We start from the raw sequence: 72089 nt of genomic DNA on the forward strand, positions 1-72089 counted from the left end.
GGACATGAGAGAGTGGTGGCTAAATGGACAGAAAGAAGATGTGTGGTTGGAGCTCTTAGTAGCCAATCGTCTAGGTATTGGGCCAGGTAGATGCCCTGCATTCTGAGACCTGCTGCTAGGACTATGATGATCTTGGTGAAGACCCTGGGAGCAGTTGAAATGCCAAATGGAAGACATTTGAACTGTAGGTGAATAATGTCCTTGCCTCTTTTTACTGCTAGTCTCAGAAATTTCCTGTGAGTTGGACAAATAGGAATGTGTAGGTATGCATCCTTGAGGTCGATTGATGCTTGAAAGTCCCCTTGCTGTAAAATATTGATGACTGACTTTATGGAGTCCATCTTGAATTTTCTCTTTAGAAGAAATTTGTTTAGATAATTAAGGTCTATGATAAACCTCCACTGATGATCTCGCTTTGGAACAGTAAACACCCTTGAATATACCCCCAGGCCTCTTTGATGAATCTGAACCTCTTCTAGAGCTCCTTTCACTATGAATTCCTGCAAAAGGTGGAGAACAGTTAAATCTTTTGGAGAATTCAGTAGAAACCTGTCTGGAGGAGGGGAGATTAATTCCAGAGAATATCCTGTTTGGACACAGGAGAGCACCCAAGAGTCTGAAGTAGTTTTCTCCCAGACTGGAGAATCTTGAAAGCCTTGCGCCCACTTGAGGAGGTTGAATTATGGCGTCATAATTGAGGATTTTTGGAGGAATCATTGACATTCTTCCTCCTGAAACCAGGGTCTCCATATCCTGGTTTAGATTGGAATCTTCTTTGCCTGTCAAAGGGTCTATAGTTCCTTCTGAACTTAGGGGAAGATCTCCTTTGGGGGTGAGAATTACGCTGTTTGGTTCTCTTAACTTGAGGAAAAAACACACCCTTATTTTCATTTAGAGATTCTAAAATGTTATTTAGTTGCGGCCCAAACAATCCATCAGGTTGAAAGAGGAGAGAGCAAAAATAATCTTTGGACAGTGTGTCCACCGACCATTGTTTCAGCCAGAGTGCTCGCCTAGTCGCGTTGGTGAGGGCTAGGTTTTTAGATGCCAATTTAAGGGTATCAATAGAGAAATCACATAAGAAATCGGAGGTTAACTTCATCTCAGGAATAGACTGTAAAATTTCGTCCCTAGGGACCCCTTCTTTGAGGTCTTTAGTAAGTTGGCTAAGTAGAACATGTAAGGTTCTAGGTAACTGGGACCGAAGCCAGGGAGGCTTTACAGACTGAGGAGGAGGCTATATAAGACTTTTTAAGGAGAGCATCTGCTTTCCGATCCTTCAAAAATGATCTCATTGATAAGCGGCAACCGCTAAATCCACTTTAGGAGGATCCTGCCGTTCCTGAGATATACTTGGGTCTAATAAATAGACAGATTTAAACCCAGTCCCTGGATCTACACTTTTCTCTGGTTTCTTCCAGTCTGATTTTAAGAGATCATCAAGAATCGGGTGGTGAGGTAGTACCCGTGTTGCAGCATGAAGGCCGGATCCACAGGGAATCGGTCTACAGGCCGGGCAGACGCCTTGAACACACTAGGATAAATAAGAGGAACACCCTCAGAGTATCCATAGGTGATAAACCATGGCTTAATAAAGCACATTCTTAAAAGCCGGGAAGCAGAAGGTATAATTCATGTAACAAATAAAACACAGTGTCGTGTAGGACCGAAGAAAAAAACCACAAGTGGTTAGTGGCTCAGCCCCTCCTATATCACCTAGCTATGCTGGTTAAGTGTACTGATTAATTAATTAACCACTCATGTGTTTTTTTTCTTCTGTCCTAGTAGCCAGGAGTCAGGACTAACCCATTTGCATTGTGCTGCCGAGGATGATAAGAAACGCACAATCATCTCACACTACTTGATCCGAGTTTTGAGGTTTCATGTGGCTAAAAAACGTTGCTTTTAATCTGGCTTTTATGCCCCTCTCATCTGCCGCAGATTGGAGCTATGTACTTGAAAATGTGATAATTTGCAGACACCTGCTACTTCCTCGATTTGCATAACCTTGCAGTGTGGTGTTGCAATTCCAATGTTGAGGAGTGTATTTCAACTTTTGTCTCATCAGTGTACAGAGCACCAGCTGTCATTTTTCTGCACCCTAGGTCCTATGTTTTGTGCATAGTTGAGTCGCTTGGCCCTGTTTCCATGTCAAAGGTATGGCTTTTTGGCCGCAATTCTGCCATAAGGCCACTTCTGGCCAGACTTCTCCGATCAGTAGATGGGAGTATCTGGGTTCAACTAGTTTCTGCCAGTTCTGAGCTGATGGACATCTTCCGATTTCGAAAGGAAGTAAGCATGATGTGTCTTTGATCTGCTGCACTGTTTCCTTGGCCGGCCACTGCGTCTACACTCCTCAGCTTTGCTTGTTTATTGGTGCTTCTTCAAAAGAGCTTGAATAGCACATCTTGAAACCCCAGTCTGCTTTGAAATCTCTGCCTAGGAGAGACCTTGCTGATGCAGTGTAACTACCTTGTGTTTTATTGCTGTGCTCAATCTTGCCATGGTGGACCTGTGGCATGAAACTGTCTTCTGCAACCTCACCTTTGTAGCAGAGTTTGACTGTTCCTCACCCAGTTTTTTCCACAACTACCTAAAACTTTCGCACAATAGAGTGTGTGCGTGCGTGCGTGCGTGCTAATCCTTTCAATGAAGTAGAATCTCATCCAAAAGTTAATTTATTTCAGTAATTCAATTCGAAAAGTGAAACTCATATATTACTCATTACACACAGTGATCTATTTCCTGCATTTTTTTCTTCTAATGTTGATGATTATGGCGAACAGTTAATGAAAACCCAAAATTTTGTGTCTCAGAAAATGTGAATATTATATAAGCCCAATTTCAAAAATGATTTTTAATACAGAAATGTTGTCCTACTGAAAAGCATGTACAGTATATGCCCACAATACTTGGTCGGGCACCTTTTGCATGAATTACTGTATCAATGCGGCATGGCATGGAGGGCGGAGCCAAGTTAATGACGTGACGTCAGGTGACTGGACTGGTCCACTCCCGGGCTAGCACCGCCCCCACTAAGACCGCCGCTGTGTTATTCTCTTGGCTCCGTCCGCCCTCCTTCTGCTCCTAAAGCCTCATTCACACGAGCGTATCAGATTCACCCGCGTGAAAAACGCTCGTGAATCTGGTTCGTGTGTGTTGCCTTCATCATTGCATCAGTGTGCTTTGCGAGTAGCATGCGTTATTCACGCACTCGCAAAGCACATTTTTTATTATTATTATTTTCAATTGAATTGATGCGTTAATCACGCACCGCACACGGATGTGCATCCATGTGCGGTGCGTGCTTTTCACGCACCCATTGATTTCAATGGGTGCGTAGGGGCGTGATTACGCACCAATGCAGGACATGCAGTGAGTTTCATGCAATGCACTCACACTGCGTGAAAAATCATGCATGTGTGAATGGCCCCATTGAAAACAATGGGTCCGTGTGCTGTGCGTTGTTTCAACGCACAGCACACGGACGTGACACGCTCGTGTTAATGTGAGTGACGTCAGGCAGAGCAGCAGAGGTATAAAATACATTTTATATGTACTTTTAAAGTCAAAATGACCCTGGTTCTTAAAGGGATTGTTCAGTTAAACAAAAAAACATTTTCATACACACTATTAGGGAATTCTGAGTTACTGTTCAGGATCCTCATGTCTTGGTCAGAGTGGAGAGTGGCTACAAAGATCTTCTCTTGCTTTGGAGGATCTTCCTGCATTACACAGACAACCCATGGGCAATATGTAATGCTTAATTTCCCCTCTAGTGGCGCTGCAGGGAAATTGAACTCATACAGCCAGGTTTCCCCACAGATTCCAGCAGGAGGACACTTTGTGATTGGTTTATTGTCAAGGGACCCTTCTAACAAGTAGCAATGGGCCAATGTAGGGAATCTAAACTGCAGTCGTCAATTGTGGTAAAAACATATTTTTCCACTACCTGTAAATGTGTACTTGAATACAGGCAGTAGTGGTTGGCAGGACCAGGATGAGGGCTAGGTGCCACCATGCTACACTGTGAGGGGGCACAATTTTCCAATAACTGCTTCCATCAGGGATGGAGACGCTTATTGGAACAGGAGGCCTGGGGAGTGTGGTTGACAGTTGACTCACCACTCCCGGCTCTCTACGGCACCGGTGCTCCACTCCGGTTGCTTTTACCATTTAGCATCAGAATGCAGTGTACTGGCTCTCATTGAAGAGACCCCAATGGGTGTATGGAGACTAATCTATAAGAAATGCTCAATGGGATATATGATGCAAATTAGTTGATATCAGCCAAAACTGAGACTCCTCCAAAAGGGAGACCTGAAATGAGCTCATTTTGCATACTTTTTACCCCATGGAGCGTTCCCTTTAAAAAAGTCCATACACCAGCTGGGTCTTTTCAATGAGATCCAGTATCCTCCTTAAGCTGCCTCTAAGGCATCTGATTCAGTCGATCAGTCCCCTACTTTGTAATGATGAGGGGAACGAGAATCCTTCAGATAGGTCTCACATCCTTTTGGAGGAGTCGCTGGTTTGGCTCAGATTTGCTAATTTACATATGTGAAACAAGCAAATGAATGTGAAAACATGGCAGTGATTATGTCAAGTTATAAAGAGATTGTCAGGTGTGTTTCACGACCACAAGGTTTGGCTCAAAGTATTAAAAATGTAAGACCCTGTGGGTAACAATTCTGTAAATCTATAGAAGACAAATATACCTTCAGAAATGACATGATTTCTGCTTTGTGTCTTTGTGCTCATGACTATATCACGATCTGTAATATGGCACCCATAGAAATCTGTGGGCCCATTCTATAACTCCCTATTACATAGGTATATAGTCAATACTCCAATACAGTGGCGTAACTACCGCCGTAGCAGCAGTAGCGGCTGCTACGGGGCCCGCGGCATGAGGGGGCCCGTGTCGCCCGCCGGCACGGGCCCCCACCATGGCCGGAGGCTCCACTAGCTGCCGCTATGGCTGCTACAGCGGGACGCCACTGAACACTACGGCAGAGCAGGGAGGTATCTCCCCGCTCTGCCATTAAACAAAAGACATGTATCCCCTCATCCACAGGATATCCACAGGACATTGGATACATGTGTGATCGCTGGCAGCGATAGGGAGAACCCCCCGTTCAGTCCCCCACTGAAAGTCCCCTGAAGTTCTCCATCACAAACCTCGGACTTCCGGGGTCTGTGTCGGCAGCTCCGGAGAAATGAATGGAGCGCCGGTCCCGCTTGTGCGCATGCGTGACCAGCGCTCCTTTCATTTTTAGTGAGCTGCGCAGATGCCGGAAGTCAGACGTTAGTCATGGAGAACTTGGGGGGACTTTCGGTCCCCCGTTCTCCCTATCGCTGCCAGCGATCACACATGTCTCCCCTATCCTGTGGATAGGGGATACATGTATTTTATTAGGACACACTCTAGGTTGCATTTTTTTGGGAAGGGGGACGCTGTATGGCGTTCCCTACAGGGGGGGGGGAACGCTGTATGGCGTTCCCTACAGGGGGGATGCTGTATGGCGTTCCCTACAGGGGGGGGACGCTGTATGGCGTTCCCTACAGGGGGGGGATGCTGTATGGCGTTCCCTACAGGGGGGGGGGCTGTATGGCGTTCCCTACAGGGGGGGCTGTATGGTGTTCCCTACAGGGGGGGACTGTATGGCGTTCCCTACAGGGGGGGGCTGTATGGCGTTCCCTACAGACCCCCCCTGTAGGGAACACCATACAGACTCCCTGTAGGGAACGCCATACATACTCCCTGTAGGTAACGCCATACAGTCCCCCCTGTAGATAACGCCAGACAGCCCCCCATAGATAACGCCATACAGTCCCCCCTCTAGATAACTCCATACATTCCCCCCTGTAGATAGCGCCATACAGTCCCCCCTGTAGATAACGCCATACAGTCCCCCCTGTAGATAGCGCCATACAGTCCCCCTGTAGATAACGCCATACAGCCCCCCCTGTAGATAACGCCATACAGTCCCCCCTCTAGATAACGCCATACAGCCCCCCTGTAGATAGCGCCATACAGCCCCCCTGTAGATAGCGCCATACAGCCCCCCTGTAGATAGTGCCATACAGCCCCCTCTGTAGATATCTACAAAGGGGGCTGTGTGGCGTTATCTACAGGGGGGCTGTATGGCGTTATCAAAAGGGGGGGTTTGTAAAAAAGGCACTATCTACAAGGGGGGGGGGGGTTGTGTGACACCCGGGGGAGGGGGGGCCCCAGTCAAAAGTTTGCTATGGGGCCCAGTCTTTCCTAGTTACGCCCCTGCTCCAATACAATAACACACAAGTGCCTATGGGTACTTCATGTGGAATCATAGGGACTCCATGTGCATCTGTACAGGGACCTTGCACGCGGCTCTGCCTTGTGCATGAGGTCTAAGTCAGTTGTCCTTTGTATCACAAGTCTCCACAGCCACCATGAATTCTGGCCATATTTGCAGCAGTTCCTTGGGTGTAAAATGGTGGACAGTGACAAGCTTTGCAAACTTACATCTGTCATAATTAACTTTTTCCCCTATAAACCATTTTTCTGTAGGTTCAAAGATTTTGACTCCTAATTTTTGTAAACACATTCCTACAAAAACATCTTCAAAAGGAAAAGTTTGCAATTCTAGTGCCGCCAGATATATCTCTTTTGCCAAGTCTCCAGAGAAAACGTATCCTGTCCCAGAGCAGTAGAGTGGATAGAACTTTTTGGAGTAGATTTTAGTAGACATGAACCATTTACTGCCCTTGTCTCTATGTGGCAAAGCGTTCTGCACAATCATCCCCGTAATAAAGTTTTTCTTAGGTACGCTTTTAGGCTGTAAGATTTTCTCCACCAGAAACCAAGGGTTGAAGAACATATCAGAGTCAATTTTCATGACGTATTTGACGTTTGGACACAAACGACTGACCCACTCCATACCCATCATAGTCTTAATTGTCAAGTTGTAGTAAGAGTCCACGAAGTCTTGTATTATGATGTCATGAAATATGTCACTCTCTTGTATCACCTTCTCTTCATGACTTTTTGACCTTCCCAAGAGGAAAAGCCTAATGATATGGACACTATTGACCAAAGACTCGTTGGCCCAAGTGTTCCTCAAGGCTTTTCTAGTGTAAAAATCTTGAGGTGCGGAAGGGATGAGCAACAACAGAAATGGTGCACCACTTCTACATTTACTGTCTTCTTCTATGAGGTAGGGATACAAGGGAATTATAGTCCTCTGATGGACTCGGGAGTAGAGCTGTTCATCTTGAGTCCTCCAGTCATGCATATATCCAAGATAGCATATAACAAATATAACAAATAATAGGATGTATTTATTCAAGGAGACACCGCAATCCATGAGGAAGGGATGAATTAGTGACTTCCTGTAAAGAACAATGGATAGACCAGTTAGCTATGCTTTCAAGATCTTTTTAATAAAATCCCAGTGTACAATTACTACGAGTAGCAGGAGTCGTGCTTGTTTTAACCCAACTCCCTTTCTATGATCCCTTGGTTGACTCCCCACTCTCTTGGTTTGATTATGTTGCAGTGCCTGTGGAGAGGGAAGTCCTGTGCAGGTTATCCCTGTCTATAAGATTAGGGCAACCAACTCTATGTGTTAAACAGAGGAAGCGTCTCAACCTTAGTAGAGGGCAAAAATCTTTCTCGGAAAGCCAAGTCCTGGTAATTGTAAAGGGATGAGGTAGGATCTAGGTTATATTTTTATGGTTCAACTGAGCCCCTTTGTTCTAGTGAGAGGTGAATGTGACAATTTTACAGTAAAATTTGAAACTTTTCTCATCACTCGCCAAATGTGGAAAGTGGCTGGAAAAGTGGACATGATCTCCAACAAATGTTATTTATTAGGTAGCCTGAAAAATGGTGCAAATTTTGTTCATCGCAGGCGTAGATTTGTTTTTTTGCTTCTTAGTGTAAAATGTGCAAAATGTATTGAGGCATGCACCTTTTAATACGTTTGGTGCAAATAATGCCGACCATCCTCTATACTAAGACTAGCGTAAGATACACCAAGGCATTTGTTTTAAAGGAACAAAGTAAATTCTACAGCGACATTTCCTGGGGGCTCTTGTCCAGGATCCCAACACAGATTCCGAGACATTTGAAGGTGGATGACGGCTAAAGAAACAACGGGGAACTGCATACAATACAGTGAGTAGGAAATATAATTCTTACTCTGTACTTCCCTTTTGTTTTAGCTGCCATCCAAGTATTGTCAACTCTTTTGAAACTAATTGGGAATCATGAAGACCACTTGTCTATGAGTTTTTGTATGTGTTATAGGAATAGGTGTAAGAGTAGAAACAAATCTGTGAATGTATCTGTGAGAGGCTGAGATAAGAGAGCATTTGTTTTCGGATCCCAACAAATACAGAAACTTAAGGGCCTTTTACACCGGCCGATACGTACAGCGAGCACCGATCAACGAGACTGTCTCCATTAGTGAAGACTAATTACAAGATTCGTTTTCTGACACCATGTTGCATTGGGCTGAGGTACCAGTACAGTGGAAACCCCCGTATAGTGACCCCATTTTGGAAACTACATCCCTCAAGGAATTCATCTAGAAGTGTAGTGAGCATATTGACCCCACAAATGTTTTTCAAAAATTAGTACACAGTGGATGCTGCAGATTGAAAATTGCCATTTTCCACAGATATGCTATGTCAGTGCCCAATTTGTTGTGCCCAGCTTGTACCACTGGAGACACATACCCCATAAATTGTTAAGCGGGTTCTCCAGAATACAGTAATAATGTGTTCATAAACTGCTGTTTGGGCACGCTGCCAGGCTCAGAAGGACCGCCATTTGGCTTTTGGAGTGCAGATTTTGCTTGGTAGTAGTTTTGTTTGGGGTTTCACTGGTATTTCAGCTTGTAATGTGGGGGCATATGTAATCTGTGCGGAGTACATCAGGGTATATCTAAGCTTGGCGGAGTACATCAGGGTATATCTAAGCTTGGCGGAGTACATCAGGGTATATGTAAGCTATGAGGAGTACATCAGGGTATATGTAATCTGTGCGGAGTATATCAGGGTATATCTAAGCTTGGCGGAGTACATCAGGGTATATGTAATCTGTGCGGAGTACATCAGGGTATATCTAAGCTTGGCGGAGTACATCAGGGTATATGTAAGCTATGAGGAGTACATCAGGGTATATGTAAGCTGTGCGGAGTATATCAGAGTATATGTAAGCTGTGCGGAGCACATCAGGGTATATGTAAGCTGTGCGGAGTACATCAGGGTATATGTAAGCTGTGTGGAGTACATCAGGGTATATGTAATCTGTGCGGAGTACATCAGCGTATATGTAAACTGTGCGGAGTACATCAGTGTATATGTAAGCTGTGTGGAGTACATCAGGGTATATGTAAGCTGGGCGGAGTACATCAGGGTATATGTAAGCTTTGCGGAGTACATCGGGGTATGTGTAAGCTGTGCGGAGTACATCAGGACATATGTAAGCTGTGCAGAGTACATAAGGGTATATGTAAGCTGTGCGGTGTACATCAGGGTATGCGTAAGATGCGAGGAGTACATCAGGGTATATGTAATCTGGGTGGAGTACATCAGGGTATATGTAATCTGGGCGGAGTACATCAGGGTATATGTAAGCTGGGCGGAGTACATCAGGGTATATGTAATCTGTGCGGAGTACATCTGGGTATATGTAAGCTGTGCAGAATACATCAGTATATATGTAAACTGTGAGGAGTACATCAGGATATATGTAAGCTTGAGGAGTACATCAGGGTATATGTAAACTGTGCGGAGTACATCAGGGCATATGTAAGCTGTGCGGTGTACATCGGGTATATGTAAGATGCGAGGAGTACATCAGGGTATGTGTAAGCTGTGAGGAGTACATCAGGATATATGTAATCTGGGCGGAGTACATCAGGGTATATGTAATCTGTGCGGAGTACATCAGGGTATATGTAAACTGGGCGGAGTACATCAGGGCATACGTAAACTGTGCGGAGTACATCAGGGTATATGTAAGCTGTGCAGAGTACATCATGGTATATGTAATATGTGCAGAGTACATCAGGGTATATATAACCTGTGAGGAGAACATCAGGGCATATGTAAACTGAGCGCAGTACATCAGGGTATATGTAAGCTGTGCGGAGTACATCAGGGTATATGTAAGCTGGGCGGATTACATCAGGGTATATGTAATCTGTGCGGAGTACATCAGGGTATATGTAATCTGTGCGGAGTACATCAGGGTATATGTAAGCTGTGAGTAGTATATCAGGGTATATGTAAGCTGTGAGGAGTACATCAGGATATATGTAAGCTGGGTGGACTACATCGGGGTATGTGTAATCTGTGCGGAGTACATCAGGGTGTATGTAAGCTGTGCGGTGTACATCAGGGTATATGTAATATGTGAGGAGTACATCAGGGTATATGTAATCTGAGCGGAGTACATCAGGGTATATGTAAGCTGGGCAGAGTACATCAGGGTATATGTAAGCTGGGCAGAGTACATCAGGGTATATGTAAGCTGGGCGGAGTACATCAGGGTATGTGTAAACTGTGCGGAGTACATCAGGGCATATGTAAGCTGTGCAGAGTACATCAGGGTATATGTAAGCTGTGCAGAGTACATCAGGGTATATGTAAGCTGTGCGGTGTACATCAGGGTATATGTAAGATGCGAGGAGTACATCAGGGTATATGTAATCTGGGCGGAGTACATCAGGGTATATGTAAGCTGGGCAGAGTACATCAGGGTATATGTAAGCTGGGCGGAGTACATCAGGGTATGTGTAAACTGTGCGGAGTACATCAGGGCATATGTAAGCTGTGCGGTGTACATCAGGGTATATGTAATCTGGGCGGAGTACATCAGGGTATATGTATTCTGGGCGGAGTACATCAGGGCATATGTAAGCTGGGCGGAGTACATCAGGGTATATGTAATCTGGGCGGAGTACATCAGGGCATATGTAAGCTGTGCGGAGTACATCAGGGTATATGTAAACTGTGCAGAGTACATCATGGTATATGTAATATGTGAGGAGTGCATCAGGATATGTGTAACCTGTGAGAAGAACATCAGGGCATATGTAAGCTGAGCGCAGTACATCAGGGTATATGTAAGCTGTGTGGAGTACATCAGGGTATATGTAAACTGTGAGGAGTACATCAGGATATATGTAAGCTTGAGGAGTACATCAGGGCATATGTAAACTGTGCGGAGTACATCAGGGTATATGTAAGCTGTGCGGAGTACATCAGGGTATATGTAAGCTGTGAGGAGTACATCACGGTATATGTAAGCTGTGAGGAGTACATCAGGGTATATGTAAGCTGTGAGAAGTACATCAGGGTATATGTAAACTGGGCGGAGTACATCAGGGTATATGTAAGCTGTGCGGAGTACATCAGGGTATATATGTAAGCTGTGAGGAGTTCATCAGGGTATATGTAAGCTGTGAGGAGTACATAAGGGTATATGTAAGCTGTGAGGAGTACATCAGGGTATATATAATATGTGCGGAGTACATCAGGGTATATGTAATATGTGCGGAGTACATCAGGGTATATGTAATCTGTGCGGAGTACATCAGGGTATATGTAAGCTGTGAGGAGTACATCAGGGCATATGTAAACTGTGCGGAGTACATCAGTCTATATGTAATCTGTGCGGAGTACATCAGGGTATATATGTAATCTGTGCGGAGTACATCAGGGTATATGTAAGCTGTGAGGAGTACATCAGGGCATATGTAAACTGTGCGGAGTACATCAGGGTATATGTAAGCTGTGAGGAGTACATCAGGGTATATGTAATCTGTGCGGAGTACATCAGGGTGTATGTAAGCTGTGAGGAGTACATCAGGGTATATGTAATATGTGCGGAGTACATCAGGGTATATGTAATCTGTGCGGAGTACATCAGGGTATATGTAAGCTGTGAGGAGTACATCAGGGCATATGTAAACTATGCGGAGTACATCAGGCTATATGTAATCTGTGCGGAGTACATCAGGGTATATGTAATCTGTGCGGAGTACATCAGGGTATATGTAAGCTGTGTGGAGTGCTGGGTGGAGTACATCAGGGTATATGTAATCTGTGCAGGGTAAATCAGGGTATATGTAATCTGCGCGGAGTACACCAGGGTATATATGTAAGCTGTGAGGAGTACATCAGGGTATATGTAAGCTGTGAGGAGTACATCAGGGTATATGTAAGCTGTGCGGTGTACATCAGGGTATATGTAAGATGCGAGGAGTACATCAGGGTATATGTAATCTGGGCGGAGTACATCAGGGTATATGTAAACTGGGCAGAGTACATCAGGGTATATGTAAGCTGTGCGGAGTACATCAGGGTATATGTAAACTGTGCAGAGTACATCATGGTATATGTAATATGTGAGGAGTACATCAGGATATGTGTAACCTGTGAGGAGAACATCAGGGCATATGTAAGCTGAGCGCAGTACATCAGGGTATATGTAAGCTGTGTGGAGTACATCAGGGTATATGTAATCTGTGCGGAGTACATCTGGGTATATGTAAGCTGTGCAGAATACATCAGTATATATGTAAACTGTGAGGAGTACATCAGGATATATGTAAGCTTGAGGAGTACATCAGGGTATATGTAAACTGTGCGGAGTACATCAGGGTATATGTAAGCTGTGCGGAGTACATCAGGGTATATGTAAGCTGTGCGGAGTACATCAGGGTATATGTAAGCTGTGCGGAGTACATCAGGGTATATGTAAACTGGGCGGAGTACATCAGGGTATATGTAAGCTGTGCGGGATACATCAGGGTATATATGTAAGCTGTGAGGAGTTCATCAGGGTATATGTAAGCTGTGAGGAGTACATCAGGGTATATGTAAACTGTGCGGAGTACATCAGGGTGTATGTAAGCTGTGCGGAGTACATCAGGGTGTATGTAAGCTGTGAGGAGTACATCAGGGTATATGTAATATGTGGGGAGTACATCAGGGTATATGTAATCTGTGCAGAGTACATCAGGGTATATGTAAGCTGTGAGGAGTACATCAGGGTATATGTAAGCTGTGAGGAGTACATCAGGGTGTATGTAAGCTGTGAGGAGTACATCAGGGTATATGTAATATGTGTCGAGTACATCAGGGTATATGTAATCTGTGCGGAGTACATCAGGGTATATGTAAGCTGTGAGGAGTACATCAGGGTATATGTAATATGTGTGGAGTACATCAGGGTATATGTAATCTGTGCGGAGTACATCAGGGTATATGTAAGCTGTGAGGAGTACATCAGGGCATATGTAAACTGTGAGGAGTACATCAGTCTATATGTAATCTGTGCGGAGTACATCAGGGTATATGTAATCTGTGCGGAGTACATCAGGGTATATGTAAGCTGTGTGGAGTGCTGGGTGGAGTACATCAGGGTATATGTAATCTGTGCAGGGTACATCAGGGTATATGTAATCTGCGCGGAGTACATCAGTGTATATATGTAAGCTGTGAGGAGTACATCAGGGTATATATGTAAGCTGTGAGGAGTACATCAGTGTATATGTAAGCTGTGAGGAGTACATGAGGGTATATGTAAGCTGCGAGGAGTACATCAGGGTATATGTAAGCTGTGAGGAGTACATCAGGGTATATGTAATATGTGTAGAGTACATCATGGTATATGTAATATGTGAGGAGTACATCAGGGTATGTGTAAGCTGTGCGGAGTACATCAGGGTATATGTAAACTGTGCGGAGTACATCAGGCTATATGTAATCTGTGCGGAGTACATCAGGGTATATGTAATCTGTGCAGAGTACATCAGGGTATATGTAAGCTGTGTGGAGTGCTGGGTGGAGTACATCAGGGTATATGTAATCTGTGCAGGGTACATCAGGGTATATGTAATCTGCGCGGAGTACATCAGGGTATATATTTAAGCTGTGAGGAGTACATCAGGGTATATGTAAGCTGTGAGGAGTACATCAGGGTATATGTAAGCTGTGCGGAGTACATCAGGGTATATGTAAGCTGTGAGGAGTACATCAGGGTATATGTAAGCTGTGCGGAGTACATCAGGGTATATGTAAGCTGTGCGGAGTACATCAGGGTATATGTAAGCTGTGCAGAGTACATCAGGGTATATGTAAGCTGTGAGGAGTACATCAGGGTATATGTAATATGTGCAGAGTACATCAGGGTATATGTAAGCTGGGCGGAGTACATCATGGTATATGTAAGCTGGGGGGAGTACATCAGGGTAAATGTAAGCTGGGCGGAGTACATCAGGGTATATGTAAGCTGGGCGGAGTACATCAGGGTATATGTAAACTGGGCGGAGTACATCAGGGTATGTGTAAGCTGTGCGGAGTATATCAGGGTATGTGTAAGCTGGGCGGAGTACATCAGGGTATATGTAAGCTGGGCGGAGTACATCAGGGTATGTGTAAGCTGTGCGGAGTACATCAGGCTATATGTAATCTGTGAGGAGTATATCAGGGTATATGTAATCTGTGAGGAGTACATCAGGGTATATGTAAACTGTGCGGAGTACATCAGGGTATATGTAAGCTGTGGGGAGTACATCAGGGTATATGTATGCTGTGAGGAGTACATCAGGGTATATGTAAGCTGGGCGGAGTACATCAGGGTATATGTAATCTGTGCGGAGTACATCAGGGTATATGTAAGCTGTGCGGAGTACATCAGGGTATATGTAAGCTGTGAGGAGTACATCAGGGTATATGTATGCTGTGAGGAGTACATCAGGGTATATGTAAGCTGTGTGGAGTACATCAGGGTATATGTAAGCTGTGCGGAGTACATCAGGGTATATGTAAGCTGTGAGGAGTACATCAGGGTATATGTAAGCTGTGCGGAGTACATCAGGGTATATGTAAGCTGTGAGGAGTACATCAGGGTATATGTAAGCTGTGAGGGGTACATCAGGGTATATGTAAGCTGTGAGGAGTACTTCAGGGTATATGTAATATGTGCAGAGTACATCATGACAAACTGTAGTTTCTATTGGTACTATTTTGGGGTACTTGCGACTTTTTGATCACTTTTTATTGCATTTTTTTTAGACAAGATGACCAAAAAAGAAATGCTGTCATTATTTTTTATTTCATTTTTTTACGGTGTTCACCATGCGGTAAAAATAACATGGTATTTTTATAGTTCAGGCCGCTCCGAACGCAGCAATACCTATTATGTATAGTTTTTTTTTCGATTTTTATCCAATTATAAAGGACTTGATCAGGGGTAACAGGGCGATTATTGTTTTTATTACTTAAAACTTTTTATTTATTTCTTTTTCTTAAACATTTTTTCCTTACTTTTTTTTCACTTTTTTTATGCTTAGGCCCCATGCACACGAACGTGCTTTTGCGGCCGCAATTTCCCCGAAAAATCCACGGGAGAATTGCAGCCCCATTCATTTCTATGGGGCCATGCACACGACCATAGTTTTTACGGTCCGTGCACAGCCCGGGAGCCCGCACTGCAGAAAAAACGGACATGTCTTATTACGGCCGTCTTCTGCGGTCCGGGCTCATTGAAAATAATGGCCGCGGCCATGTGCATTGCCCGCGATTTGCGGGCGACTTGCGGCTGACAGTCCGCTGCCGGCCGACCCAAAAATCACGGCCGTGCACATGGCTACGGTCGTGTGCATGAGGCCTTACTTGGAGACTTGAAGATCTACTGTTCTGATCCCCTCTCCAATACACTGCACTACTTATGTCATTCTTCAACTGACAGTTAGTGCATGGCCAGACGTGGCGGAATTGCTCTGGAATTCCGCTGCGGCCAGTCCGCTGCGGAAATCCACAGCGGACATTTTCTCCATTGCTTTCCACAGCTTTTTAGTTAGGTTCGTGCACACGTTGTGGAAAACTCCGCTGCGGACCATAGGCTGCGGTGCGGAATTTGGTGTCCGCAGCATTCACTGGCTGTTGCGGACCAGTGGCGGACTTGTTGCGGACTCATTGCGGAATTTCTCCATTGACTTCAATGGAGATTCAAAATTCTGCAATGAAATACGCAGATGTTATGTGTGTTGCATTGCGTATTGGTTTTACGAACATGATATTTCTTCATTCTGGCTGGACCTATGTATTTCTAGGTCTATAGCCAGACTGAGGCCCCATGCACACTAACGTAAAAACGCCCGTAATCACAGGCCGTTATTACGGCACGGGCAGGCCCATAGAAGTCGTTGCTAGGTGACGTCAGGAGATAGTCACTGTCCAGGGTGCTGAAAGAGTTAAACGATCGGCAGTAACTGTTTCAGCAGCCTGGACAGGGATCTCCGATCACAATATAGATCAACGTCTAAAAAAAATTTAAGTTCATACTTACTGAGAACTCCCGGCTTCTTCCTCCAGTCCGGCCTCCCGGGATGACGTTTCAGTCCATGTGACGGCTGCAGCCACTCACAGGCCAATCACAGGCTGCAGCAGTCACATGGACTGCCGCGTCATCCAGGGAGGTCGGGCTGGATGGCGAAAGTGGGACGCGTCACCAAGACAACGGCCGGGTAAGTATGAATTTCTTTTACTTTTACTAGGGAAAGGGCTGCCCCTTCTCTCTATCCTGCAATGATAGAGAGAAGGGAAGTACTTTCACCTGAATACGCAACAGCTAATCCGCATAAATTTAATGCACATTTTAGGCAAAGCCGCAACAGAATGTGCAAAGCAGATTATGTGCGGCATTGATGCGGACAGTGGTGGAAGAAATACGCCACGTCTGGCCATGCCCTTAAGCCTCTTAGGTCCTGCCTTGTGCGCTATTCTGCGTATGCTCTGCTGAGTCCTGCATGGACTAAACCCGCTGGCTAACCCGTTACTATTTGAGCTCCAATTGTATGCATCTGCACGGACTAAACCCACTGGCTAATTTGCTATCACTCGGTTTCCAACTGCATGCTGTCTGCACGGACTAATTCTGCGGGCTAATTTGACAGCGACGCGTAAAATAAAGGCTCGTGGGAACAGAACATCGTAATTCCCATTGAAAGCAATGGACAGATGTTTGAAAGCGCATTAGGGGCGTTCTTTCAGGCGTAATTCGAGGCGTAAAACGCCCGAATTACGTCTGAAACCACTGCATGTGAACATACCCTTAGAATTACATCGTAAAAGGCCAAAATTCATTACATACCTGCAGCCGATCTGTTGTTTTTCTCTATGTGGCACATGTCAGCTGAATTATCTATCTATCATTCCCTAACTAATGGTCGGGACCATATCTAGCTTAACATTCGTATCAGTTATATACGACTCAAATTTCATTCAAGAATTACTCTATGGTTGCAACTATATGCAACATTGGACATAATATATGTTTTTGCATACGAATGGGATACATGTTATATGCGGGATACCTTCTTTGACCCGGACGGGCCTGTGACGTCTATGTATGTTTGTCAATTATTTATGTGTTTTGTTTGGTTTTTTTGTTTCTTTGTGTTGTGTTTATTTTGTCCTTTAGACATGGGATTGCAATTGGTGCTATTCTTGTCATATAGTTAACTTTGTTAATACATTTTGAAACTTTTATATTTATGCTGAGCCGAGTGCCTGTCTTTCCAGTGGCCATTCCTTGTGGTTTTCCTACTCCCCTATTGCTTTTCCTTCCATTTCCCCCTCTTCCTTCCCTTTTCATATTTTTTGTAACTATATATATATATATATATATATATATACATATATATATATATATATACACACTACCGTTCAAAAGTTTAGGGTCACTTAGAAATTTCCTTATTTTTGGAAGAAAAGCACAGTTTTCTTCAATGAAGATAACATTAAATTAATCAGAAATACACTCTATACATTGTTAATGTGCTAAATGACTATTCTAGCTGCAAACGTCTGGTTTTTAATGCAATATCTACATAGGTGTATAGAGGCCCATTTCCAGCAACCATCACTCCAGTGTTCTAATGGTACATTGTGTTTGCTAACTGTGTTAGAAGGCTAATGGATGATTAGAAAACACTTGAAAACCCTTGTGCAATTATGTTAGCACCGCTGTAAACAGTTTTACTGTTTAGAGAAGCTATAAAACTGACCTTACTTTGAGCTAGTTGAGAATCTGGAGCATTACATTTGTGGGTTCGATTAAACTCTCAAAATGGCTAGAAAAAGAGAGCTTTCATGTGAAACTCGACAGTCTATTCTTGTTCTTAGAAATGAAGGCTATTCCATGTGAGAAATTGCCAAGAAACTGAAGATTTCCTACAACGGTGTGTACTACTCCCTTCAGAGGACAGCACAAACAGGCTCTAACCAGCATAGAAAGAGAAGTGGGAGGCCCCGCTGCACAACTGAGCAACAAGACAAGTACATTAGAGTCTCTAGTTTTTGAGAAATAGACGCCTCAAAGGTCCTCAACTGGCAGCTTCATTAAATAGTACCCGCAAAACGCCAATGTCAACGTCTACAGTGAAGAGGCGACTCCGGGATTCTGGCCTTCAGGGCAGAGTGGCAAAGAAAAAGCCATATCTGAGACTGGCTAATGAAAGGAAAAAATTAATATGGGCAAAAGCACACAGACATTGGACAGAGGAAGATTGGAAAAAAGTGTTATGGACAGACGAATCGAAGTTTGAGGTGTTTGGATCACACAGAAGAACATTTGTGAGACGCAGAACAACTGAAAAGATGCTGGAAGAGTGCCTGACGCCATCTGTCAAGCATGGTGGAGGTAATGTGATGGTCTGGGGTTGCTTTGGTGCTGGTAAAGTGGGAGATGTGTACAAGGTAAAAGGGATTTTGAATAAGGAAGGCTATCACTCCATTTTGCAACGCCCTGCCATACCCTGTGGACAGCGCTTGATTGGAGCCAATTTCATCCTACAACAGGTCAATAACCCAAAGCACACCTCCAAATGATGCAAGAACTATTTAGGGAAGAAGCCGGCAGCTGGTATTCTATCTGTAATGGAGTGGCCAGCGCAGTCACCAGATCTCAACCCCATAGAGCTGTTGTGGGAGCAGCTTGACCGTATGGTACGCAAGAAGTGCCCATCAAGCCAATCCAACTTGTGGGAGGGGCTTCTGGAAGCATGGGGTGACATTTCTCCCGATTACCTCAGCAAATTAACAGCTAGAATGCCAAAGGTCTGCAATGCTGTAATTGCTGCAAATGGAGCATTCCAAGACGAAAGCAAAGTTTGAAGGAGAAAATTATTATTTCAAATAAAAATCATTATTTCTAACCTTGTCAATGTCTTGACTATATTTTCTAGTCATTTTGCAACTCATTTGATAAATATAAGTGTGAGTTTTCATGGAAAACACAAAATTGTCTGGGTGACCCCAAACTTTTGAACGGAAGTATATGTATATATTACCCAAAGTCATGCGGTCTTGGTCTTTATTTCAGGTAATAGTTAGGGCATGACCAGACGTGGCGTATTTCTTTATTTCTTCCGCCACTGTCCGCATCAATGCCGCACATAATCTGCGTTGCAGATTCTGTTGCGGCTCTGCCTAAAATAGGCATTAAATTGATGCGGACTAGCCGTTGTGTATTCAGGTGAAGAGTGCTTCCCTTCTCTCTATCAGTGCAGGATAGAGAAAAGGGACAGCCCTTTCCCTAGTAAAAGCCATGAGTAAGGACGCAGGAAGCGTCTGAAACGCGTAGGCATGATTTTCTGATCACCCCTTGTACGGAGGAAAATATCCTGCTGTTTCTACTTTTAAAATTTATAATAAAACTTGGAAGAAGTTTCCTTTTTTACATCCATCAGCGGTGGATCCAACTTTTGTTTTTCTCTCTCCATTCATGCCGTGTGCCGACACAAGGACCCGAGCGATGCAAGCAGTATAGGTCTGCACCAAGGTGAGCTGGAGGATTCCTCCTATTTTTTCTCTAAAAGAAATTCATACTTACCCGGCCGTTGTCTTGGTGACGCGTCCCTCTTTCAACATCCAGCCCGACCTCCCTGGATGACGCGGCAGTCCATGTGACCGCTGCAGCCTGTGATTGGCTGCAGCCGTCACTTTGACTGACACGTCATCCCGGGAGGCCAGACTGGAGGAGGAGGCAGGGAGTTCTCGGTAAGTAGGAACTTCTATTTTTTTACAGGTTGATGTATATTGTAATCGGAAGTCACTGTCCAGGGTGCTGAAACAGTAACTGCCGATCGTTTAACGCTTTCAGCACCCTGGACAGTGACTATCTCCTGACGTCGCCTAGCAACGCTCCCGTAATTACAGGTGCACACCCGTAGTCACCCGTAATTACGGGAGCCCCATTGACTTCTGTGGGCCTGCCCGTGCCGTAATAACGGCCCGTGATTACGGGCGTTTTTACGTTAGTGTGCATGGGGCCTCAGAAATACATAGGTCCAGCCAGAATGAAGAAATGTCATGTTCGTAAAACAAATACACTCCGCAGCACACATAACATCTGCGGACTTCATTGCGGAATTTTGACTCTCCATTGAAGTCAATGGAGAAATTACGCAATGAGTCCGCAACAAGTCCGCTAAACGTCCGCAACAGCCAGTGTATGCTGTGGACACCAAATTCCATACCGCAGCCTATGGTCCGCAGCGGAGTTTTCCGCAACGTGTGCACGAACCTAACTAAAAAGCAGTGGAAAGCAATGGAGAAACGTGTACGCTGCGGATTTCCGCAGCGGACTGTCCGCTGCGGAATTCCAGAGCAATTCCGCCACGTCTGGTCGTGCCCTTAAGGTGGGTTGAGGATTAGTGAGGTTTGGTTCTTTCTTTAATTATAGTAGGGCCAGAAATCGTCAGACATTCCAAGGTTAAGATTTTCTGTATGTCCGTGTTAAATTTGAGTCTATGATTAGTTGATATTAACCCCTTCAGGACTGAGCCTGTTTTGACCTTGAGGACGAAGCTGATTTTTTCAAATCGGACATGTTTCACTTTATGTCAGAGTTTCCCAACCTTTTCAGGCTCAAGGCACCCCAGGAAAAAAAATAATTCTCAGGGCACCCCTACCAAAAATTGTTTACAAAACACAAGCACTACACTCTTAGGATATGTTCACACAACGTTTTTTTGTAAGGCAGAAACTAAAAGTCTGCCTGCAAATTCATTTAGGAACTTTGAGGCAGATTTTGAATTGACAGCGTTGTTTGACTTTTTTTTTTGCTGTGTTTTTTGCCCACATTTTTTTAAGCCGTTGAAGCGAATGCAAAAACCGCAGACAAAAAAGCACCAAACGAGCGCCGCAGGTTTTTTCTGCCTCCTATTAATTTCAATGGGAGGTCAGAGGCGGAAACCACTCGAAGACCATCAGCCCCCCCCACTCACAGTAATGACCATCAGCCCCCCATTCAGGGGCGTAACTAGAAAAGACTGGGCCACATAACAAACTTTTGACTGGGGCCCCCCTCCGCTGGGTATCACACAACCCCCCCTTGTAGATAGTGCCTCCGTATAGATTCCACCACACAGCGCCCCCTATAGATAGCGCCATACACAGCCCCCTGTAGATAGCGCCATACACATCCCCCAGTAGATAACGCCTTACAGCCCCAAATCCCCCCTGTAGATAACGCCATACAGCCCCCTGTAGATAACACCATACAGCCCCCTGTAGATAACACCATACAGCCCCCTGTAGATAACACCATACAGCCCCCTGTAGATAACGCCATACAGCCCCCTGTAGATAACGCCATACAGCCCCTCTGTAGATAACGCCATACAGCCCCTCTGTAGATAACGCCATACAGCCCCCCTGTAGATAATGCCATACAGCCCCCCTGTAGATAATGCCATACAGCCCCCCTGTAGATAATGCCATACAGCCCCCCTGTAGATAACGCCATACAGCCCCCCTGTAGATAATGCCATACAGCCCCCTGTAGATAATGCCATACAGCCCCCCTGTAGATAACGTCTTACAGCCCCAAATCCCCCTGTAGATAACACCATACAGCCCCCCTGTAGATAATGTCATACAGACCCCCCTGTAGATAGTGCCATACAGACATCCCCCTGTAGATAACGCCATACAGACCCCCTGTAGATAACGCCATACAGACCACCCTGTAGATAACGCCATACAGACACCACGCTGTAGATAACGCCATACGGACCCCTCTGTAGATAACTCCATACAGACCCCCCTGTAGATAAAGCCATACAGACCCCCTGTAGATAACGGCATACAGACCTCCCTGTGGATAACACCATACAGACCCCCCTGTAGATAACGCCACACAGACCCCCCCCCCCCCAAAAAAACGGCCTATAGTTTGTCCTACAAAAGACATGCATCCCCTATCCACAGGATAGGGGATACATGTGTGATCGCTGGCAGCGATAAGGAGAACGGGGGATTTCTATGGAGCTGCAGACAGACCCCGGAAGTCAGAGGTTTGTCATGGAAAACTTCGGGGGACTTTCCTATGGATAGGGGATGCGTGTCTTTTGTAGGAACAACCCCTTCAGCGGAGCCTCCGGCCATGGGGGGGGGGGGGGGGGCGTGCTGCGGGCCCCGTAGCAGCTGCTACGGCTGCTATAATGGTAGTTACGCCACTGCCCCCACTCACAGCATGTCCAGACTGTTATTATGGGATATCAGAGGACATTACAGAGAGGAGGTAAAAGAGGAGAGAACTACAACTCCCAGCATGTCCAGACTGTTATTATGGGATATCAGAGGACATTACAGAGAGGAGGTAAAAGAGGAGAGAACTACAACTCCCAGCATGTCCAGACTGTTATTATGGGATATCAGAGGACATTACAGAGAGGAGGTAAAAGAGGAGAGAACTACAACTCCCAGCATGTCCAGACTGTTATTATGGGATATCAGAGGACATTACAGGGAGGAGGTATAAGAGGAGAGAACTACAACTTCCAGCATGTCCAGGCTGTTATTATCTGATATCAGAGGACATTACAGGGAGGAGGAATAAGAGGAGAGAACTACAACTTCCAGCATGTTCAGGCTGTTATGAGATATCAGAGGACATTACAGGGAGGAGGTATAAGAGGAGAGAACCACAACTTCCAGCATGTCCAGGCTGTTATGAGATATCAGAGGACATTACAGGGAGGAGGTATAGGAGGAGAGAACTACAACTACCAGCATGTCCAGACTGTTATTATGGGATATCAGAGGACATTACAGAGAGGAGGTAAAAGAGGAGAGAACTACAACTCCCAGCATGTCCAGACTGTTATTATGGGATATCAGAGGACATTACAGAGAGGAGGTAAAAGAGGAGAGAACTACAACTCCCAGCATGTCCAGACTGTTATTATGGGATATCAGAGGACATTACAGAGAGGAGGTAAAAGAGGAGAGAACTACAACTCCCAGCATGTCCAGACTGTTATTATGGGATATCAGAGGACATTACAGGGAGGAGGTATAAGAGGAGAGAACTACAACTTCCAGCATGTCCAGGCTGTTATTATCTGATATCAGAGGACATTACAGGGAGGAGGAATAAGAGGAGAGAACTACAACTTCCAGCATGTTCAGGCTGTTATGAGATATCAGAGGACATTACAGGGAGGAGGTATAAGAGGAGAGAACCACAACTTCCAGCATGTCCAGGCTGTTATGAGATATCAGAGGACATTACAGGGAGGAGGTATAGGAGGAGAGAACTACAACTACCAGCATGTCCAGGCTGTTATTATGGGATATCAGAGGACATTACAGGAGGAGGTATAAGAGGAGAGGACTACAACTACCAGCATGTCCAGACTGTTATGTGATATCAGAAGACATTACAGGAGGAGGTATAAGAGGAGAGGACTATAACTGCCAGCATGTCCAGACCATTATTATGGGATATCAGAGGACATTACAGGGAGGAGGTAGAAGAGGAGAGAACTACAACTACCAGCAGGGGCGTAACTAGGAAACACTGGGCCCCATAGCAAACTTTTGACTGGGGCCCCCCCTCCCCTGGGTGTCACACAACCCCCCCCTTGTAGATAACGCCATACAGCCCCCCCACTGTAGATAGCGCCATACATCCCCCTGTAGAGTACGCCATACAGCTCCCCTGTAAATAAATAAATACAGCCCCCCTGTAGAGAACGCCATACAGCCCCCCCCTGTAGGGAACGCCATAAGCCCCCCCTGTAGGGAACGCCATACAGCGTCCCCCCTCCCAAAAAAATGCGACCTACAGTGTGTCCTGCAAAATACATGTATCCCCTCTCCACAGGATCTCCACAGGATAAGGGATACATGTGTGATCGCTGGCAGCGATAGGGAGAACGGGGGACTGAAAGTCCCCTGAACTTCTCCATGACAAACCTCTGACTTCCGGCGTCTGCGCAGCTCAATAAAAATGAAAGGAGCGCTGTTCACGCATGCGCACAAGCACGACCGGCGCTCCATTCATTTCTACGGAGCTGCCGACACAGACCCCGGAAGTCCGAGGTTTGTGATGGAGAACTTCAGGGGACTTTCAGTCCCCCGTTCTCCCTATCAATGCCTACGATCACACATGTATCCCCTATCCTGTGGAGAGGGGATACATGTCCTGTGGAGAGGGGGATACATGTCCTGTGGAGAGGGGATACATGTCCTGTGGAGAGGGGATACATGTCCTGTGGAGAGGGGGATGCATGTCCTGTGGAGAGGGGATACATGTCCTGTGGAGAGGGGGATACATGTCCTGTGGAGAGGGGATACATGTCCTGTGGAGAGGGGGATACATGTCCTGTGGAGAGGGGATACATGTCCTGTGGAGAGGGGGATACATGTCCTGTGGAGAGGGGATACATGTCCTGTGGAGAGGGGATACATGTCCTGTGGAGAGGGGATACATGTCCTGTGGAGAGGGGATACCTGTCCTGTGGAGAGGGGATACCTGTCCTGTGGAGAGGGGGGGGGGGGATACATGTCCTGTGGAGAGGGGGGGGGGGGATACATGTATTTTGCTCTATTTTGCGCCTTTAGGACCAGACATCGTTTAGCCATTTTTAGCACGGGTTAGTTAAATGGCTATAACTTTTTTATTTGTTGGGCTAACGACGTGATTTTTGTGACGTTTTTTCCATAGACAATGCAGGTTTCATTTTTGTATCATTTTTATACACATCCTTTTTTGCTATTTTAGAATTTTTATTCATAAAGTTTGAAAATAATAGTAAAAAAATAAGCTTTTTTACATTTCAGCAATTTTTTTTTTGGTAATAACATAGTTTTACCCTAAAATAGACCTTTTATTTGTGATCGCCATTGTCTACCGTAAATTTTTATATATTACATGTCTATATTAGGGTAATTGGGTCAGTGCTAGCGTTACAACAATGATTGGCGGGGGGGAACGTTTTTTTTTGGGGTGGGTATTTTATGTGTATTTATTATTTACATTTTTTTTGCACTTTACTTTATTCTTTTTTTATTACTATGGTCTGTTCCTCAAAGGTCAAAGAAGACCTTTGGGGAACTTTATATATTTTTTTTCTTTCTTTTACACCATGTTTTTCCACTGTAATTGGGGCTGCACAGCAGCCCCAGTTACAGGGGAAATCAGCCCTCTCATAGTGACGATTGTCACTAATAGGGCTGTGCTGGGTCTAGTTAGACCCAGCAGCAGCCTGCCGCTAACGGCACCCGGCGATCATGTGACCAGTCACATGATCACCGGGAGGAATAGAGACAGCGCCGCTGCTGCTGTCTCTAGTCCTGTACACAGCGCGCATTCAGCGCTGTGTACAAGTGATCAGAGAAGACAGAAGCAGCGAAAGCTGCTTCTATCCTCTCCTCAGGGTCCCCGGCAGTCACTGACAGCCGGAGACCCGACATTCAGCTGCCCGATCGCGCGGGCAGCAAGTTAAAACCAGAGCCGTAGAAAGTCTATGGCTCGGGTTTTAAGGACCCTGACCGCTGGCTGTAAAAATACAGCCAGCGGTCGGGAACCAGTTAATGGCAGAGCGGGGAGATACCTCCCTGCTCTGCCGTAGTGTTCAGTGGCGTCCCGCTGTAGCAGCCATAGCGGCTGCTAGCGGAGCCTCCGGCCATGGTGGGGGCCCGTGCCGGCGGGCGACACGGGCATCCTCATGCCGCGGACCCCGTAGCAGCCGCTACTGCTGCTACGGCGGTAGTTACGCCACTGACTACCAGCATGTCCAGGACGCTATTATGGGATATCAGAGGACATTACAGGAAGAGGTATAAGAGCAGAGGACTACAACTACCAGAATGTCCAGACTGTTATTATGGGATATCAGAGGACATTACAGGGAGGAGGTATAAGAGCAGAGGACTACAACTACCAGAATGTCCAGACTGTTATTATGGGATATCAGAGGACATTACAGGGAGGAGGTATAAGAGGAGAGAACTACAACTACCAGCATGTCCAGGACGTTATTACGGGATATCAGAGGACATTACAGAGAGGAGGTATTAAGAGGAGAGAACTACAACTACCAGCATGTCCAGGACGTTATGGGATATCAGAGGACATTACAGAGAGGAGGTATAAGAGGAGAGGACTACAACTACCAGCATGTCCAGGCTGCTATTATGGCATATCAGAGGACATTACAGGGAGGGGGTATAAGAGGAGAGAACTACAACTACCAGCATGTCCAGGACGTTATTACGGGATATCAGAGGACATTACAGAGAGGAGGTATTAAGAGGAGAGGACTACAACTACCAGCATGTCCATGACGTTATGGGATATCAGAGGACATTACAGAGAGGAGGTATAAGAGGAGAGGACTACATGAGAGACCGAAGCAGTGGAAACTACTTAAAAGTGACCCCATTTGGGAAACTGCACCACTTAAGGAATCTATCTAGGGGTATAGTGAGCATTTAGACCCCACACGTCTTTTGCTGAATTTATTAGAATTAGGCAGCGAAAATGAATATCAACATTATTTCCACTAAAATGTTGCATTTTCACAAAGGATAAAGGAGGAAAAAGCCGCCCAATATTTGTAAAGCAATTTCTCCCGAGTATGGCTATACATGTGGTCATAAATGTTTTTTTTTTTTTTTTTAAACATATTTTTATTGAATTTTTTCACCACAAAAAAAACACAAATCATACAGTAATGCATTGCCATAATAATAAACATTACAAAAAATGTATAAATGAACATGTGATAGTGAATGCTTCCCAGCAAACTAGGTTTGATCTCGGAAGTTATTCCCCATGGGCTATCAGCCCTCCTTCATCTCCTCTATCTCCTCTATCCTTCCCTTCCTTTAACCCCACATGTCGGGTATTCCTGTAAACATTGTTACATAACTTTGCATATCTGCCTAACTTACATAACTAAACAATACACAGAACAAATAAGAAATTGGAGCATACATAACAATTGGAGCTTCGTGAAGCAGTTCACCAACTCAGGCAGCTAGTCCGCAAGAATAAAGAAATCCCAGTGGATATATATGCTTTACTCCCGTGATATTTTCAGTGCCCCTAAAGTGCCCTTAAGATCTTCAATCAAGTACCATGACGTTCCCGTAAACGGATCTATGATGTCCCTTCGTTCTTCACTGGTGAAATATTTTGTGAGGAAAAGCTTCCATTTCTCAAAGAATTTTTTGCTCTGCGTGTCTTTATTCTGTAATATACCAATGCGGTCTAGATAAAACAGTTTCCTCAACCCCTGGACCACCATGTTCTGAGTCGGTACTTCAGCTACCAGCCAGTTTTGGAGTATGCACCTCTTTGCCACTATCAGTGTGGCATGGGCCATGGGAGCTAAATGTGTCGTTTCTGTCTCTTCTAATTCTCCATCATGTTGTATATGGAATAAGACCTCCATTGGCCCTAAATTCCCATGGAACCTGCCCACCTGCTGCAATAAGGATGTTATCTCCCCCCAGAATGGCTGAATATGTGCACACGCCCAAAGGCCATGATACATGTCTGTCTTTGAGATATTACATCTAGGGCATGACGTTTTCCTATCTGGTTGTGAGGCGGAGGGGGCCAGGGTAAATGCATATATTGCTTGGTGAATGATCTTCAAATGAGTTTCCCTCCAGTTTTCGTTGTGCACGTGTGCCCTGAAATCCACCAGCCCTTTTTCAATATGCTTTTCAATGCCTGGTAAATTAAACAGTTTTTCCCATCTCCCAAAGGCCTGCCCCGGGGACATCTTCACTAGTGTTGGTCTGAGTGTACTATATAATTGGGAAATGGAGTGTCTGTGATTGTCCGTGAACCATGAATCAAACAGGTTGGGGGGGACCTCATCCGCTACATCCGCTAGTTTAGTTTTACAGTGATTAACTATTTGTAAGTACTGTAAGTGCTGATGCCGAACAAAAACATATTTATTCTGGAGCTCCTGCAAGGTTAACCACCTCTTATCCTGCGCGTGGAACATATCCCCCAGAGTCGCTACCCCTTTCTCCCTCCATTCTGACATTAGCTTGTTAGATCTTCCTGCTGCAAACTCTGGGTGCTGCCATAAGGGCATATGTTTTGAAATGTGATAAGAGAGGTTATAGTGTTTGCGCAATACCTTCCAGGCAATGATGGTATCTCGTAACAGAGATGATTTCTTGACGATCTTTGGGAGACAAGTGAACGTTGTGTGTACCAGAGCCATGAGATCCCAAGGTTTTGCTAGCTGTCTCTCCAGTCTAGTATTGGAGTGGAACTCTGTGCTGTGTTTCCAATCTAGCAGATGTCTACTCAAGCAGGCCAGGTTATAACCCCGAATGTTAGGGAAATTGACCCCTCCTTCCGCCTTCCTCATCATGAGTTTCGTGAGCGCTATTCTTGGTTTCTTCCCCCCCCATATGAATTTGGTAAATGATGAGTTGAGTGTATTGATATCTGAGTGCTTGACCAGAAGTGGGATAGTCTGGAGCGGGTAGAGTAATTTCGCAAATCCTGACATTTTGACCAAACAGCTCCTTCCCATCAGTGATAGAGGTAGACTGTGCCATCTCAGAAGATCTGCTTGGATATCTTGTATAAGGGGGGGATAATTTAGATCATACAGCGAGTTGGGTGCCCGACCCACTTTAATACCCAGATAAGTAATATTTGACTTAGCCATCTCAACATCCAGGGAGGCTAGGGACCGCCTATATGCTGGGTCCTGCGTTCCCAAATCTAATAACTGGCATTTTAACGTGTTAACTTTGTACCCTGAGTAGCTCCCAAAGTCGTTCAATGCCTGGAAGATACGCGGAACATCTTTAAGGGGGTCTGCGAGAAATAACAAGATGTCATCTGCAAACAACGTTTCCTTGACCTCCATCTCCCCCACCCTTATGCCCGTATATAAATTGGATGACGCCAGATAACGTGCCAGCGGCTCCAAAGCCAGATTGAACAGCAGTGGCGATAGCGGGCACCCCTGTCTTGTACCTTTACATAGACGGAATGGTTTAGACAGAAAGCCTGGTGTGGAGATTCTAGCCTTAGGGTCTTTGTATATGTGGTGTAATAATATCCTGAATGCCCCCTTTATTTCCATCTTATCCAGGACAGCATCCAACCAATTCCAACGGACATTGTCAAAAGCTTTCTCCGCGTCAAGTAAAAGTAAAGCCGAATGTTCCCCCGGAAATGGGTTATGCTGTACTCTATCTAGCACTGCCAGAACCGTCCTAATGTTGGTGACCGCCGACCTACCTTTAATAAAACCTACTTGTTCTGGGGCTATGAGGAACGGCATTATATTCGCTAACCTATCAGCTATGATTTTGGAAAGGAGTTTAGCGTCCACGTTTATGAGTGATATGGGTCTGTATGATCCTGGTAGTAGGGGGTCCTTTCCAGGTTTAAGCAATAATTTCACATAAGATGTGTCTGCTGATGGTGGTAATCCCTCCTCTCCCAGAGCATTGTTAAACAAGGAGACCAAAGTCTCCGTAATCTGTTCCCGCATTACTTTAAAAAATTCGCCGGTCAGCCCATCTGGACCAGGCGCCTTACTATTTTTAAGGTTTCTTATTGCCTCATCCACCTCCCCCCTTGTGACCCTGGCATTTAGAAGTTGCAACTGTTCCGCGGAGATGACCGGTAAAGTGACCTTGTCTAACAGTGTGTCTGTCAGCGGAAGGGAAGATGTATCAGAGTACAGCTCCTCATAAAATTTAGCCAAGATGGAATTAATACTAGTTGGATCGCATGTTTCTCGCCCATTATGATCCCTTAATTTCGCTATGTGCTGCACTGAGCGCTTTCCTCGAGCCATATTGGCCAAAAGTTTACCCGCCTTACTTCCGAACTTATGTAAAGTAGCTTCAAAGTCTCGAGTATATATTGTTTCTTTCTGAGCTGCCCACTCGTCAAAAGAGTGTTTTGCCTGAATCCAGGCCTGTCTGGCATCTAATGTAGGGTGTGCCAAATATGCTGTATAGGTTGCCCTCAGTGCAGCACTAGAAGCATTAAATTTTTGTGTTATTTCCCGTTTTTTTCTGGCAGTATACGCCATTATCCTCCCCCTCAGCACTGCCTTGGCCGTATCCCAGTACAGTGAGGGGTCATCTCTGTGTTCTGAATTCGTCGACGTGTATTCTAACCACCACCCTCTTAGCTGTCTCACAAAGGTGTCATCAGTTGCTAAATGAGCCGGGAATCTCCATATGAAGTCTGATCCTCTGGGATATATTTCCTGAAAATCTACTCGTACCGGGGCGTGATCTGAGATCACTAGGTCCCCTATCTCAGCGGCCCTCAGCCTCGGTTGTAGTGTTGGGGATATTAAGAGGTAGTCAATCCTGGACCAGGACTGTTGAGCGTGGGAGTAATGTGTAAATTCCCGGGCATCCGGGTTACCCCTTCTCCAGGGATCTATTAAGTGTATTCTTTCCATCAGAGGTCCCAACACTCGGTCCTGTTTTCTGGGAGCCCCTGTTGGAATGGATCCCGTGCTTTGTGAACTGTGTGTGCGTCTATCCTCCTTGTGATCAGAAACTGAATTAAAGTCACCTCCCACTATTTTGTGCTGGACATTATCTGACATAAGGGCCCTTTCCAAACCATTGAAAAACTCAATATTATCACTATTAGGTCCATACACATTATAAATGCTTAATACCCCACATGGTGTGCTTAGAGTAATATGGAGCAGTCGCCCTTCCTTATCTGCATCAGTATGAATTACCTCATGTACCAGGTTTCTATTTATTAAAATAAGTACCCCCGCTTTACGGCCACAAGCTGAAGAGCCGTATACTTGGCCCACCCACAACTTTTTCATGCGGTGGAAGTCGCTCTCCTCCAAATGTGTCTCCTGAAGAAGAGCGATGTCCGTATGGAGTTTTTTTAAGTGACGGAGTACCATCATTCTCTTGTTAGGGGACCTAAGCCCCTTTACATTCCACGAGGTCAGCTGCATATAGTGGGCGTTCCGAAAAGGTTCACAATTGACTGGTCATAAATATCTAATTCTAGGCAAGCGTGCTTTGCTGCCTTGGTAGCCGCCCGGCGGCGTCTGCTCCAGATTGCTCCCAACATTACAATAACAACATTTACATTCGGTGCCAGAGAATTGGCACAACCTTTAACAACAAAATGCCCATCCAGGAATGTCACCAGCATTTCCTGTGAGACAAACTTTAAATTGGCATACATAACTTCACTTTTTTCTGGTCTGTGACCCCTCCCCCCCTCCCCTTCCCGCCATCTTTTCGTGATATATTGGAACTTCACATTTTAATTTTTAAAGTATCAAAATAAGTTGGGCTTCCTATACAACACGGGTACAAGTGCTTATGCCTATTATAGCAGGAATTTTGTCGGCATAATATCCCACCAGAACCAATTGCCACATTAATATATAAGGCACAATCAAATGCGCTCATGGAGCCTCTATGCGATACTTATCAGTCCGGGATGGCTGCAAGCCGGTTTTCTGAGCGTTGTCGATGTGGCATCTTCGACGATTCTGCCCGTTGTTGCTTGGGTGAGGAAGTGGAATTGCGGGCGATATCTGACCATGTACAGTCCCTCGATGAAGAAACTGGTGTACGGGGACCTTCACCTCCTGTATCTTGACTCGCCGTCTCCTCTCCCGATTGTCTAGGGCCCCGAAGTCCAGGGATCTTGTCTACATATAATGCCGCCTCCTCAGGATTGTGGAATACCTTGGTGGCGCCATCCGTCTGCATGATCCTCAAAGTGGCCGGATACTGTAGCTGAAATTTAATTTTGCGTTTGTAGAGGGAGGTGCAAACCCCTCCAAATGCTCTCCGCCGCCTTGTGACTTCTGCCGAATAATCTGCAAACAGGATGACTTTTGCCCCCCTTATATGCAAAGGGGTATTGCGGTTCCTGAAAGTGCGCAAAAGTTCCTCTTTGTCATTGTAATCCAAGTACCGCATGATCACCTGGCGCGGTCTGCTTTGCGGCTCTCCTTTGGCGTTGGCGCTCGGACCAGGGGGGCCCACTCTGTGTGCCCTTTCCACTCTGCAAGATCTGGTCAGACCTAGCGCTTCTGGTAACTCCGTCTCGCAGATGCCCTGGAGGAGCTGCGGTCTAATATGCTCAGGCAGTCCCACTATCCTTAAATTGTTTCTTCTGGACCGATTCTCAAGATCTTCTAAGCGGTCTCTGAGTTTTGTGTTATCTCGCATTAGGTCTCTAATGCAGGTATGTGCCCCTGCTGATTCATCCTCCATGAGACCAACCCGCTGCTCCAATTCATCTAGTCGATTGCCATGAGATGTCACCTCATTTTGGAGTTTTTGGAGCGTTGTTGTGACTGTGGCTATTAAGGATTCTCTGATGTCGGGGGCCAGTTGGGTAGCTACCTCAATTGCCAGCTTCCGATAATCAATCTGTGAGTCAGTCATTACCGACGGCGATAGCATTTCCCTCTGAATTTCTGGGCTCTGAGACCGGCTCTGTGAAAGTGGTGGCTGCAGCGGCGCCGCCATCTTGGATGGCCCCTCACCTCGTGTGCTGTGCTCGGCCGGACAGGAGATCTCTCTGCTGCCGCTCCGGAGGAGATATCTCTCCATAAACCTCCCGGTTCTTGTCCCCCACCTCTCCTCCTAATGCCTGGGTGTTTATATCCTGCGGGTGTGTGGCGTAGATGGGTTAGGGAATCAGGGCTTCAGGAGCTCATGCAGCTCCGTCCTCACATCCCAGCGCCGGAACCGGAAGTCCCATAAATGTTTTTTATTAGAAATTAATTAACCCTTTCCGGACTGATACATTTTCTTCTTTTTCGTTTTTCCGTTAATAGAGCGGTGTGATGTCTTGCGGGATGAGTTGTAGTTTCTATTGACACCATTTAAAGTACCATTTAATATACTGGGAAACTGAAAATAAAATTCTTTGCAGGCTGAAATTGGAAAAAACTGCATCCTCCATTGTTTTTTGGGTTTCGATTTTACGGCTTTCACCATGCGGCTCAATACGATTATGGTGACACCAAATTTATTTAGTTTTTTTATATTTTACTACTTTTACAAGGTAAAAACTATTTGTTAAAAAAAATAATTGTTTTGTTTCACCATTACTCAATTACGAGAGGCATAACTTTTTTTTATTTTTGGTAGATTGAGAGGAGAGAGGGCTTATTTTTCGCGGGATGAGCCGTAGTTTTTATTGGTACCATTGTTTGGTACACACAACCTTTTGAGCACTTTTTATTAATTTTTTTTTGAGAGCTAAGGTGACCAAAAAGCAGCGATTTTGATGTGTTAAATTCTTTATTTTTTACAGTGTTCACCGTGCGTGTTAAATAATGGCATATTGTAATAGCTTGGACTTTTACGGACGCAGCGATACCAATTTTGTGTATTTTTTTATTTTTTACATTACTTTAGAGAAAAAATGGGAAATGTTTTTTTTTTGGACTTTATGTTTTTTTTGTTTCACTAATAATAACTTTAATTACTTTTTTTTTCCACATTGTATTAGTTCCCCTAGGGGACTTGAACTAGCAATCAGTAGATAGCTGGTACAATACACTGCAATACTAATGTGTTGTAGTATATTGTAATTTTTATATGCTTCCATATCCGGGTACAATAAGAGGGTATAATAATGGGGTAAATATATAATAATTCATAGATACGTGGCCAATGTCGCACTGATAAAGACCGGTTGTGGGCCAATCTGTAGTTTTCATTGGTACCATTTTGGGGTACATGCGATTTTTTGATCACTTTTTATTCCATTTTTTGGCAAGCAAGGTGACCAAAAACCATAAATTCTGACAATGTTTTTATTCTTTTTTTTTTACGGCATTCACCCTGGGCTATAAATTTCAATTTTACTTTATTCTGCGCGTCGGTACGATTACGGCGATGCCAAATGTATCGAAGGCAAGTGCACCGAAACGCGCGCTGGGGTGGACGTTTATCAGCTACTCCAGCACCTTATTGGTCAGTATGGTCATTACTATTATTGAATATGTACTTATATATTAATTTACCTATTTCCTCTGTATTTGTATGCTATACCCTTTCCTCTGACAGATATTGTGTATTACTCTATGTGCAGGAGTTTTTGATGTGCGTCTTTCTTTTAGTGTGTCTTTGCACATTTTTACATGTTATATTTTAGTATTTTCAATAAAATGTATATATATTTTATATTTGATACATTACATTTGTGTTTTGCATCTTTTGTTCGTTTTTGGTTTGGTTATTCAGTTTAGATGCAGGCAAACATATACTGAATTTACTTCTTTTTATCAACCCTCCTAACAAAACTATTTTTTTTTATATATAAATTACTTGCATTTGGTGGGTGATCACTGATATACTTTTCTATTTGGTTATATTACTATAACAATTCTACATTACTATAATACTACTAAATTACTATAATACTACTACATTACTATAATAATACTACATTACTATAGCAATACTACATTACTATAATACTACTACATTACTATAACAATTCTACATTACTATAATAATACTAAATTACTATAATACTACTACATTACTATAATACTACATTACTATAGCAATACTACATTACTATAATACTACTACATTACTATAACAATACTACATTACTATAATACTACATTACTATAATACTACTACATTACTATAACAATACTACATTACTATAATACTACTACATTACTATAATAATACTACATTACTATAGCAATACTACATTACTATAATACTACTACATTACTATAATAATACTACATTACTATAGCAATACTACATTACTATAATACTACTACATTACTATAACAATACTACATTACTATAGCAATACTACATTACTATAATACTACTACATTACTATAACAATACTGCATTACTATAATAATACTACATTACTATAATAATACATTACTATACCAATACTACATTACTATAATATTACATTACTATAATAATATTACATTACTATAATAATGCTACATTACTATAAAAATACTACATTACTATAATACTACTACATTACTATAACAATACTACATTACTATAGCAATACTACATTACTATAATACTACTACATTACTATAACAATACTGCATTACTATAATAATACTACATTACTATAATAATACATTACTATACCAATACTACATTACTATAATATTACATTACTATAATAATATTACATTACTATAATAATGCTACATTTCTATACCAATACTACATTACTATAATAATGCTACATTACTATAATACTACATTACCATAATAATGCTACATTACTATAACAATACTACAGTACTATAATACTACTACATTACTATAACATGACTACATTACTGTAATATTACTACATTACTATAACAATATATTACTATAACAATACTACATTACTATAATACTACATTACTATAACAATACTACATTACTATAACAATACTACATTACTATAATACTACATTACTATAACAATACTACATTACTATAATACTACATTACTATAACAATACTACATTACTATAATACTACATTACTATAATAATGCTACATTACTATAATACTACATTACTATAATACTAAATTACTATAACAATACATTACTATAACAATTCTACATTACTATACTAATACTACATTACTATAACAATACTACATTACTATAACAATACTACAGTACTATAATACTACTACATTACTATAACAATACTACATTACTGTAATATTACTACATTACTATAACAATACCACATTACTATAATAATACATTACTATAACAATACTACATTACTATAATAATACTACATTACTATAATAATGCTACATTACTAAAATAATACTACATTGCTATAATAATGCTACATTACTATAATAATAATGCTACATTACTATAACAATACTGCATTACTATAACAATACTGCATTACTATAACAATACTACATTACGATAATAATACTACATTCCTATAATAATAATACTACATTACTATAATAATGCTAAATTACTATAACAATACTACATTACTATAACAATACTACATTACTATAACAATACTACATTACTATAATAATACATTACTATAACAATACTACATTACTATAATACTACATTACTGTAATAATGCTACATTACTATAACAATACTACATTACTATAATACTACATTACTATAACAGTACTACATTACTATAATAATACTACATTACTATAATAATACTACATGACTATAACAATACTACATTACTATAATAATACTACATGACTATAACAATACTACATTACTATAATAATAATAATAATAATAATAATAATACTACATTACCATTGAGATGGAAACCTGGACTTTATCATCCATTTTACATATTTATTCTCTAATCTTAAATCTGTTGAAGTTTTTGCAATTGACTTATCTAACACTTTAACTTTTGTTCTTCTTTTGAGATGTCTCACTGCAAGCTGAACAGATACGTCCTCTTTTTTAGACAGACGATGAATCTGCTCGCATAGCAAAAATATGAGTCTGAGCATGTAGCTAAGATATATGATGATTACAATTATAACAAAACATGTGATATAATGTGATATAATGTGATATAATGGGATATAATGGGATACAATGGGATGCAATGTGATATAATGTGATATAATGTGATATAATGTGATATCATGTATACGCGTTCTTTTCTGATGACTGCAGGACAAAATCCCTTGTGATTTAGAGGAGGAGGAGACATGGTCAATATTGATTGGATAGACTGAAGGCCACGGCCCCCTCTTATGTGATTGGAGTGGGAGACATAGCCAACACTCCTTTTAATGATATATAATCTATGTATTGTTTCCTAATAAACTATAGAATCTGATTGCACTTACAAAATGTGTCAAGTGTGCGTAGTTTCTCTCCGATGCATCATCAAGCTCTCCCACACATTTGAAACCAGATAAGAGACTACGAGGTCCAGTTGATGACCTGCCTAAATTGATTTCCATAACACTATAATAATACATTACTATAATACTGCATTACTATAATACTACCTTACTATAATACTACTTTACTATAACAATACTACAATACTTCATTACTATAATAATAGTACTACTACATTACTATAATACTACATTACTATAATATTACTACATTACTATAATAATACATTACTATAATAATACATTACTTTAATACTGCATTACTATAATAATAATAATAATAATAATAAATTACTATAATAATACATTACTATAATACTACATTACTATAATAATACTACATTACAATAATATTACTACATACAATAATATTACTACATTACTATAATAATACTACATTACTATAATATTACTACATTACTATAATAATAATAATAATAAATTACTATAATACTACATTACTATAATAATACTACATTACTATAATAATACTACATTACAATAATATTACTACATACAATAATATTACTACATTACTATAATAATACTACATTACTATAATATTACTACAGTACTATAATAATAATAATAATAATAAATTACTATAATAATACATTACTATAATACTGCATTACTATAACAATACTATGTTACTATAACAATACTACATTACTATAATAATACTACATTACTATAATAATAATAATAATACTACATTACTATAATATTACTACATTACTATAGTAATAATAATACATTACTATAATAACACATTACTATAATACTTGATTACTATAATAATACTGCATTGCTATAATACTACGTTACTAAAATAATACTTTGTTACTATAACAATACTTCATTACTATAATAATACTACATTACTATAATACTATAATAATAATACTACATTGCTATACCAATACTACATTACTATAATAATACTACATTACTATAATAATAATACTACATTACTATAATATTACTACATTACTATAATAATAATAATAATAATAATACATTACTATAATACTGCATTACTATAATAATACTGCATTACTATAATAATACTGCATTACTATAATACTACGTTACTATAACAATACTTCATTACTATAATAATACTACATTACTATAATACTACATTACTATAATAATACTCCTACATTACTATAATAATACTACATTACTATAACAAGGCTACATTACTATAACAATACTACATTACTATAATACTACATTACTATAATAATACATTACTATAACAATACTACATTACTATAATACTACATTGCTATAATAATATTACATTACTAAGATACATTACTATAATACAACATTACTTTAATAATACTACATTACTACAATAATACCGCAAGGTTTAAACTTAAAGGAAATTTGCGAGTTTACTCCATGTGCTTATTTTAACAATCCAGTTTTCCAGTTTAAGCGTCGCTAAATGCAGTCTGGCTGCTCAGTTGGCAGCGTTTGGGAGACACAAGAATATCAAGATCGGGCAGCCCCTTTTTAGATAATGTCACAGTACCCTCTGTAGATAATGCCACAGTGCCCACTGTACGGTAGATAATTCCCTAATGCCCTCTGTAGATAATTCCCCAGTGCCCTTAGTAGCTAATGCCACTGTAACCTTAGTAGATAATGCCACACACACCCCTTTGTAGATAGTGCCACACCCCCCCTTTGTAGATAGTGCCACCCACACCCCTTTCTATATAGTGCCACACACCCCTTTGTAGATAGTGCCACACAACCCTTTGTAGATAGAGCCACACACCACTTTATAGATAGTGCCACCCCCCCTTTGTAGATAGTGCCACACACACCCCTTTGTAGATAGTGCCACACACATCCCCCTATAGATAGCTCCATTGGGGCGCCCTCAAGGAGTGGAATCCCCAGCTAAAGCGTTGCCGGCACTTTGGCCGGGGATTCATCTCCTGGAGGAGCCCCTAACGTCACTGTCCATACATGTATGGTTACGTGAGAGGCCTCGTCTATCAGCCGAATCCCCAACTAGTGCGTCCGCAACGCACTAGCTGGGCATTCCGATCCAAAAGGAGCCACTGACGTCACTGTCCATATTTGGCATATATGTACAGTTACGTCAGAGGCCTCGTCTATCAATGGAATTTCCGACCAGTGCGTTGGCAATGCGCTGGCAATGCGCTGCCCAGGTATTCCGGTCCAGAAGGAGCCACTAACGTCACTGTCCATATATGGACAGTTACATCAGAGGTCTTTTCTATCAGCGGAATCCCCGACCAGAGGGGGTGTAGCGCTGTCTGTCCACAGGGTGGGGTGTGTGGCGTGGCACTATTTACAGTGGGGTGTGTGCGGCGCTCCTCCTTCGGACAGCTCTCTGCTCTCCCACTGTTAGCGGGCCGTTGATGACAGCTTCAGCGGCTGCATGCCGCCCGCGGGCCATGTGTTTGAGACCGATCTAGTATATACATTACATATTCACACACGTACACAAAAAAAATATTTGGAATATATTTGAAGAAATTAAAATGCAAATAAGCTTACAGCATTCACAAGAGCTTGTTGCCAAGTTTCTGGTATCAGATTCCTGTCCAGTAAATCTTATAGTTTCTGACATCCTTGTAGCAATGTAGGTTGTCATTCAATATATAACCTTATAGGCCAAATTGAAGTTACTGACGATACGCTAAATTTTATGTGTGCTGCACTCTATGGGGATTACACTAGGAGGAAGACCTCACATCTCAGGAATTATTGAGGGCGGTCCTGTCCTCCTTCTGGGCACAGGGTAAACAGACGTAGGACGCATGCCTGTGGCCCCTGTGACTGTTAAAATTATTGCAAACAGCCCCAAACCCCAGTTGAAGCCATACCCTCCAAGCCTCACACAGTTGCAAAGTATTGATATCCAGATACGACAGTATTTGGAAGCAGGGATACTGAAGAAATGTGAATCTCCTTATAATAAGCCCCTCTGCCTCAGAATGCCAAACAACTGCATACCTTCCTGGGTCTCATAGGGTACTATAGAGAAAGGGTGTCCTCTGCCTCTGCCTTTATGCAACCCCTATATGATGCAATATGGTGGCAAACCTTCACTTTAATAGAGGAAAAAGTTGAGACCATTTACTTCCTGAAGCATGGTATTGTTTCTGCCCCAGCATTAGGCCACACTAACTATACCAGGCCCTTCTTCCTGTTTTGCCATGAGAACAGAGGACGTGCCCAAAGAGTGCTCACCCAACTCCAAGCAGGATAGCAGCGTCCTGTGGCCTACAAGTCTGGCAGGCTCGATCCTGTCATACGTGTGTCATCGTCTTGTATCTGTGTAGTAACAGCAGCTGCTCTGCTCAAAAACGAGACAACAGATATAGTGCTAGACTACCCCCTACTTGTCATGGTGCCCCACGCTGTTAGCGAGATTCTTAATGAAACACACACCAAACATATGTCTAATAATAATAAATAAATAATAATCTTTATATATAGCGCCAACATATTACGCACTTTACAATTTAGAGGGAACATAAAAGACAATATCAGACATTACATAGTGACAAAGCTGATTTACAATTCAGACAGGAGGATTGAGGAAGAGCTTACAATTTATGAGGAAATAAGGGAGACACAAAGTGTAAAAGTGTTTGTTCTGTACAATGGTCCGGCCATCTTTTATACACATGGGTGGTAACATAAAGCTGCATGAGCCGGTCACCAGCCAGTATCGGTGTATGACGGACATGAAGAGAAGGAGTGTGAGGGAATCTTATTCTGATGACTAATCTAAAATGGGGGCCATGGAAAGGAGTCAGATTAGGGAATGTTATAGGCTTGTCTAAATAGATGTGTTTTCAGGGCACGTTTAAAACTGTGGATATTGGGAATTAATCGGATTGTCTGTGGCAGCGCATTCCAGAGGACGGGTGCAGCACGGGAAAAATCTTGGAGACGGGAGTGGGAGGTTCAGATTATGGAGGATTTTAATCTAAGGTTGTTGGCAGAACATAGAGCGCGAGTAGGGTGGTAGACAGAGATGAGGGAGGAGATGTAAGGAGGTGCAGCACTCGTGACTCAAATAAGTCGAGTCGTGTACCCCCCTTTATTTCCCTTTTATAAAGCAGACACTGAAACAGAGTTGGAATTTAATGGCCACAGCAGCCGTTTATTATTATTATCATAAATAACCATAACTTTTTAAACCATATAAAATAACTTTTTTGAATTCCCCTCCGAGGAATTCAACATACCATAATTAACCATATGACCCTCTCCGGGTCAAACAAAAGAATGACAGGGGCAAGTCCTTGAAGCCACCAATATTTTGTATTTACAGGTCATCTGCCCACCAATACCTTACCCCCAGCCGTAACCCGGCTCGAGGGCACCGATTACATTTTTGCAGATGACCTCCACCATATATGTCACAGCCTTCAAAAGGGGTAACACCCTAAGAAGCCTGATTTCCCCAAAAATTGGGGGGTGTATCCCGTGATGCATTCCCCCCACCACGTTTTTCGACCTACTTCAAGGACTACCCCCCGCAGCTGCAATAACAAACCAGGATGAACACTTGAACTACTTCACACCAGTGTCCATCCCACCATATATATAAAACTTCGACCCCCCAGGCTGGGAACCACCAGCCATCAAAACACCATCCAGCGACCTCGATGAGACCCTCCAATTTACAATAGGGTGGGCGGGCGGGGACATGTTCCTGCTTCAGCGTCCTGGCGAAGAGAGGGAGAGAAAGCACAGGGAAAGGTACATCCCCTTACTTCCCCCCACCCCTTTCCTTACTAGCCCTCCTACTAGCTTATCCCAAATCCCATAGGCCAAACCAACTCGTTACCCCTCCCATCTATTTCAGTCATGGAGGCCTCCCCTTATTCTGTTTTTGTCTGCAGTACGGCCTCTTCTTGACTCAAATAAGTCGAGTCGTGTACCCCCCTTTATTTCCCTTTTATAAAGCAGACACTGAAACAGAGTTGGAATTTAATGGCCACAGCAGCCGTTTATTATTATCATAAATAACCTTAACTTTTTAAACCATATAACATAACTTTTTTGAATTCCCCTCCGAGGAATTCAACATACCATAATTAACCATATGACCCTCTCCGGGTCAAACAAAAGAATGACAGGGGCAAGTCCTTGAAGCCACCAATATTTTGTATTTACAGGTCATCTGCCCACCAATACCTTACCCCCAGCCGTAACCCGGCTCGGGGGCACCGATTATCTTTTTGCAGATGACCTCCACCATATATGTCACAGCCTTCAAAAGGGGTAACACCCTAAGAAGCCGATTTCCAACAAAATTGGGGGGTGCATCCCGTGATGCATTCCCCCCCACCACATTTTTCGACCTACTTCAAGGACTCCCCCACGCCAAAGCGACATAGGCCTTGACCACCTCAAGCCTGTGAGCTCCTCCACCCACCGCTCGTTCAATCCCTTCAGACAGGGCCAGACTCCACATATCCATTCCCACGTCATTCAAGTGCACTCCATCTTCCCTCCAATAATTGCCTGTCCCAGCCTCCAAATCCAAATGCCGTACAGCAACCCCCCCACTCCGTGCCACAAAACCAGATATGGCCCTGTTGGCCTTAATACGAGCCTTATTGACCTTATCCACGGAGCGAGCCCATCGCCAACTTTTCCTCGGGACGATCTCCGACCACACGATCACCAGTTGGGGATGTGATGACCACAAGCACAACAGGTCATGTTTGACGTCCCGTACTAATTCCCGAAAAGGGCAAAAGCCCAAATCATTCGCACCAACATGCAAAACCAACACCCCCGGTACCCTGTCCAAAAGTACAAAGGTGTTAAACTCCGGTAACACCCTGCCGCAGGTCATACCACGGAAACCCATCCATCGTAAAATCGCTGTGTCCCGCTGAATCCTGAGCTGTCCGCCGTCGGGCCGTACATCCGCCCGTATGGCACCCCAGTACACATACGAATGCCCCATGTTCCACACCAAACAAGGAGGAGGGCCTGCAAGACAAAGGAAAACATACTCGCACACCATTCACCCTTGCACACAACACCACATCACAGGCGGGAACGCACACACCAAGATCAGTAATGCAGAAATATAGAAATTACAGCATATGAGGACGAACATACGAGCGAAAGCGCACTGACTCCCAGCGCCCGATACGCTGCACCCTGGCGTCGTCCAAACCCCACCTTACAGCTTCCGTCGCCGCTCCTATCCGAAAGGAATGAGACGAATACTGTTCCGCCTGCACCTGACACGCCACCAAGCACTTTCTAAACACTGCCACAAAATGAAAACGCGGCAGGAAAGTACCGTCCGAATGCCGAAGTAACGGGGAATCCGAAATAACTGCGCCTGCCAAGAACTCCCTGAGGCAGGAAACCGGACATACTGCCCTCCCTGGCAAAGCGAACAACACCAACCTCCTTCCCCTACCCATTTGATCAGTTTTGGAATAACGAAGAACTATCTCCACTCTATACCCATACACATCTACATCATCCTGCCTCACACCTCCCGGAGTAGACGCACTAGGTGACACCAGCTCCCCCATCCGGAAAGCCCCGAAAAAAGCTAAGGAAAAAGCCAAACGAAACAGCTTACTCTCAGAAGGTGATTTACACACCTGCCACACCACCTCACCCAACTCACAAAGCAACTGAAATGACACTGGACGCCTCCTGTCCCTTACCACCACACCCTTTCTCAAATCCCGCAACGCTTGCCTCACCAAGAAATGCTTTGTGACGTCCACCAATCCCCGGAGCTTCAAACCAAAAGCAATGGTCGCCATAAAGCGATTGACCTTGGCAACCGTTCAACCAGCAGAAAATGCTTCCCCCAGCCAAAACAGCAACGCAAGTATCCTGTCATTGTCAGACACCACATCCCCCAGTGACCTAATCCACTCTTCCCACTGACGCCATCCAGCGGAATATGCTGCCCACGTCGATCTGGCTAGGGATCGTTCAATCAAGGCACCGGCAGCCCGTACACCAGCTCCCAAAGATGACTGGGACAGTCCATCCCAGTCAAGTCTGCGTCCGGCACCAGCTGACGAAAGCGACCCCACTGTGAGTGAAAAAGTGCGTCAGCGATACAATTATCCACCCCCGGTACATGCACCGCCACTATCCATGCATTCAACTGCAGACAAGTGAGCACCAACTTTCTTAACAAGCGAACAACCGGAGGAGACGACGCCGACACATTGTTTATCGCCATAACAACCCCCAGATTATCGCAATGAAAGCGAACTTTCCCCCCAAATGGTAAATGCCACCACGATGGGAAATAGTTAGAGCAGGGCCAAGTTGCGCGTCAAACCCCCTTCCACCCACGAGGCTGGCCACGTGCCCGCACACCACTGACCTTTTAAGAACGCTCCGAAACCCACCGCCCCCGACGCATCAGTGAACAACTCCATATCGAAACTATCCAAAGCCTGAGACATCCATAAGGAGCGGCCATTGTAGGTAGCCAGGAAATGAAGCCATACTTGCAAATCCTCTCGGTGATCCGCAACCAACCTAATAAAATGATGCGGCTCCTTAACCCCCGCCGTCGCAGCTGACAGCCGACGGCAAAACACCCTACCCATCGGCATGATGCAGCAGGCAAAATTTAACTTCCCCAACAGCGACTGCAACTCCCGTAACGTGATCTTTTTAAGACGACACGCTCTGTCCTCCTCCAACCGCAAAGCCACCAGCTTATCCTCCGGCAATCTACACTCCATTTCCACCGAATCTATGGCAATCCCCAAAAAACAAATGGACGACGTCGGACCTTCCGTCTTTTCAGCCGCCAAAGGGACCCCAAACTCCTGGAACACCCACGTAACTGTCTCCAGCAAGTTCGCGCACATTCCCGAACCCGCCGGACCGACACACAAAAAGTCGTCAAGATAGTGTATAATCAAATTCACTCCCGCAACACTCCTAACAACCCACTCTAAAAAGGAGCTAAAAACCTCGAAATACGCACACGACAAGGAACAGCCCATTGGCAGGCAACGATCAACAAAATATCCCCCGTTCCAGTAACACCCCAAAAGCCGCTGGCTAACGAAAAGCTGCCTCGATGTCAGTCTTTGCCATCAAAGCCCCCCGTCCGTACCCGCGCACCAGCTCTACCGCCGCATCGAATGACGTATAGACGACCGAACACAAGTCAGGATCTATACCATCGTTAACCGACAACCCTTTGGGAAACGACAAGTGGTGTATGAGACAGAAATTGTTCGGTTCCCGTTTCGGCCCAAGGGTGACACTACCAAATACGGCACCGGAACCGACGTGAAAGGGCCCGCCATTCTGCCCAGCTCCACCTCTTTTTTTAAGCTTTTCTGATACTACCCCTGCATGCTGATAAGCCGACCACAAGTTGCACTGCGTAAAAGGGACCGCGTGAGGCGGCGGAATAATAAAACCCGAACCAAAACCCGGACTAATCAACAACGCACCTTCCCTGTCGGGGTATCTACTTAGATAGGGGGCCATCTTTTGGACCATCACTGGCGTCACCCCCATGAACAGAGGAACCACTTTCTCCCCCTTGTCGGCGCCCTTTTTTAAAGCATTTTGCCGCCCCGTGGGACTGACCGCTACAATGGGAACAGACATGCTTAAACTTACAGGTGGCTCCGAATTTACATTGGCCTTCATTGAATTGCCAACATGTTCCAAACTTGGAGCCCGACGCCTGCCCTGCCTGAGCAGAGGTCCCCGCCCCGCTCCCGGGAAAGGACTGACCCGGCTTGTACAACGCAGTTACCTTCAACCACAAGGCTATGTCCTTGTGGTCCCACCGAATGTTTGTCCGCACTGCTTTACGCTGACTAAATTGTTCGTCGTACCGGAGCCACGCCTGACCCCCATAAACCCTATGAGCCTCCCCCACCGCGTCTAAGTAACAAAACAGAGCCGAGCAATTGTCCGGCGCCTTCTCCCCAATAAGGCTGGGTTCACACGACCATGTTACGTCCGTAATGTACGGAACGTATTTCGGCCGGAAGACCCGGACCGAACACAGTGCAGGAAGCCGGGCTCCTAGCATCATAGTGATGTACGATGCTAGGAGTCCCTGCCTCTGCGTGGAACTACTGTCCCATACTGTAATCATGATTACAGTACGGGACAGCTGTACTGCAGCGAGGCAGGGACTCCTAGCATCGTACATCACTATGATGCTAGGAGCCCGGCTCCCTGCACTGTGTTCGGTTCGGGTCTTCCGGCCGAAATACGTTCCGTACATTACGGACGTAACATGGTCGTGTGAACCCAGCCTAACACTCGCCAATATCGCGAAAGCCTGCAACCAATTGACGAACGTTTTTGGGATTAACCGATACGTCTCTTCTCCTCCTCATCCTTCTTAGTTTCGTCGTGCTTAACCTTATCCAAATTAAACTTTTCCAAAGGCAGAAGGGAAAAAATTTCAACGTACTCGTCTTTCCAAATACGATCTCTAACCTCCTGTTTCAAATGGGCCCCCAATGGGCCCTCGTAACACACATAAACCTCACCCCATGCACGATCATCTAAACGCACCCTGTCCACCTCCTTCGGCGACTCCGTCTGCACCGAGACCGCTACCGCATCCACTACCTCCCCAGGTGATATAACTCCCGTACCCAGGATTGGGGCGCTAGTATGTTGACCCGTCCAAACCGCAACCGGGGACGCAACCGCCTGCCCGGGGGCCGGGGCCCCCCCCAACCGCCCCACTAACTCTTTCAAGCAACCCACTAAGTCCGCCAGATTAGCCCTATCCCCACGCGCTTGCGACGCAGAAACCCCATAACACCCTGATGCAACTACATCCGCCCCGACACCCGACATTAATAGCGCAGGAAAAGGTAAAGTAGGAGTCAACTCACCAGGCTGCCCAGGGGCTGTGTACCCGTCAGCCGGACCCGCATGTCCACGTGCAGAGGCCCGCCGCTCACCATCATCCAATGCTCCGGTCTCGCTGTGGCGTTGTCCGCATTGGCAATGTGTGCACGGGGAATTCCAGCTTCCAGGGGACTTGAGGAAGGGACATCGCATCATCCTGGCGGCACTCGACTCCTCTCTGCTGTCCTGAAGCACCGGCCCCCTGGTGCCCGTTGTCTGGCACGCACACCACTGACCGCAGACGTCGATCACCGACACCCACGCCGACTGTCATCTCCTCGTCTGATCCAGCCGGCCCTCTGGCTGGCACCACGCCATGCAGGGCCGCCGATAAACTTCCGCCTCGTCTGGATGAAGGAGGAGGGGTGGCCGGAAGTGAAGGCCTCCAACTTGTGGACATCGCCGCCGGGCGCCGCCGCGTTCTGAGATTCCTCCCGGGACCGGCCCGCGGAGCAACAGACGTCTGCACCGCAGCCCGGCCTGAAGGGTCCACAGAGGGGCTCCTCCTGCAGCGCGGTGCCCGCGGGATCACCTCCGGACTCAGTCGAGCCAGAGGTCGCGAGCGCCTCATGGTGCGCTTCGCACCGGAAGTGCCGGCCGCATCCGGCGTCGTCGGGGAGACAGGCTCTCCTCGCCCGCTCCCTGTTCCCCGCGAGCAACGCGCTCTCACCTCTGGCAGCTCCTGCACCGAAGGAGCTGATGCTGCGGGGGAGCGCTCCCGGCCTGCTCCCTGAGCCTCCGATGAGTCCCGGACATCAGCTGACGCCGGGCCCGCGATCAGTGCCGCAATCTCCCGCTGCAGCCAACCCGGCTCCCTCGAAGCTGCAGCGGTCAGCAGCTGCTGCAGCAGCTCAGCATCAGACGCCATAGAAGCAGAGGAGGGGAAGGACATGTTCCTGCTTCAGCGTCCTGGCGAAGAGAGGGAGAGAAAGCACAGGGAAAGGTACATCCCCTTACTTCCCCCCACCCCTTTCCTTACTAGCCCTCCTACTAGCTTATCCCAAATCCCATAGGCCAAACAAACTCGTTACCCCTCCCATCTATTTCAGTCATGGAGGCCTCCCCTTATTCTGTTTTTGTCTGCAGTACGGCCTCTTCTGGAGAGCTTTGTCGGTGAGAATAATAAGTTTGAATTTAATTCTGAAGGAGATGGGCAACCAGTGCAGTGATTGGCATAGGGTAAAGGCGTTGGTGTAGAGGTTGGTCAGAAAGATGAGCCTGTCTGCTTTATTTAGGATAGATTGGAGGGGGAAGAGTTTAGTGAGGGGAAGATGACTAGTAATGAGTTACAGTAGACAAGACGAGAGTGAATCAGAGCGACAATGAGAGTTTTGGCTGTTTCCTCAATAAGAAAAGTGGAGCTGAAAGGTAAAAAATGGCGCAAACGTAGGGCATTACCCACAAGCAATGTGGAATTGAAAGTGTTGTAGTGATATGCTCACCTGGAGGTTTTGTGCTAGCAGCACGACACCACTGTAGATTGCGTCTTTGATATATGGATTATCTAGGGAACTGCAGACCACGGGTTGTGCCGGAATCCAAGTTCTTTGTCCGGTTTCCAGAAGTGGTAGCAGTGTGGTGGAAAGTCCCAAAAATCAGCCCTACAAACGGTGCTGTTCCCTTTTAAAAGGTTGTGAAATTGTTTCCTTGGTGCCACATGGCAAGGAAGCAAACAATATATCTTGAAAGTTCTTTATTGATATGGATAGATACAAGCGACGAGTTTTGGAGCCGAACCGGCTCCTTCCTCAGGCAGTATCACAGAGATAAAGGAACTCAACAGGAGGTACAAACATTTATACACAACTGAACTGGTCCATGTAAAAATAGCCTTTTGACATTTTCTTGAAAATGTGAGAAATTGCAGCTAAAGTTCTGAGCCTTCTAACGTCCTAGAAAAAAACAACAATATTCAAAAAACAATGCCAATCTAATGTAGACATATGGGGGATATTAATTAGCAACAATTTTGTGTGGTATAACTGCCTGTCTTACAAGCAGATATATTTAAATGTCCAAAAGAAGCAAATAAAGTAAGCATGAAAAATACCTGGGGTATTGGCTTTACTTTATTTGCTTCTTTTGGACACAGCCGGGTCTTTGATGCTGGGAGAGTATGGTGTGTTGTCGTTTGGCTTAGCAAGCAGGGTAGCCCGCTCTATGCATTATCAAGGCGTCACAAATAGGCTTTTACCTGGCTATACACGTTGCGCCTCATGACTTACACACTATCCCTCCATGTTTCACACACTTGCACCCCATTATTCATTTATTTTCATTAAGGCACTTTACTCATTACTGCCCCCTATATTTCACTGATATTATTATCACTTGCACATACACTATTCATTTATTATTTTTTACAACACATCTTATGCACCACACGCCACTCCCCTCAAGACTAGTGGGAGTGGCTATCATTATTTAAATGCACCTGTTCACTCTCCTTCATCAGCGTCTCTGACCAGTCTGTGTCCATTTGTAAGTATGGACTTTTTCGGTGCTAAGTGAGTGAAGTAGCCAGAGGCGTAGCTAGGTTCTCCAGCACCCGGGGCAAAGATTCAGTTTGGCGCCCCCCCCCAACCTCTTTCCCGACATCTCCTTCCCCCTCGCCGTGTTTGTTTTCTCTACCAATCGACGTGTCATTTATTTTTATGTAACGCGAGCATAAAATTATTTGTACATTTCACAAGCAATATGGTTCTATTACTTCTATACACAACACCAGAACCAAGCTCACTACATATATACAGCCCCAGAACAAATACAGCTCAATTTAGTGCAACCCCTGCTGTATAGGTGTGTACGGCGTAAAACTACAGCTCCCAGCATGGCCCGAACAATGGTAAGGATATGCTGGGAGATTCCGTTTCACAAAAAATAAATCATATCATAATCATATCACCCATCATCTCGCTGCAGATCATACAGTGACTACAGTGCTGATTAGAGGCAGAATGAACATTTACATTAAGTGACTCACCGGTGACGTCTCAGATTCTAGTTCTTTTTCTCCATTTGGTCCAGACCTCTATGATGACTTCTCCCGGTCCATTTCTGCAGTTTGCCGCTCACATGTCTTCAGCTTCTCACTTTTCCAACATTTCTGCACCTATAAATAAATATAAAGTTATCATTATACCACACACTACGCCCCTAAATATAATAGCGCCATACACTGCACCTCTAATTATAATAGCACCATAAACCGTGTCCCACACACACACTGTGCCCCCTGTAGATAGTGCCTGCCATAGAGCCCCCTGTAGATAGTGCCTGCCATAGAGCCCCTGTAGATAGTGCCCCCATATAGACCACCCCTGTATATAGTGTCCCACAAATAACTCCCCCTATAGTGCTCTACAGATAGCCCACCCCTGTATATAGCCCCCTGTAGATATAGCACACTCCTGTATATAGAGCTCTACAGATAGCCCAACCATGTATGTAGCCCCCCTGTAGATATATCTACAGGGGGACTATATCTACAGGGGGACCATACCTACAGGGGGACCATATCTACAGGGCTGGGCTATACACAGGGCTGGGATATACACAGGGCTGGGATATACACAGGGCTGGGATATACACAGGGGGGCTATATCTACAGGGGTGGGCTATACACAGGGGGGCTATATCTACAAGGGTGGGCTATACATAGGGGGGCTATATACAGAGGTGGGCTATATACAGGGGGAATATATCTACAGGGGGCTATATCTACAGGGCTGGGCTATATACAGGGCGACTATCTACAGGGGGGGCTATATACTGGGGTGGGCTATATACAGGGGGAATATATCTACAGGGGGCTATATCTACAGGGCTGGGCTATATAAAGGGCGACTATATCTACAGGGGGGGGGCTATATACTGGGGTGAGCTATCTATGGAGCACCATATACAGGGGTGGGCTATATCTACAGGGGGCTATATACTATATAGCCCACCCCTGTATATGGTGCTCTATAGACAGCCCACTCCAGTATATAGCCCCCTGTAGATATAGTCCCCCTGTATATAGCCCCCCTGTAGATATAGTGCCCCTGTAGATATAGTTCCCCTGTATATAGCCCAGCAGATATAGTCCCCCTGTATATAGCCCCCCTGTATATAGCCCCCCTGTAGATATAGTCCCCTGTAGATATAGTCCCCCTGTAGATATAGTCCCCCTGTATATAGCCCACCCCTGTAGATATAGTCCCCCTGTATATAGCCCCCCTGTATATAGCCCAGCAGATATAGTCCCCCTGTATATAGCCCACCCCTGTAGATATAGTCCCCCTGTATTTAGCCCCCCTGTAGATATAGTCCCCCTGTATATAGCCCCCCTGTAGATATAGTCCCCCTGTATATAGCCCAGCAGATATAGTCCCCCTGTATATAGCCCAGCAGATATAGTCCCCCTGTATATAGCCCAGCCCTGTAGATATAGTCCCCCTGTATATAGCCCAGCCCTGTAGATATAGTCCCCCTGTATATAGCCCCCCTGTAGATATAGTCCCCCTGTATATAGCCCCCCTGTAGATATAGTCCCCCTGTATATAGCCCAGCAGATATAGTCCCCCTGTATATAGCCCAGCCCTGTAGATATAGTCCCCCTGTATATAGCCCAGCCCTGTAGATATAGTCCCCCTGTAGATAGACACCCCCGTAGATAAAGTCCCCCGTGTAGACAAAGTCCCCCCCCCCCGCAGATACAGCCACACTTCTATTACAATTTAAAAAAATGAAAAAATTTCAAACTCACCTTATTCCCGCTCCCACGCCGTCCGGCAGCCATGGAGACCTGCTCTCTTCTGCGCAGGTCTCCTGGGGGTTGAACGCGGCGTCTATGAAAGGCGCTGATTGGCTGGGCAGGATGACTTTCCCTGCCAGTCAGTCAGCGCCTTTCATCGATGGAAGCGTCACTGGTACAAAAGGTACCAGTCGCTTCATTCGTGGAGAGGCGCTGAATGGCCGGGCACGGAACGTGCCCGGTCATTCATTGCTTCTAATTGTACCTGTGTCCCTGCGACACAGGTACAATTATAGTGCAGGAGGAGGGGGTGCTGGCGCCCCCCTCTGAACTGCGCCCGGGGCACATGCCCCGCTTGCCCCCCCTAGCTACGCCCCTGAAGTAGCAGTAAAGAATAGGAGGGATCCTCCAGCTCACCTGAATTTTGTGTTCACATTGCCTGTAGCGCTCGGGTCCTCGTGTCGGTACACGTATTGGATAAACAGAAAAGATAGAAGGATGGATCCAGCGCTGAGAACGGGGGTGTGTCTGTTAAAATCGGAAACTTCTTCCAAGTTTTATTTCACAAGAAAAGGTGAATTTAAAAAAGACAATCCGTGTTTCTTCGAAGTACAAAGTACAAAAAGCCATGACTAAGGACGCAGACCGCGTCTGAAACGCGTAGGCTCCCGCCTATACTCTTCAAATTAGCCATTGTACTTCGAGAAACACGGATTGTCTATTTTAAATTCACCTTTTCTTGTGAAATAAAACTTGGAAGAAGTTTCTAATTTTAACAGACACACCTGGTCTCAGCACTGGATCCATCCTTCTATCTTTTCTGAGTGAAGTAGCGGCGTCCTTAGCAACCGTGGTTGCTAGGCGCTATGTGAGGAAGCCAATCTATATGGACATGTTTCGTCGTCGAAAAAAAGTATGTATATTTATTTATATTTTCTATTTTAAAATCATGAGAGCACTGATGCTTCGACATTCATTGTGAGCAACCATGTATAGTGATCTGTTTCCTTGCTGCAAATATATCGGTTACAAAGGATTGACTCCTCAAAACTGTGGGCATATGACTACTTAGACATTTTGTTGATATCAAAATGCAGGTCTTACATATGTAAGCATATAGTTCAGTGGACGTGTATATTGAAGAGGAATAAACAATAGAGGAGTGGGTGGATGGTATGCCAGTGCACATACATATAAATATTACAATAACAGACACCGTAGTACAAGTACTCGCATGTGTATATATATATATGTTTGAAGATACATACAAATATACACAAATAAAAAGGTCAAACATCCATATAGAAAAAATGGTAACCAACAAATTAAAAGTGGATGATTGAAGACGAATAAAATAGCACAACAATATATAGCGTTAACGCTTGATCCGGATGGAATAAAATGAGATAAAATTATATAAAATACTATTAAACGTAGATGGAGGAGGCAGTGAATTAGCTATGCATGAGCACATATACAGGTAAATACATGAATAAAAATCAGTAAAAGGATATGGAAGAAAAAATTATAAAAGAAAAGCCCTAGAAATAGGATAGCCACTGATAATAACAATAGTGAAGTGGCTCACTGTTTGGGTCATTGCGTTCCCTGTCGGTGTTTGGCTGTTGTCGATATTCAGTGGTCCATTATATTTAGAGTATAGTCTCAGAAATTTCATTGAGGCCGGTGTGGACTAGGGTGTTTAGTCTATACATCCTGTAAACCTCTCTCCGGCACAGCGCTCAGAATTTGTTGGCCTGAGATGGGTCAATATAGTCGATAGGCATGACCGAAAAACATTTAAAACCGCCCCCATATGTAGAGGTGCAATGTTTCGGGATGCTATGGGTCCACAATTTTTTATTTCAATTGGAGCAATGTACATCCCGGCGGACATCCCATACCAGCGATATCGACGAACAGCGACAGTGACAAAGGCCGAGGGTCGGCCGAAACGTCTATCAAGTCGCTTACTACCTCAACATTACCACTTTTGTTGCAATAAAACTTAAAGTTGTTTGCATCTGGATCTCTTGTGTACCTCTGTGTGTGCTGGGGTTATATATTTCCAACAATCAACGATAGTCTTTAGGACAAGAGTACCTGGGTAGAAGATTTTTCAAACACTCTGCATTGCAGACACTTGTCGTAGCAGATACGTGTGCCGGCGTCTCAGATGAGGGAGACGCTGGCATGAGCTCGTGGGTCTGTGGTCGCGGCGGCTGTCGGGTGAGTAATACGGCCATTACACCTGTACTCCGAGGCTAGCAAATTGATGACACAGGGCCTAGAAGGCGCAATAACAGGTAATCTAACTGATAAATAGGTGGCATCGATGAATGCCACTGGACGGGAGATAATCTTGCTCTCCTGGATTGCAGTAGTGTTTAATCACTCTGGGGATGTGCTTCCACCCAACATATACTTTTTTATGTGGGTATAAGGCATATAAGTGGTTGCCACCCAGAAGACCAGGAGTATGTGCCCTAGCTAGGCTACAACCAGCTTCTTAGAAAGATATATATAGATATATATATATATATTGTTTAACCCCTTAACGACATGTCTCACAGGCTGAGCTCGCTCAATACACAGCGGGTGAATGCTGTGTTACACAGCCGACACCTCACTGCAAAGGGCCCGTTTAACACCTTAAATGCTGTGTGACCGCTGCATTTAAATTGTTAGGCGAGGCGCCCGCTCAAACACGCATCGCGCCCCCCCGCAGTGCGATCGGCCGTTTACAGTGGTTGTAATGGAAGCCTGGGGGCCTAATAAAGTCCCCCAGGTCTGCCATCTTTGTACTCCTTGCAGGGCTTCAAAGGAGACTGTCAGAATCAACATATACTGCAATACATTAGTATTGCAGTACATTATGCAAGCGATCCAACAATCGCTGCTTCAAGTTTCCTAGGGGGACTAATAAAAAAAGTAAAAAACAGTCAAATAAATATTTTTATAGTGACCCAAAAAAAGAAAAATATTAAAAGTACAAAAAAAAAACCTATTCCCATTTTTTCCCTAAAGCAATGTTAAAAAAAATATAAGTTAACATAACTGGTATCGCTGCATCCGTAAAAGTCCAAACTATCACAATATAGCGTTATTTAACTCGCTCGGCGAACGACGTAAACATTTTTTTTTGCGGGATTCCAAAATCGAATGGAAATCTAATGGAAAACCTTCCGAGAAGAGTGATATCTGATAATACAGTAAAAAGGGAAGACTGTATTACTTATCTTGTACTTATACTATGTACAGCCTGTATTATACTCCAGAGCTGCATTTACAATTCTGCTGGTTGTAATTGGAAACAGGCAGCAACTTCGTTGATACACACACCCTTGAGTTTTTTCTATGTAAATTAATTCTATGTAAATAGTAAAATAATATGGAAGAACATTACCCTTAAAATACATTAACAATGCCCAGTAGATTGTGTTATTTATTGTACTTGTGATGCCCAACTGGCAAGCTTAGGGGCCCCATGCAGTCCGCTTGTGTCAGCTGTGTGTCTCAGTGCCCTGGGGAAGTCAGCCTCAAGAGGCACATCTGCCTTTTCCAGGATAATGATCAGACAGAAGCCCTAAGGCCCTGTTCACACAGAGTATTTTGATGAGTTCTTTGACGCGGAAACCGCTCTGCAAAGCTCGTCAAAAACCGGCCGAAAATGCCTCCCATTGATTTCAGTGGGAGGCGGAGGTGGTTTTCTCCCGTGAGCCTATGCCTGTTTCCAGTTCATGGTGAACATGAGGAGTGGCCCTCGGAGATGAATGATAAGGCCAGCATTAAAGATATGCATTTCTCCGCATAGGGTGAGGGCACTCTATAGAGCAGTGGTGGGCAACCGGCAGCCCACAAGTGCCATCCTGGCAGCTCCCTTTCCCTGTTTTGCAAAGTACTGAACTAGGCAAGCTTTAATAATTAGGTCTCCGTTTTAGAGGGGTCATGATTAATCTGGCCAGCAGGTGGCAGCATCACACAATGAAACTCCTTCCTGCTCGTATCAGACTTGCAGTAGTAGACAGGAGCCGGCTGGTAAGGGTATGCAGTGCCATTACAGCCAATTAGATTCCACCTCTCATTTTTCAGAAAATAAAAGCAGCGACTTGATTGGTTGCCATGTGCAACGACTCTACTTTTCCTTTGCACCAGTTTTGATACATCTCCCCCATTAAATGCAATGTATGGAATCTGCGGCCCTCAAATGGAATCAAGTGCCGCATCTGAGGACCCTATAATGAAGTGGGTTGCCCACCACTGCTATAGAGATTCTCATCTTTATAAATAATAGAAGAAGTCTGAAGTGATAGAACTTACTGATCTCATAAGATGATGAATTTATTGTTGAGTGATAGGAATTGCTTACCCTAGCTTCGTAAAATATTTCTGCAGGTTCTTATTTTTACATTAAGGGTATGTGCACACGAGAAGTGGCTTTTACGTCTGAAAAGACAGACTGTTTTCAGGAGAAAACAGCTGCCTCGTTTCAGACGTAAAAGCTCCTCCTCGCATTATGCGAGGCGTCTGTGACGCTCGTAAATCTTGAGCTGCTCTTCATTGACTTCAATGAAGAACGGCTCAAATTACGTTGCAAAGAAGTGCCCTGCATTTCTTTGCCGAGGCAGTCAATTTGCGCGTCGTTGTTTGACAGCTGTCAAACGACGACGCGTAAATTACAGGTCGTCTGCACAGTACGTCGGCAAACCCATTCAAATGAATAGGCAGATGTTTGCCGACGTATTGTAGCCCTATTTTCAGACGTAAAACGAGGCATAATACGCCTCGTTTACGTCTGAACATAGGTCGTGTGAACCCAGCCTCAAGGTTACTTTAAATGCAAGAAGTGGAGCATTATCTGGTTACATAGTAAATCGGGGACACATTTAGGGGGGGGGGAGGATCCTGTGTGCGGCAGTGGAGGAGCCCAGAGCGAGGAGAGTATCTATAGTCGGCTCTGCATCTGATTATTTGAGAGGTCTGAAGTATTGGAGCGGGTCTGGGATCTAAAATTAATTTAGGGGTCTTGTCTGGCTTTAGAAATGTATTTCGGGGTCTGATCTGGGGTCTGAATTTAATTTAGGGGTCTGACCTGGAGTATGAAGTAATGTAGGGGTTTGTTCTGGGGTCTGGAGTAATTTAGAGGTCTTTTCAGGGGTCTGAAATTAATTTAGGGGTCTGTTCTTAGGTCTATAGTAATGTAATTGTCTGGTAGGAGGGAGTTTAGAAATTATTTAAGATATCTGGTCTGAGGTCTGAAATTAATTTAAGGATCTGGTCTGGGGTCTAAATTAAAGGGGTTGTCCCAAAATTAAATGTTGTCACCTAACCACAGGATAGGTGACCCTGACAATAACATGCTTATCGGTGGGGGTCCGACCGCTGGGACTCCCATTGATCATGAGAACGGGAGTCCCGTTCCTCTGAAAATCCTATAGAACTAAATGGTAGTTATGGAAACATCTTATGCTACTTTGTTTCCGTAACTGACATTCACTTCTATGGGAGTTACGGAAACAGTGTAGCTCAGCGAGTTACGCTGGTTTATTCTTCATGGTCGGAAATCACGCGCTTCAGCCACAACACAGAAAGGTAGAACGGGGTTTAGGGGGCCCTGTTCTAGAGATAGGTGCGGGTCCCAGAGGTGGGACCCGCATCTATCTGACATTTATGACATATTTTGTAGATATGTCATAAATGTCCCTGATGGGAAAACCCCTTTAAAGGTCATGGGCCCTGTACCCTCGTGTGATTGATAGCTGCCCCCTAACCAAGGCCCCCAAGGCTGTACTATGTGATCCCCTGTTAGAACATACCTGAGCAGTCCTCTGTGATCCCCTGTTAGAGCATTTTACATGCTCAGGCATTAATGCTTTGGAATACATAGTTATTCCAATGCATTATAATAAAAAAATAAAAGTAAATGTGAAAAATTACTAAAAATTAAAGTACAATAAAATAAACATTGTCTTCTGCTATAGCCCATTATTGTGTCAAAGCCTGGGCTCACCAGAGGCTCTTCTGGTACACTAATAGGTCACTCCAACCTTCGTAGAGATGAAAGAAGGTGGGAAAGAAAGAATAAAGAGAAGAATAATAAAAGAGGAATCAAATGAAAAAGAAATGATGGTGATGATATTGTAGAACAAGAAAAAGATTATGATTTTATAGAAAATGAGGGTCAAGAAATAAAAAAATTAGATGTACACTCGCTGAGTGAAAAGTGCACATCGATTTACTCCAAAGTCAACCTTTAAGGCCCATTATTGTGTTAGTGCCTAATCCTCTAGTACCCTGGTGGGCTAGTTTGACACTGCTTAGGGCTCATGCACACGGCTTTTACGTGCGCATGGACTCATACAGTGGTCTATAACCTCTGTCATATGATATGTGATGAAGCTCTCACAGAAAAAGTATCTGTGTCTGATGTAAAATCAGAGACACAAATATACTGTCTGTAGCTAAAATATCTCTGTAATCCAGTCACACATGCAGTCACATGCTTCTGCTGTTTTTCTCCTTCTCGTGTAACATTTCATATAATGAACAATTGGTTATTTTCTCTCTTCCCCTTTAAGTAATACAGGACGTCACACATCACATGTCTCTTGTTTCCACTGCTTTCTGCCCCCTTGTGTTTCACATGCTGGGCAACAGAAAGAGTCTCAGTAGAAGACAGGAAGTAATTACGGCACTACCTTACACCTTGTAATGGGTATGCAGGCAGTTGTAAATATAGCCAATGTCTGTGAGAAGGGAGAGAAATCATGGGAGCTGTAGTCCTTTACAAGGTAATTGTTAAGAAACCTCCATCCCTTTATGATTACCATGACTACTAGTCTAGCTTCAGGGCGGTTCTGGATTAGGTTATTGAGCCTATCCCACTTCTTTGTCCTTCTTCCTATCAGATTGAAGGGTGGAGTATTTAAATCTGGGTTGGTTCTGTTTTCTTTGCTTGTGATTTTCCTGGTTTCCATGTGTTTGATCAAGCTACTGAATATACTATGTACCTTTGACTATTTGCACTTTTTGGAACTGGACCTCAGCTTGTCTATGGATTACCCTCTGCTTACTGATTTGGACTTTCTGCTCCCGGCTGGTTTTGACCTGTGCAATCCCTGATATCCACTAGCTTTGTGATTTGGACTTTCTGTTTACCCTCTGGCTGTCTTGTTATCTGCTCTGGTATTGCCTGCATTGCAACTCTTATCAAACACTGAACTCTGTTAACCCCTTCCCTCTTTAGCCACTTTTGACCTTCCTGACAGAGCCTCATTTTTCAAATCTGACATGTTTCACTTTATGTGGTAATAACTCCGGAATGCTTTTACCTATCTAAGCGATTCTGAGATTGTTTTCTCGTGACACATTGGACTTTATGTTACTGGCAAAATTTGCTCTATATGTTCAGTATTTAATTGTGAAAAACACCAAAATTTAGCAAAAAATTGGAAAAATTATCATTTTTCTCAACTTAAATGTATCTGCTTGTAAGACAGGCAGTTATACCACACAAAATTGTTGCTAATTAACATCACCCATATGTCTACTTTAGATTGGCATCGTTTTTTGAACATCCTTTTATTTTTCTAGGACGTTACAAGGCTTTGAACTTTAGCAGCAATTTCTGACATTATCAAGAAAATGTCAAAAGGCTATTTTTACAGGGGCCAGTTCAGTTGTGAAGTGGCTTTGAGGTCCTTATATATTAGAAACCCCATTTTAAAAACTTCACCCCTCAAAGTATTCAAAACAGCATTTAGAAAATGTCTTAACCCTTTAGACTTTTCACAGGAATTAAAGCAAAGTAGAGGTGAAATTTACAAATTTCATATTTTTTTGCAGAAATAAATTTTTAATCCAAATTTCTTTATAACACAGAAAGTTTTACCAGAGAAATGCAACTCAATATTTATTGCCCAGGTTCTGCAGTTTTAGGAAATATCCCACATGTGGCCCTAGCGTGCTACTGGACTGAAGCACCGGCCTCAGAAGCAAAGGAGCACCTAGTGGATTTTGGGGCCTTATTTTTATTACAATATATTTTAGGCACCATGTCAGGTTCGAAGGGCTCTTGCGGTGCCAAAACAGTGGAAATCCCCCAAAAGTGACCCCATTTGGGAAACTACACACCTCAAGGAAATTATCTAGAGGTGTAGTGAGCATTTTGACCGCACAGGTTTTTTACAGAAATTATTGGAAGTAGGCCGTGAAAATTAATATCTACATTTTTAAAAAATGTATGTTTAGCATTTTTTTTTCTCATTTCCACAAGGACTAAAGGAGAAAAAGCACCACCAAATTTGTAAACCAATTTCTCCCGAGTAAAACAATACCCCACTTGTGGTAATAAACGGCTGTTTGGACACACGGCAGGGCTTAGAAGGGATGGAGCACCATTTGGCTTTTGGAGTTCACATTTAGCAGGAATGGTTTGCGGAGGCCATGTCACATTTACAAAGCCCCTGAGGGGACAAAACAGTGGAAACCCCCCACAAGTGACCCCATTTAGGAAACTAATCATCTAGGGGTGTAGTAAGCATTTAGACCCCATAGATGTTTCATAGAATTTATTAGTATTGGGCAGTGAAAATAAAAACAATCCTTTTTCTTCAATAAAACGTAGCTTTAGCGCAAAATTTTTCATTTTCTCTACAAATAAAGGAAAAAAAAGAACCCAACATTTGTAAAGCAATTTCTCCCGAGTACGGCAATACCCCATATGTGGTCAGAAACTGCTATTTGGGCACACAGCAGGGCTCAGAAGGGAAGGAGTGCCATTTGGAGTGCAGATTTTGCTGGATTGGTTTCTGGGCGCCTGTGGGACCAAAGCAGTGGAAACCCCCCAGAAGTGACCCCATTTTGGAAACTACACCCCTCAATGAATTTACCTAGTGGTGTAGTGAGCATGTTAACCCCGCAGGTGTTTTGTAGAAATTAGTGTGCACTCCATGTTGCAGAGTGAAAATGGGATTTTTTCCATAGATATGCGAATATGCGGTGCCCAGCTTGTGCCACCTTAACAAGACAGCCCTCTATTATGCGGTGTTTCCCGGTTTTAGAAACACCCTACATGTGACCCTAATCTTTTGCCTGGACATTTGACCAGGCTCAGGAGTGAGAGAGTACCATGCAAAATTGAGGCCTAATTTGGCGATTTACAAAGTATTGGTTCACAATTGCAGAGGCTCTGATGTGAAATAATAAAAAGAAACCCCTGAGAAGTGACCGCATTTGGAAACTGCACCCCTCAATGCATTTATTAAGGGGTGTAGTGAGCATTTCACCCCACAGGTCTTTTCCATAAATGAATGCGCTACGGATGGTGCAAATTAAAAATGTATATTTTTTCCTAGATATGCCATTTCAGTGGCAAATATGTCATGCCCAGCTTATGCCACTGGAGACACACACCCCAAAAATTGTTAAAAGGGTTCTCCTGGGTATGGCGATGCCATATATGTGGAAGGAAACTGCTGTTTGGGCACGCTGTAAGGTTCAGAGCGGAGGGAGCGCCATTTGGCTTTTGGAGAGCGGATTTTGCTTGGTAGTAGATTTGTTTGAGTATTGCTGGTGTTTCCGTTTATAATGTGGGGGTACATGTAAGCTGGGCAGAGTACACCAGGGGCATAGTCAGGTGCTATAATAATGGGGTAAAAAAACAATAAAATAATCCATAGATGTGTGTTACGCTGTGAAGCAATCCTTTCTGCACAGGCCGGTGTCGCACTGATATATGGCGTCCTTTCTTATGCCCCTTTTGGTCCACACTTTGCACATTTGCAGTTTGGGGAATTTTGCTGGGAAAGTGTTGTCCTGGTATAATACGGGCACCCTCGCTTCTAGCAGATATGTTTGGGCCCTCCCTTTCTTTTTTCCCTAATTTTAGGTCCTTGATAAATCGCCTCTTCAAACAAGTGCATATTTTTTATTTCCTGACTTATTGAAGCCATAACTAATTTTATTTTTTCATAGACGTAGTTGTATGAAGGCTTTTTTTTGCGGGACGAGCTGTAGTTATTATTGGTACCATTTTCTGGCATAGTTTTATTTAGTTTTTTTATACAGCGTTCACCATGCGTTATAAACTACATGTTAACTTTATTCTGCGGGTCAGTACAATTCCGGCGATACCTATTTTATAGGACTTTTTTATGTTTTGCAACTTTTTGCACAATAAAACTACTTTTGTAAAAATAATGTATTTTTTCTGTCCCCAAGTTATGAGAACCATAACTTTTTAATTTTTTTGTCGACGCAGCTGTATGAGGGCTTGTATTTTGCGAGACGAGCTATAGTTTTTATAGGTACCATTTTTGGAATACGTGCGACTTTTTGATCATTTTTTATTCCAATATTTATAGGTCAAAGTGACCAAAAAACAGAAACTCTGGTATCGTTTTTTATGTTTTTTTTTAATGCGGTTCACCCCGTGCAATAAATAATATAATATTTTGATACCTCAGGTCGTTACGGTCGCGGCGATACCAAATACGTATGGTTTATTATTTTTTTTCAATAATTAAAGGACTTGATAAAATACAATCCCCCTTTTACTCTTATCTTATTACTTGCAACTTTTATTGTTTTCAAACTTTTATTTGTTTAACTTTTTTTTTACACTTTTTGTTATACTTTTTTTACACTTTTTCTCAAGTCCCGCTAGGGGACTTGAAGGTCCAGCTGTCAGATTTATTTTTTTCTAATACATTGCACTACCTATGTAGTGAAATGTATTAGATCTGTCAGTTATTCACTGACAGCAAGCCGATTAGGCTTCGCCTCCCGGCGGGGCCTAATCGGCTTCCGTAATTGTGTCACCATTGTGTCTCCTGTTGCCATAGCAGCAGTCGCCAGTCCCGATTGCCTGTCAGGGCTGGCGATCTGCTAGTAACCGCTACGATGCAGCAATCGCTTTCGATTGCTGCATCGAAGGGGTTAATGGCAGGGATCGGAGCTAGCTCCGGTTCCTGCTGTTACAGGTGGATGTCAGCTGTTACATACAGCTGACTTCCACCGCTGATGACGCTGGATCAGCTCCTGACCCGGCGCCATCTTGCCGACGGCTACGGAAAGCCGATCAGGCTCCGCCGCCGGGCCGGATCTTGACCGGTTTCCATGCTAGGCAGACCAGGAGGCCAGTATTAGGCCTCCGGTTGCCATTGCAGCCACCTGAACCCCGGCAATTTCATTGCTGGGGTTCCGATGAGCTGCAAACACCTTAAGTGCAGCGATCGCGTTTGAGCGCTGCACTTAAGGGGTTAATGGCGGGGATCGAAGCTAATTTCGGTTCCTGCCATTACAGTCGGATGTCAGCTGTAAGATACAGCTGAGATCCGACGATGATGGCACCGGCTCAGCTTCTGAGCCGGTGCCAAACATTTGGCGTATGGGTATGCCAAAATGCGGGAAGTCAATGCTTTCCATGGCGTACCCATACGGCAAATGTCGGGAAGGGGTTAAAGCAACCTCGGTTCTATGCTGCAAAATCCATCTTGCCTTGCGATGGGCTCTGGCGAAAACCATAGAGTAGCCTTAGACTGTTGATCAGAGTTGTGACGGATTTGGGGTTCCGGATTTATTTGCACGCTCATTCCTAACAGTCTCCAGCAGCCTTTGGGGAATCGCTCACCTAGCAATTCCATAAACTTCCACCCTGGGAATTGATCAACTGATGATTCCATAACAGTAATCCTGCCCACAGCAAGTCATAGCAAAATGAAAACAGAGCTGCACAAAGCTGGGCAATAATGAAAATGAAAAATAACTACTTCTGAGCTATGGTGGCAACTGATAACCATTCAGACAAATAGGAAGAAAGGAGGTTGATCCAGCACTGTAGTAGTGTTTAAAAAGGAATCATGTTCCTATATTTATTGAATATCAAAATGTTTAAAATCGAACATACGAACAGACATGGCAGTAAGGCAGTTTCGAGTAGATATTCAAAGCCTACGCGTTTCGAACACTTACAGTGTTCTTAGTCATGGCTACCATTCAGACACACACTGGTAGTTTTTTTTTTTTTTTTACAAACTCTGAAAACCCCTTTAAGGAAGCTCCTTCTACCCCAGACAGACAAGTCAAAAATCAGTTCTTGAACATGATGTGTTGAAATCGATAAAAATAGGCAAGTGTAAGGATCTGAGTGCATCTACAAAATGGCCAGTTTCTTCGGGTGTCTCTTGAATATAGTGGTTAGTGCCTATGAAAAGTAGTTCAAGGAAAGACAACTGGTATACCGGTGACATGGTCATGGATTCCCAAGGCTTATTGATGCGCATAGGGAGCAAATGCTAGCCCATCAGGACCCATGCCACAGAAAAGATACTGTAGCACAAATTGCTGACTATGGTAGAGAGGTGCTAGAATACACAGATCATTGCAGTTTGCTGTGTATTGGACTGCTTAGCCGCAGACAGGTCAGAGTGCCCTGCTAACCTCTAACCGTGCATACGATGGGTAAGTGAGCATCAGAACTGGACCATGGAGCAATTTAAGAAGGTGGCCTTGTTTGAAGAATTTTCTTGTACATCATGTGGACGGCTGGGTGCGTGTACCTTACCTGGGAAAGAAGTGGCACAGTATGCACTATGGATAGACGGCAAGCCGATGGAGACAGTGTGAGGCTCAGGGAAATGTACTGCTGGTAAACCTTGGGTCCTGGCATTTAGATGGATGTTACTTTCACACGTACTACTTACCTAAAGACTAAGTACACTCTTTAAAGGCAACGGTATTCCCTATTGGCAGTGCCATCTTTCAGCAGGATAATGCACCCTGGCACACTGCATAAATTGCCCAAAAGTGTTTTGAGGAAAATGACAAAGATTTAAAGGTGTTGACTTGGCCTCCAAATTTCCCAGATCTCAATCCGATCGAGCATCTATGAGATGTGCTGGAAAAACAAGCCCGACCCATGAAGGCCACACCTCCTAACTTACAGGACTTAAAGGATCTGCTTCTAATATCTTGGTGCCAGATACCACAGGAACCTTCAGAGGTCTCGTGGACAGGACCGGCCTTAGGTTGGATGGTGCACTGTACAGGACTCGCTATTGTTGCCCAATGCAAACCAAAAATTAACCACATATATAGACACACACATACTGGAACATATATACTGTACATACATAAAGACATATTTAGGCATACAGGCAAATATATATACACTACCGTTCAAAAGTTTGGGGTCACCCAGACAATTTTGTGTTTTCCATGAAAACTCACACTTATATTTATCAAATGAGTTGCAAAATGACTAGAAAATATAGTCAAGACATTGACAAGGTTAGAAATAATGATTTTTATTGGAAATAATAATTTTCTCCTTCAAACTTTGCTTTTTTCAAAGAATGCTCCATTTGCAGCAATTACAGCATTGCAGACCTTTGGCATTCTAGCTGTTAATTTGCTGAGGTAATCGGGAGAAATTTCCCCCCATGCTTCCAGAAGCCCCTCCCACAAGTTGGATTGGCTTGATGGGCACTTCTTGCGTACCATACGGTCAAGCTGCTCCCACAACCGCTCTATGGGGTTGAGATCTGGTGACTGCGCTGGCCACTCCATTACAGATAGAATACCAGCTGCCTGCTTCTTCCCTAAATAGTTCTTGCATCATTTGGAGGTGTGTTTTGGGTCATTGTCCTGTTGTAGGATGAAATTGGCTCCAATCAAGCGCTATCCACAGGGTATGGCATGGCGTTGCAAAATGGAGTGATAGCCTTCCTTATTCAAAATCCCTTTTACCTCCCACTTTACCAGCACCAAAGCAATCCCAGACCATCATATTACCTCCACCATGCTTGACAGATGGCGTCAGGCACTCTTCCAGCATCTTTTCAGTTCTTCTGCGTCTCACAAATGTTCTTCTGTGTGATCCAAACACCTCAAACTTCGATTCGTCTGTCCATAACACTTTTTTACAATCTTCCTCTGTCCAATGTCTGTGTGCTTTTGCCCATATTAATCTTTTCCTTTTATTAGCCAGTCTCAGATATGGCTTTTTCTTTGCCACTCTGCCCTGAAGGTGTAGCGCCCATGGCCGCGGGCCGTCGGGTTCACTCACCTCCCGACGCCCGCAGCCATGGATATGTGAGCGCTGGCCTCCGTCTCCCTCCTAGGAGATGCCAGTGCTCACTTCCGCTCCGTCCGGCCGGGTCCCGTAGGTTGCGCGCGCACGCTCGCGCCCGCTCTTAAAGGGCCAGCGCGCGCACATGAAAACAATGATCATTAACCCACATGATTCCCTGCTCTATAAGAATGCCCCAGCCCTTCTGATCCTTGCCTGAGCGTTGTTAGTCTTTCCCTGTCTGTCTCGCAAATGGTCCCTTAGTGTCTCCCGTTCCAGCTGTTACCCGTGCCCTGTTACGGTTCCTGTATTCCGCATTGTTCCTGTGCCTACCCGTGTTCAAGTACCATCTGCCACGTCAAGTGCCATCTGCCACGTCAAGTGCCATCTGCCACGTCAAGTACCATCTGCCACGTCAAGTGCCATCTGCTCATCGTATACTGCCCGCCACGTCTGGCGCCACTTTCCGCACCTGCCTCCATCCGTGCTGAAGCCACAGTCACCGTCCGGACTATTTCAGGTACCTAAGCATTACTGTCTGCTATCTTACTTTCACATAGACTGTGACCTGGTCAGCTGCCTCCCAGCTACGGCGGAGCGGCCTAGTGGGTCCACAAACCCAGTGTCCGTGACAGAAGGCCAGCATCCCGGAGTCTCCTCTTCACTGTAGACGTTGACACTGGCATTTTGCGGGTTCTATTTAATGAAGCTGCCAGTTGAGGACCTGTGAGGCGTCTATTTCTCAAACTAGAGACTCTAATGTACTTGTCTTGTTGCTCAGTTGTGCAGCGAGGCCTCCCACTTCTCTTTCTACGCTGGTAAGAGCCTGTTTGTGCTGTCCTCTGAAGGGAGTAGTACGGTGTTGTAGGAAATCTTCAGTTTCTTGGCAATTTCTCGCATGGAATAGTCTTCATTTCTAAGAACAAGAATAGACTGTCGAGTTTCACATGAAAGCTCTCTTTTTCTAGCCATTTTGAGAGTTTAATCGAACCCACAAATGTAATGCTCCAGATTCTCAACTAGCTCAAAGGAAGGTCAGTTTTATAGCTCCTCTAAACAGCAAAACTGTTTACAGCGGTGCTAACATAATTGCACAAGGGTTTTCAAGTGTTTTCTAATCATCCATTAGCCTTCTAACACAGTTAGGGCATGACCACACGTGGCGGATTTCCTCCGCAACTGTCCGCATCAATGCCGCACAGAATCTGCGTTGCAGATTCTGCTGCGGATCTGCACAAAATGTGCAGTAAATTGATGCGGACTAGCTGCTGCGGACTGCGGTAAAAGTACTTCCCTTCTCCCTATCAGTGCAGGATAGAGAGAAGGGACAGCACTTTCCCTTGTGAAAGTCAAAGAAATTCATACTTACCGCCCGTTGTCTTGGTGACGCGTCCCTCCTTCGGCATCCAGCCCGATCTCCCTGGATGACGCGGCAGTCCATGTGACCGCTGCAGCCTGTTATTAGCCTGTGATTGGCTGCAGCCGTCACTTAGACTGAAACGTCATCCTGGGAGGCCGGACTGGAGACAGAAGCAGGGAGTTCTCGGTAAGTATGAACTTCATTTTTTTTTACAGATACATGTATATTGGGATCGGTAGTCACTGTCCCGGGTGCAGAAACAGTTACTGCCGATCGCTTAACTCTTTCAGCACCCTGGACAGTGACTATTTACAGACGTCTCCTAGCAACGCTCCCGTCATTACGGGAGCCCCATTGACTTCCTCAGTCTGGCTGTAGACCTAGAAATACATAGGTCCAGCCAGAATGAAGAAATGTCATGTCAAAAAAGCAAGACGGATCCGCAGCACACATAACATGTGCATGACAGCTGCGGACTTCATTGCGGAACTTAGAATCTCCATTGAAGTCAATGGAGAAATTCCGCCATGAGTCCGCCACTGCTCCGCAACAGACAGAGCATGCTGCGGACACCAAATTCCACTCCGCAGCCTATGCTCCGCAGCGGAATTTTACGCCTCGTCTAAACGAACACTGCTAAATTAAAGTGTAAGTCAATGGACAAACGGCTCCGCTGCGGATTAACGCTGCGGAGTGTCCGCAGCGGAATTTAAGTGAAATTCCGCCACGTGTGAACCCAGCCTTAGTAAACACAATGTACCATTAGAACACTGGAGTGATGGTTGCTGGAAATGGGCCTCTATACACCTATGTAGATATTGCATTAAAAACCAGACGTTTGCAGCTAGAATAGTCATTTAGCACATTAACAATGTATAGAGTGTATTTCTGATTAATTTAATGTTATCTTCATTGAACAAAACTGTGCTTTTCTTTCAAAAATAAGGAAATTTCTAAGTGACCCTAAACTTTTGAACGGTAGTGTATATATATATATATATATATATATATATATATATATACACACACACACACACACATAAAGGCACATATAAATATATATATATATGTATAGAGACATATTGACTGACACGCACACGCACACGCACACGCACACGCACACGCACACGCACACGCACACGCACACGCACACACACACACACACACACACACACACACAGGCACATATACAAAGGGACACATATACACATAAAGACCCATATATACCCACACAGGCACATAGTAGTCCGTCTCAATGAATTAGAATATCATCAAAAAGTTTATTTATTTCAGTAATTCAATTAAAAAAGTGAAACTCATGTATTATATAGATTCATTACACACAGAGTGATCTATTTCCAGTTTTTTTTTTCATTTAATGTTGATGATTATGGTAACAGTTAATGAAAAACCAACATTTAATGTCTCAGAAAATTAGAATATTATATAAGCCCAATTTCAAAAATTATTTTTAATAACGAAATGTTGGCCGAAAAGTATGTACAGTATATGCCCTCAATACTTGGTCCTTTTGCATGAATTACTGCATCAATGCGGTGTGGCATGGAGGCAGTGGCAGATTAAGTAGACCATAGGCCTTGGGCTGTTCCCCAAACTTGGGCCCCCTTCCCTACCGCCGTTCTGCCGTGTCTATAGTGAACACCACCTTTTTGTGCGAGCATTGACAAATGGGTGTTACGATTCCCCTTGTGAAAGGGCTGTGTCCCTACATACTGACAGTCTCCAACCATCGCTGACAGTATCACACTGTATAGGGACACATCCTCTTGACAATGGGAATGATAACACTCATTTGTCTATTAGTCCTGGGTACACAAAGATATGTAAAATACAAGGATTTCCTACAACAGACATGTCAGGAGAGGGGACAGATCCCCTATAGATCCAGTGACTCACAGGTAATGTCTTCTCTTTACTCAGACTAATAAATTTGGACCCCAGACTAGATCATAGAATACATACAGACCCAAACCTTCTAAACTATTGCAGTCCCCAGACAAGACCCCCCTAAACAAATACAGACCCCCAGAACACGCACCCTAAATAAATACAGACCTCAGACAGGACCCATGAATACAGATCCCAGACCCGACCCTCCACACTAATAATGACCCCAAACCTGACTCCCTTAATACAGAGCCCGGACCAGACCCCCTAAACTAATATAGACCCCTAAATAAAGACCCCCTAAACTAATACAGACCCTAGACCAGGCCCCCTAAATACAGACCCCATAAACTAATACAGACCCCAGACCCCTAAATACAGACCCCATAAATACAGACCCCAGACCTCAAACTAATACAGACCCCAGACCTGACCCCTTACACTAATAATGACCCCAGACCTGACTCCCTTATGTAATACAGACCCCAGACCAGACACCCTAATCTAATACAGACCCCAGACCAGACCCCTAAATACAGACCCATAAATAAAGACCCCTAAACTAATACAGACCCTAGAACAGGCCCCCTAAATAGACCCCATAAACGAATACAGACCCAGACGTCTAATACAGACCCCCTAAATACAGACCCCAGACCCCTTAAACTAACACTGGGGGGCTGTATGGCGCTATCTACAGGGGGGCTGTATGGCGTTATCTACAGGGGGACTGTATGGCACTATCTACAGAGGGGGCTGTATGGCGTTATCTAGAGGGGGGACTGTATGGCGTTATATAAGGGGGGCTGTATGGCGTTCCCTACACAGGGGGCTGTCTGGCGTTATCTACAGGGGGGACTGTATGGCGTTATCTACAGGGGGGACTGTATGGCGTTACCTACAGGGAGTCTGTATGGCGTTCCCTACAGGGGAGGTCTGTAGGGAACGCCATACAGCCCCCCCTGTAGGGAAAGCCATACAGCCCCCCCTGTAGGGAACGCCATACAGCCCCCCCTGTAGGGAACGCCATACAGCCCCCCCTGTAGGAAACGCCATACAGCGTCCTCCCCCTGTAGGGAACGACATACAGCGTCCCCCCCTGTAGGGAACACCATACAGCGTCCCCCCCCTGTAGGGAACGCCATACAGCGTCCCCCCCTGTAGGGAACGCCATACAGCGTCCTCCCCTGTAGGGAACGCCATACAGCGACCCCCCCCTGTAGGGAACGCCATACAGCGTAGGGAACGCCATACAGCGTCCCCCCTTGTAGGGAACGCCATACATCGTCCCCCCCTGTAAGGAACGCCATACAGCCCCCCCTGTAGGGAACGCAATACAGCGTCCCCCCTCCCAAAAAGATGCGACCTACAGTTTGTCCTAATAAAAGACATGTATCCCCTATCCACAGGATAGGGGATACATGTGTGATCGCTGGCATTGATAGGGAGAACGGGGGACCGAAAGTCCCCCTGAAGTTCTCCATGACTAACCTCTGACTTCTGGCGTCTGCGCAGCTCAATAACAATGAAAGGAGCGCTGGTCACGCATGCGCACAAGCGGGACCGGCGCTCCATTCATTTCTCCGGAGCTGCCGACACAGACCCCGGAAGTCCGAGGTTTGTGATGGAGAACTTCAGGGGACTTTCAGTCCCCCGTTCTCCCTATCAATGCCAGCGGTCACACATGTATCCCCTGTCCTGTGGAGAGGGGATACATGTCTTTTGTTTAATGGCAGAGCGGGGAGATACCTCCCTGCTCTGCCGTACTGTTCAGTGGCGTCGCGCTGTAGCAGCCATAGCCATAGCCATAGCGGAGCCTCATGCTGCTACGACGGTAGTTACGCCACTGGTCCTGACTGAGGTTAACTGTCAAATGAAGAATGACAGTTACAATACACTGCACTACATAAGTAGTGCAGTGCATCCTACCGGGGATCAGAAGACCAGATCTTCAAGTCCCCAGGCCAGTGTAAAAAAAAAGTGAAAAAAGTAAAAAAAAAATGTGAAAGAAAAATAAATAAATAAATAAATAAAAGTTTTAACTAATAAAAACAACAATCGCCCTGTTTCTCTGATCAACTCCTTTATTATTAGAAAAAAAATGAAAACATGAAAAAAAACTATACATAATAGGTATCACGGTGTTCGGAACGGCCTGATCTATAAAAATGTCACATTATTTTTACCGCACGGTGAACACCGTAAATTTTTTAATAAGAAACAATGACAGAATTCTATTTTTTGGTCATCTTGTCTCAAAGCAAATGTAATAACGAGTGATCAAAAAGTTGCAAGTAACGCAAAATAGTACCAATAGAAACTACAGTTCGTCACGCATAAAACAAGCCCTCCCGCAGCGATATCAACTAAAAAATAAAAAAGTTATGGCTGTCAGAAAGTGGCGACTCTAAAACATGATTTTTTTTAGAAAAGAGTATTTTTATTGTGGGAACGTAGAGAAACGTAAAAAAAACATATAAATTTGGTGTCGCTGTAATCGTATCGCCCCGCAGAATGAAGTTAACATGTTGTTTATACTGCACGGTGAACACTGTAAAAAAAAAAAAAAAGACAAAAAAAACATGCTAGAATGGCTGTTTTTTTTTCTCATCTCCCAAAGAATGGAATAGATAGTGATAAGAAAAAAAAAAAATCGCATGTACCCCAAAATGGAACCAATAAAATTTACAGCATTTGTAATAAAATCTATGAGACACCTGTGGGGTCAAAATGCTCACTGCCCCCCTAGTTGAATTCCTCAATGGGTGTAGTTTGCCAAATGGAGTCACTTTTGGGGAGTTTCCACTGTACTGGTACCTAAGGGCCTTTGCAAAAGCGACATG

At 44.2% G+C, this 72089-nt stretch overlaps 1 protein-coding gene across 1 annotated transcript; it reads right to left on the minus strand.

The window, feature by feature from the left end:
- Positions 1-6398: 6398 nt before the first annotated feature.
- On the minus strand, positions 6399-7277 carry LOC142750551 (beta-1,3-galactosyltransferase 2-like). Its single transcript, XM_075859550.1, has one exon. The coding sequence runs from the start codon at positions 7275-7277 to the stop codon at positions 6399-6401; it is 879 nt and encodes a 292-aa protein (XP_075715665.1).
- Positions 7278-72089: the final 64812 nt, after the last annotated feature.

Source organism: Rhinoderma darwinii, chromosome 3 (genome assembly GCF_050947455.1).
Source record: "Rhinoderma darwinii isolate aRhiDar2 chromosome 3, aRhiDar2.hap1, whole genome shotgun sequence".
Lineage (NCBI taxonomy): Eukaryota > Metazoa > Chordata > Amphibia > Anura > Rhinodermatidae > Rhinoderma > Rhinoderma darwinii.

Excerpts from the sequence above, each read along its gene's own strand:
- LOC142750551 (XM_075859550.1), bottom strand. The coding sequence starts at position 7,277 with ATGCATGACTGGAGGACTCAAGATGAACAGCTCTACTCCCGAGTCCAT.